At 41.9% G+C, this 72,089-nt stretch overlaps 3 protein-coding genes across 3 annotated transcripts; all 3 read left to right on the top strand.

The window, feature by feature from the left end:
• Positions 1-19,985: 19,985 nt before the first annotated feature.
• LOC113159403 (cytochrome P450 26B1) lies at positions 19,986-27,147 on the top strand. The gene is made up of 7 exons (XM_026356064.2): positions 19,986-20,248; positions 20,990-21,316; positions 22,317-22,541; positions 23,268-23,543; positions 23,662-23,820; positions 23,976-24,383; positions 25,258-27,147. Exons 2-7 carry the CDS (start codon positions 21,110-21,112, stop codon positions 25,600-25,602), a joined length of 1,620 nt encoding a protein of 539 aa, XP_026211849.1. The 5' UTR covers positions 19,986-20,248; positions 20,990-21,109; the 3' UTR covers positions 25,603-27,147.
• A 16,058-nt stretch (positions 27,148-43,205) lies between these two features.
• Positions 43,206-44,681, top strand: LOC113159405 (D(1)-like dopamine receptor). The gene has a single exon (XM_026356066.1). It carries the CDS (start codon positions 43,206-43,208, stop codon positions 44,679-44,681), a length of 1,476 nt encoding a protein of 491 aa, XP_026211851.1.
• A 9,139-nt stretch (positions 44,682-53,820) lies between these two features.
• On the top strand, positions 53,821-60,188 carry fgfbp3 (fibroblast growth factor binding protein 3). The gene is made up of 3 exons (XM_026356080.1): positions 53,821-53,951; positions 58,599-58,872; positions 59,356-60,188. The coding sequence occupies exons 2-3, from the start codon at positions 58,604-58,606 to the stop codon at positions 59,795-59,797; spliced, it is 711 nt and encodes a 236-aa protein (XP_026211865.1). The 5' UTR covers positions 53,821-53,951; positions 58,599-58,603; the 3' UTR covers positions 59,798-60,188.
• The last annotated feature ends 11,901 nt before the right edge of the window (positions 60,189-72,089 follow it).

The raw sequence follows: 72,089 nt of genomic DNA, 5'->3' as shown, positions 1-72,089 counted from the left end.
AGACACACAAATACACCTTAAATCACCTTCATGTCTCTGCAGACGGTTTTGGAAGCAGCTTCATCTTTTGTTTGGCCACAAATATTACTGAAGGACTGAAAATAAGAGCATAGTAGTTTTATTCATTTCAATTTGTTTTGTAGTGACTGAGCCAGAAGTGTGGAGACACCGCAGATCCCGAGTATCCCGCTCTAAAAGTCGCCCAGTGTCATCAGTTGAATACCAGACAGACTGATGTAGGCGTCTCAAGAGCCAACTGCACTTTGGAGCTGTTCATTTTAGTGTGTTTGTAACCAAGCAAAGACGCCACGCCAGTTTACAAAATAGAAGAGAAAGATGAAAGAATTAAAGATGAACGAATGATAAAGAGTCTCAGTCATTTCCTTCTTGTTACTGTAGGTTGAACAAGAAGAACGTCCAGCTGCTATGACTCACCTTCCAGAGAAAACCATGTGTTTTAGATTAGATCATGACAACAGGTTTCGGCCTCTGTAGACAGACACAGGTAGGGACGGACACAGGTAGGGACGGACACAGGTAGGGACGGACACGGGTAGGGACGGACACGGGTAGGGACGGACACAGGTAGGGACGGACACAGGTAGGGACGGACACGGGTAGGGACGGACACGGGTAGGGACGGACACAGGTAGGGACGGACACAGGTAGGGACAGACACAGGTACTGTAGCCCAGCTTCCCACAGCACACACACGTACTTATCAGCACCGTTACTCTGCTGCAGCCTCGTTTGTTGTGTAAAGACTTTGGCACAAGCGCCTGCTGTAGTCTCCATTTCCACTCGTCCCTCTCTCTGCTCGTTGTTCCCTCACATTTCTACTGTAGCTCTACTTTCTTCCTCTACTGGTAGCAGAGGTGGACAGCAGCTGGACTGTGTCATCGGTATAAAGACTCTTTAAGATTTATCACTGAGTCAAACACAAACCACGTTGACAGAGATTTAGGGCAGCACACCGTTAAATAACGCACTGTGTTATTGGAACAGGTAAGTGCTCCGGCACTGGTTACTGAATGTTTAAAGTCTATGAGGAGGAATCAGTGTGCAACAGGTATTTATGACATGCTGTGAAAGTGACACTTGGTAACTGCAGGAGTCAGGGACACACACTCCGTGGAAATGGATCTGCAGGACAGAAGTCTGAAATTGATCTGGCGTTATCTGGAGCTCAGGATGGAGGCGATCATCAGTGCTATCAGCTCTGACACTGATAACTGATAACACTGATAACCTAGACACACTCACTGGAGAAGTTTCTGTGGCTCCTGTTGATCCTTCGGTGGTTATTTAGACTGCAGGAGACAGTTAATCACAAAGTTTACTGCTACTTCTTTATCCCACATGATGCTAAAGCTAATACCAAATACTGAAGCTCAAATCTAAAACACTGTACGTCCAACTTCAACACATAAACCTGATGTGTCATTATCAGTGATAGCAATAAATTTAATTAGCTGAGTCCCACCCAGACGGGTTTTCTTCCAGATGTTTATCCTCCACATCAACTTCCCATAATCACTCAGTCAAACATTTAGAGAAGCACAGTTACATCAGAGGGATTTGCATACTGGATTGTAATGGATCTGGATCTTGTTGGAGCAGATAAGATTAGTCAGTGTTTAAATGTCTGCTGGGATTAAGCCCGCCACTAAAACCACACATTGTAATTAGGCCTCCTTTAATTTGGGTCTCACAGGGAACTTCAGACAGATGCTGTAAACACATTACATCAGTCAGGTGTTGACTGAAACATTAAACCCACCAACATCTTTCTCTGAAATATGATCTATGTGTTGTTTTCCAAGATTTAACATTAGAAAATGATAAAGGTGAAATATTTTTCAATACAGTGTGTCTTCAGTTTCCAAGTGGTTACAGATGAAAACGTCACTTTCCTCGTGTGAAATGCTGCATTTCAGCAGCTATTTATCAGATGTGGTAACTGTGTCCTTTAACACATCAGAAGAGAGTTTGGTGAGTTCAGTGATTCTCTAAAAGCTTATTTTACTCAACCTGAAACCAGAGGCTGTGATGTTTAGGTACTAAAATACACAAACCTGTGTTCTGGTCCCTCAAGTCAAATACAAAGACTCAGTGATGCCCACAGGTCACTCTACCTACCTCTGAATCAGCACGCTTTAAACACAGCTGGAGGGCAGCAGCACAAGATATGTCGAGTAATTGCTTGTAATTAGTGTCATTAACATGTGAAGATGTGAATATGAGTGTGTGTGTGGTGTGTGTGTGTGTGTGTGATTTAGGGGGTTACACAGAGGTGAGAAGCAGCACGGTGGAGGATTAATACTGAAACTCTGCAGGACAATCAAATATAAATGAGAAGATGAATATAATACACAGACAAAATGTTTCTAAGAGGATTTTAGTGTTTGCATCAGCTCCTCTGTGGACGTCTGCGACCTATAGTCTGACACTAACATCTCTACATGTCCTCAAAGTACCTTCACATTCCAAAATATCTCTACTTCACGTCTTTGCTTTACAAATATATAAATGTCTCCCTGTCCTCACATTCACTTTGCACTAACGTCTCCCTTATGGTCTGAAACTCAAACTTCCTCACACAGATCAAACAAGATCACACACAGACACACGCTGGCTAAGATGATACCACTGTACCCGAGGCGGTTTCATTCCCACTCCCCTCATCAGAAGATGTCACCGTTCTGCTGTTATTATGTCACCTCACATTAATCTTCATTTGTCTGATCAGACCTGTCACAGCAACGTGCTGCTATTATCATATCAGGTTCACCGAGGCCCTGGGCAGACAGACTATACAGCAGGTTCCTCCCACTAATGGGCCTCGTTGTATGTACAGTACCAATGGATGGATGGACCAGTGGTGCAGCGTTCCATGTCCACACTGTCGGCAGTTTGTGCTTTTGTGAGAAACCCACAGTCTCAACATATCATCACAGACTAGAAAGATACCTGGCTACGCTGCTTTGGGCTGAAAGTTGATGATATGACTGCAGAAATATTGTAAAGCATAAGGATGAACTAACACTCAAGTCAGGTTTTTGAGTCTGTGAACTCCATGTCGGTCACTGGTAAGACCACAGACACATACAATAACAATCAGCAAACTCTGGAGGAGCTCAGTGACCCCGGCCAACATTAGCAGTTGTCCAGCTGGCAGCCTCGGGCAACTTCCAGCCGTACGGTTGACTGAGGGGCTGAACCCGCCACACCGCTGGGCTCTAATCCTGTTAAGGAGGAAAGAGACAATTACTCTGCTTAACATCGGTTCAGCGCTCAGATCCGCTCCTGCCGAGCACTCAGAGCAAAAACAGTCACCTTCACCGCAGATCGACTGCTGGGGCTTCACAGTAAAACGTGCTACAGGTGTATCTCTTACATTCAGCTCCTTGATTAGTAAAGTGTAATATCACCAAATCTCAAATTACAGTGACATTTCTGTTCAAGCCCTTTTTTAAAGTCCTCTTTTTCAGCCCACATCATGAACAAACAGTGAATCTCAGTCACACACACCCTGACGTTTGTGCATCAAACTCTCTGTGAATGGAAATAAAAGGTGGTTGTGTGTTTTCTTGGAGACAGACAGAGGGTGGAGCTTAGAGACACAAATATAATTGCTAATTACCACTTGTCACAACTTTGTGTTTGGTTTCAAAAGCTGTGTGTCGCCGCATTAATCTCCGTGATCCCCGGCTCATCTCGCCTCAGCTTCAAAGATCCGCTCTCTGTTTGTCTGGGGGACTGCGTCATCTCGGCTGCGTCACCCAGACATTCAGGGCTTTCACTGTGGATAAAACAGTCTGTGTGTAAAATACTGTGCATGTACTAGAACACCAGTGGTGTGTTAGTGGGGTTAAGTACAGTTGCAGAACATTTAGGTTTAGTTTCCAGAGTACCTGTGCTCCTCATGTCTTATAGATCAATGAGATCAGTGTTTGCTACCAGAGCGAGTTATGGTGCAATCACACTCTGTGTCTGTCAATGACTCTAGTACATCTGTACTTCTAGAGGTGTGTTGTTTTGAGTACATACTGTAAGTTAAAGTATTTGTACCTAATCAATAAAACAAGACTGGAGGAGTGAGTTAAAACTACTTTCACCTATAATCTATATTTTAAAAATGAACAAAAACACAAACCACAGATAAAGATGAACTGTATCTCACAGAAAATGGAGATAGAGCACATATGCAGACCAGGCTTAAAGGATCGTTGGAGCAGGTTAACATCTCTGTTTGAGTCTACATCAGGGTTCAGTGTGACTTTATTTGGGTCCTCACTTTGCACTAGACAGCACAGTGAGAGAGACAGTCAGACTAACCCTGTTTAATGAAATACATGTTTTAGAGGGAGATTTCCTGCTACCTTGACCTGCCGGCAGCCTTTTGACCTGCACATGTGCTCTTGAAAAAGTCCAAAAGAAACCTGGTTCTGGCAGTTATTTCCCAACGTGGAAAAAATGCAGAGGTCCAAACCTCGGTGGGTCAGAGCATGTCAGGTTGTGTGACAAAGATGGGGGATGTGTGTGGGGGTGCATTATGTGAAACAAGTGTCCTCGCAACTATAGAAATGTGTGTGGTTTATGAATCCAGAGCTAACTACGAGTTTCTGTGTGAGAAAGACACAGACACCGGTGGGGGGGCGGCACCCTGGTGCACATTGTTAGGATGATTGACAGCTCTGGGAACCCAACTGGCAATGAAATGGCAGCCACACGCACACACACACACACACACACACACACACACACACACACACACACACACACACACAGGTCTGAACCTAGATTGACAAGCAAAAGTGTCAATCAAAGGTGAGCTCCACAGCTCGAGCATCGTTTCTTGTCTCTCTCTCTGTGAGTGTGTGTCTCTCCCTCACACACACACACACACACACACACACACACACACACACACACACACTCAGTTGTCTGCTAGCCCCTCAGTAGCTCAATACTAAACAAATTAGCAGGTAGTAGTCATATTTCTTATTCAGAACGCGCTGCTTGTCCCTGAGCGGCTCATTAATCATACTGAATGACAGCGCGGCCCACGATGAAAGCTCACTGTCACGCCATCCACTTGTGGTGATCAAAAAAAATAAATAAAAAACTTCTGTGCTCCCTCTCTTTCTTCTCCTCTTTCTTCTTTTTTTCTCTAGCTCTAGCAGCCCGACACCTCCTCCACCTCCTCCACCTCCTCCACCTCCCATTAGAAGAAAAGAAATGAAAGGAAGACAGAAGCTCAGGGGGAAGGAAGGAATGCATTGAGCGAGTGTATGATTGACCCCGTCGGTGTATCTTTGGTGCCTTTCTGGAGCTGCATGTCAGCGAAGTCGACGGTGGGTTAAAAAAAGAAGAAACAGCGCCTGATGCTGAAGAAGCTGCGACTCTGCTTGTTTTTCTTACTCACCTGAACAGAAAGTTGACCCAGTCGTCCGCCTGTTGAGTGATTTTCATGACCCTGAAGACCCTTAGTGAAAGAGTCCGCTTTGTAGTTTGCACTGGTGACACCACGGCAGAGAAAAGGTTGTGGGAGTTTGCAGTTTAATTTGTACAGCAACAACCTTCCCCCGTTTGAACCCAAATAGAAGAATTTACTGATTAACTTCAATTCTTCAAACCAACAAAGGTTCATTGGATCACACTGGATCTACAGTGTCTTATCCTGAAAAGACACTGACTGTGGTCTGTGGTACAAGTCACACGCCCTGCACAGTCGACCACTCACCTAGGAAGAAATAAAGTTTTGCAACTGTACAAAAACAACTACCTCACCTTTAATTAGCATTAAACCAAAACAGATAACTGTGATTAAACACCACTGTCTACTAAACATGACTCCACTCTTAATGCAACATAACGAGGATAAATCAATGTGAACAACACTTTTCTATTCTGCCTGAATATCTGAGTCATGTTTGCAGAACAGTTGCACAATTTACAACATCTTCTTTATTATTATCAGATAGTGACTGATCCCTGAGGGCTGCTTGGGGCAGAGTGACTGACTCTGAATATCACGTTAGCACCTGCTAAAGTTGCATGTTGTAGATTTAACCAAAGTGCTTTTGTTGCCTCAGTCTAATAAAGAGATAAGTAAGAGGTAGATGTTTGGTGGCAGCAGGTTTTGCATAGATTTAGTAGCAGAGTGTTTGGGTTCATGTAGGTCAGAGGGACAGATTTAAGAGGGTGGATTCAGAGGGGGCTGAGATCGATACTGATCAGGCTGGAAAGACGACTCGACTTGTGTTGTGTCCGACAGCAGCAGAATCCACGGAGCAGAAGGTCGGAGGTTCCTCGGGAGGACAGAGGAGTTTTCTTTTGGTCAGACCTCTTGACCTCTGTCTCCTCCGACAGCTGACCCCACGCTGACGGTCTGAACAAAAAAAATGTCCGCTCAGCACTGTTGTTGTTGTTGCTGGAGGTTCGTAGATGTAAAGAACCTGATGATCAGCCACTTTCTTTCTTTTCCTTGTCTTTCAGTCTCTTTCTCTGTTGATTCCTTTCTTCTCTTTGTGTTTTTACTTCTGTCCGATCTCATTTTATTTTCTATTTGTCATTTATCTTCTTTTGTTCTCTGTATTTTCAGGTATTTACTTTCTGTACTTTGCCACGTTTTCATTCTGCTACACACACGTTCTGACTGTGTGTGTGTGTGTGTGTGTGTGTGTGTGTGTGTGACTTCTTACCACTGTATCTAATGTTCTCTTTAACTTTGTCTGACAGATGATTCGTCAACATGCTTCTTAATCATGTTACAGCAGAGTGGAGCCAGAGGTGAGGCAGAACTGAGACTGCTCCCAAATATTTGATTTAATGGAGGCTTTTATCCAGACACCTTACCGTCCCAGGAGTGCATCCCCCAGTCCTAACCTTACTCTTCCCTCCTGTCCCCAGTTTGACCTCACTACTCTGGAGGATTTGAGTCAGCTAACTCATTTATTTCAGTCAGGAGAACTTGTGCTTCCTGTACACATAACAACACACTTCCTAGATCCAAACTATGTTTTGAATGTGGTGTGTTTTGTGGTGTGGCTGTTGGCATCAAGCAAAAAATCAGCTTGGGTGCTCAAAGCGCCTCAGGACTGGAACATGCTTCTCTTTGCTGCACGTAGGCAGCAAAGTATACGGGAAGTGTTGGAAGGCTTCTGCATAGTTGTATATTGCATAATATGTCATCTGAATAGTGTTTATGCTTGTTTTCCTACTGCATTTCAAACTGGTCTCTGAGAAGTTGGATAAACCAGTCAGTTCGCCTGATGAGAGGTGAAAAGTTCAGCAGCCTTTTATTTGGCACTTTGTCAAGGTGTTGCTCTTCATGTATGTATGTCAAGTCTTCCTGTTGGAGATCGGCCCACTGGCTGGATGGTGGTGGAGCTCACAGGTGGCAGCAGTCAGGTGGTGACTAAATCAAAAGAATAGTGAGAAGGTGACAGAGAGAAAATCCAGCCTCTGTTTTCTGCACCTGCTTGGATCTGATCATCTACTTCTGATCTTTGGGTCTGAATCTGCATGATGCTGAGGTTTCTCTCCGAGTCTCTTTATTAGTAACACGTCTTCCCTTGGATACTGACTTTAAAATGAACTTTAACCCAACTTTGTTAGAGTTTCCTTTTGATTTCTCTGCCACCTACTGTCTGATCAACTTGAATGACTATGGTTGGAAACTGAAACACGTGCAGTCAGACCTACATTTCATTTTAGTTGGAGTTTTTCCTTTTTTAATGATATTTTAGAACCAACAGTTTTCATGGTTTTGTTTCAGTACTCAGGTACTGAAAGGTAGGATCAGGTCTAATTATATTTGGGGCTTCTGGGGTGGGGTCTGGCTGAGCTTGAGTCCTGGCCAGGTCTCTTAATTAATAAAAAATTAATTTACTCATGTTGAGTTTGGGTTGGCTTTTAAAGGGTACGTTCAGTTTAGTCCAAAGTTTTAGACCCAGGAACACTTAGCTCAGACATGTGCTATGTTCAAAGTAACATGCACATTTAGAAGCTGACATGTTCCAGTACTGTTGGATTCATGGAAAAGAGCAGAGGTCTGAAAGCAGCTGAAGTGGGCGAGAGACAGGTTCACTTAGAACTTCGAACAACTCAAATCACGCTGTCGCCTGTCGCTCAAAAGAGAGAAGCTCCTTTATCAAAACGGCTCGGGAGATTTCTATATGCAATTTAATGACACACACACACACACACACACACACACACACACACACACACACACACACACACACACACACACACACACACACACACACACACACACACACACAGTGCTCTCTGCCATCAGTCAGTGTCCTCTGAAGGTTTTCACTTTCTCATTAAATCAGCTTTTATGCTGCTGGCCAAACTTCCTTCCTCCTCTCTTTTCATAGTGATGCTGACCCTCCCTCACCTAGCAGGGGAGAGAGCACACACACACACACACACACACGGCTTCCAATACAATTACCATGGGAGGATTAGGTGGGGTGTGTTTTACTCTCCCATTGTTCGTGCTGTTTCCCTGCAGCTCGCCTCATCTGTTTGTGTCAGTCTGTGCTGAGCTGGTGCTTCGTCCTACCTGACAACACTTATACAGTTAATCTAACTATCCAATTAATGTATTGATAACACATCAGTCTGCTCCTGATGGAGGCTGTGGGACGATTAAATCCACTTTAAAAGGAATGATCTCTAACACAGAGCAGAAGAGCTGGTCTCAGGCAAAGCATAAAAAACATCCTGCAGAAAACACTTTACTCTACTGTTTAACATTTTCTATACTTATATATATTTATATACTTCTTTTTTGTATAGTTTCCAACTTGATGTTTGTGCCTTTAAGACTGATGAACAGATTCCTGGAATTATGAATTATGAACTGAAAAGATCATTTTGAAACTAGTGAACATGTGTGTGTCCCTACATTCTGGTCACCTGCCAGCTCTCCCACATCCTACTTCTGTCCAATCAAACAAGTATCTTAAGGAAATCTAATTTAACTGTGAGCTATAAACATCCACCAGTTCATTTTATTCTGTGTGAACTGCAATAAAACCTTTGGTCTTCGCACAGACTTCTGCAGGGTCCCGACCCTCCTGAACTTGGGAGGTGATAAAACTGACATTACAGAAACACACAGATGTGGAACGATGTTGTATTAATATGTCCAAGAGTTTTACATGGGGACGCTGATGCAAACTGTGCTGTCACTCTACTCTGGTGGTACCGTCTACAGAAGACCTGTCTCTGGTATAAAGAAAGTACAAAGTGCTAACGACACGCAGTGAGGACTTTGTTGTACAGTGAATCTCTTTAAACAGATTATGTCAGTGCTGATAATGCATGAACAAACATTAAGTTTCAACTTCGGCCTCTTTTCTTCTTTTGCTGGCGGCGATTTAGCAGAAGCTAAATCATGCACTGCTCTTCTGTTTCTACCGGACAAGTCACCTGACAAGGGGTCCTGCTTTTTTACTGCCCCCTGCTGGAGCTCGAGGTATGACATCATATCACAGCACCAGCAACTGGTGAACCTTCTCTGTGGAGATAAAATACTTGTATATGTGGTGTTTACAGCAGTTTACAATATGAAAGAGACTTTGACCAGATCATTTCAGTGAGTACTAAAAAAATACCAGTTTCCAGCATCAAAGCAGGAGTTTACCAAGAAGCAAAGCACCCAGGCATTCTTACTGAGAGGATGATGTGGCTCTAAAATATGTTAAAAGCATGCAGGATGACGTGTCGACCACTGCTGAGGTGTTTGACTACCTGAAGGATGTGTGTGTGTGTGTGACAGGGAGAGTTAAACTGTAGACAGTGTGTGATCAGTTGAAGTCAGTTCACCGTGTTTAACCAGCGGAGGGGCAGGTTTCAAAGGCAAAGCTGACTAATGTGTTGCTCTGCAGAGGTGTACTGTTACACCCCCACACACACTAACGACAGGTGGTTCTGGGCCAGACAGTATAATTACAGCTCTCTGCTTTAACCTTAAAGCTGAGGGAGAGGATGGGATACTGTGGTTTATCTGAACAAAACCACAGGTAAATGAGACAAATAACATTTAGAAGTAAGCAGCAGGACAGCTTCTGCTCCTGCAAACGTGTCAGTCGACACTCATGAGAAGAGCTGCTTATTGTGTCAGGGGTGGATAAAACAAATGGATTCTAACACAAAAGAACATTTATCCAAACGCGACAATTAAGACTTAAGAACTGAGAGAATCACTGGAGCTGAATTAAATTAGCTAAGAAGGGCTGGTCATTGTCAAGGTGGCTGTTAGAGACAATTTTACAGCACAGGAAATTAACACACACTCACAGCTGCAAGGCAGGTAGCACCTCGGTTGATGGATTGAGGTCAAAGGTCATTGGGGCAGGAATTGGACAATGGCAAGGAATGAACAGGTAGTGTGTGTCTGTGTGTCAGGTTTGCTGCGTGTGTGTGCATGAGTCATTATTATTATTATTATTATCATATCTCTGTGTGGAGACTTCAGATGTTAATTCACAAACTTCCCACTGATGGGTTAGTTTGAAGATATTCACAAGACTCATCAGTGCAGAACTTCAGCGTCACGGCTCAGTGTGTTTTGGGTGTGTTCAGATGTGTATTGTTAGTTCCTTTGAAAGAGGTTGAAGCATGTGCAGAAAAAACATAATTACTAGGATAAAAATAACCCAGTGGAACTGTAAGTGCCTGCAGACGTCCTGCACAAGCCTGTGTTGGTTATACTGTGGCTGTAAAATGTCTTTATAGATGCTTCTGATCTGCTCATCCATTTGTTTTAATGTGATCATAGTTTCAATTTGAATAATATAACAAATGTAATGTATGTAAATTCTGAACATAACCACAGAAGAGGACACGCCAATCGAACATAATGAAGAAATAATAAAAAACTAAACTACTTGAGATTCCAACGGAGACTGTGGAGCTGCAGTTTGAGACGGGATGGGGGAACATGTGTGGGTGTGTGCCTGTCGGGGGAGGAGTGCAGATAACTCACTGGTGGCAGGTTGCTTCCTACTGTAAATGATAAATGGATTAGGGAGAAGAGGGAGGAGGACATGCTGCTGAGAGAGAAAGACAGACAGACAGAGGGGGAAAGACAGAAAGAGGAACTACAGAAGAATGGAACTGTGCCTGTGTCCACACTGAGAACTGCAGTAGTTACAGGTCATAGGAAGTGAAACAATGACCCAACATCAGGTCACACCATCGGTTTGATGATCAGTTATCAACAGAAACCAGAAACAGAGCAACAAGTACAATAACCGAGGTGAACTACAACAAAACTGTCTTTGTAAAGGATGATTCTTATTAGAGAAGATTAAATGATCGTGTCTAAATGACGTTAATCAGAGTTCTAACATTATCTGAAGTCCTGTCCTGAGTTGTCAGGACCAACACCTACATACACTGTAGGCCTGATGGCATCACTTAGTGTGTACAGTTCTCAGTGTATAGTACATTTTAGTCCCGTTGAACATGTTGTCTTGTTACTAGATAATCACAGAATGAGCCTAACTGCTAAACTAACGTTCGATGACTTAATACATCAAATAAACATCCATCATATATCTGAACATCTCTGTACCAGTGGACAGACCGAGTGTGCTACCTCTGGTTCTGAATGAGAGTGAGAAGTTGTTCTCAGGTACATGAACAAAGTCTTTTCCGTTTACAGCTTCATGCAGTTTAATGTTGTTCAGCACACTGTGGACAAACACCATAGCTGGCTGCTGGGTTTGAAACTCTTTGATTTGTAAGTCGTCTTCATCGAGATCTTCATCGAAGACAAATGCGTTTTTAATATTTGTAGTTTTGTCTTTTAGCCTCTAAACATTGTTGTCATAGTTGTAACCAAGCTCAAAGTTTGTCCTCTTTAAAAAAGGATGTGTCACTTTTAACACGACTGTGTTTCTTTTTTGGAACACACACACACACACAATCATAGTCCCACCTAAACCAAAGCCGCAGGGAAACATACTTACTCTGTGGTTCACTGTGAACGTCATCTCAGCTCGTAAACTTCACACACACACACCTTGGTTGATCCAACTCGGTGTTGACACAGTCATTGCAACAACCTGAGTGTGTGTGTGTTTGTAATCATACCCTGAGGACACTACTCTTCTACCACGTTTATGTAACAGGTGGTCTCACTGTGTGTGTGTGTGTGTGTGTGTGTGTGTGTGACTGCAGGACTAGATGGACACTCTTCCCTCACATAAAGGACACTTCCTCCCTCCTTTGTTTATTCCCTCATCAGAGTAAACAAAGAAAACTACCATCTACACACACACACACACACACACAGGTAATCAGTGGAGTGGTCATTTCCCTCTGTCAGGTATGTCAGCCCCGAGGCCACAGCACAGGCTCAGTGACACAGCGAGTGTTCAGGATTTTAACTTAAAGTTTGTGTTAGGAAATCCAGCAGAATGATTTTACACCTGTGAATTAAATCTGTTATTTCTGTTATTTTGGAAAAACATCTTCTGTACCGTTCAGGATTCTTATGGTTTGAATGTTTCCGTTATTACTACTTTCCCTGCGTGTGATACGTTTGCCTCGCTGCCTCCTCTCCTCTCTGAAAACAGGCGTCTCTTTTAAAAGCTTGAGTGGAGCAGAACAGTAGTTCTTGTTCCTGGCAGAGGTCACGACCCTTCGCCCCAGCTCGAACCTGATACCCCGGCTTGCCGGCGCGGCGGGGCGCTTCGCCTGAAAGATAAGGAAGTGGACCACCGGTAGTCCTGGTGTTGCCCCTCACCCCAGGGCTGCTCCCGGGGTCAAACTCAGTGCGCCTCACCTTCCTCACCTTCCCTCTTAGATTTATTGTTCCATCATCTCACATCTATTTATCACAACGTTAATGTTGATCAGTTTAGTCTTTTTCTACTTTTCTACTTCACCTGTGATTTGAACTCGTTTGAATTTCAACCAACAGTTTCACACAAGTGAACAACAAAACAAGATGGTAACTTTGGACAGGAGCAAGAAGAAGAAGAAGAAGAAGAAGAAGAAGAAGAAGAAGAAGAAGACCTTCATTATTTGAAGTATTTGTTTTATTGTCATCCTCCATCAGCGCTGGGCCAGTGGCCAAACTGTGTTAGTGCAACTTTGCACTGATCACTTGATGCACACTGGTAAAAAAAAAACACTTTACTATGGACAATTATTGAGAAAGAAGCAGCAATTCAATTATTCCAATCCAGCGTATTAAATAACAGACGTAGAACAACAGACAACAGCAGCTGTAAACAGAAACATTGTGAGAGCTGTAAAGAAAGATCCTAAAACATCAGCAACAACCTCGAGACGGCAAGATGCAAACCACTCATTAGCAAGAAGAATAGGAAGACCAGGCAACTTTTATAGACTGATGAGACAAAGATGAACATTTACCAAGATGAACATTTACCGAAGTGATGGAAAGTTTGGAGAATGAAAGGATCTGTTCATCTGTGCAACACAGTGGAGGTCATGTCATGACTTGGGCTGCATGACTTCTTCTAATAATAAAGTTAGTTTGATGGCTACAGAAACATTTTGTCTGCCAAGAGGAGGTCCTTCATCATGCAGCAAGATGATGACCCAAACACAAAGGAGTGGTGGGTGGGTGATGAACATTACGTCAGTTATACCGTGGTGAACATGCAGAGGTGGAAAGACCTTTATGAAGAAAACACACTCAACATGTACATTTAAACCTTTTCATTCTAGTGTTTCTACTGTGATGTGAGACTTGTGACCACAACTGTGTATTTTACATTGACTTCCATTAATTTCTTGACAACTCATCCTGAACCTTCACCAGTACTTATCTAAGACTGTGACCCTGACTTTTAGCTTGCTCAGGTTATGGGGACTTCCTTTGGTCCCTAATAGGAAGTCAAAATGTGACCGTGTCAACAGATTTATGTCCCCACAAAATAAGTAAATCCAAGGACACACACACACCACCCCCTCTTTGCTTGGAGGGGTCGACTGATGACAGGTAGTGACTGGGACAAGGAGAAAGGAGGAGAGAATCAAAGGGACGAGGAGGGGGAGGAGAAGGGGAGACAGAGGGGAGGTAAAGTGTGGGGGTGGAAGACGGAGTGTGTCAGTAAATGTGAGAACAAAAAGAAAACGTACCAACATCTGAATTGATCTTCACGATTTAACTGTCGTGGATTAAAAACCGAGTCTGAGACGATCAGTTGAAGCCGTTCACGTTCACAACACGTGTCTCATGTCCAGTGTGGACGTTTTTATTCCTCCACCTCCTCCAGCGCGCGTCTTTCTTTGACTACATCTTCATCTGTGCTCGTGTGGATCCTCCTCTCTAGTTTCTATTCTCTGACTCACACACACACATCATTTCATCATTTCCCTCAGTTGATTGGTAAAGAGGCGACGACAGATGATCAAATCAAAAACGAAACGCGTTCGTTTAGACCCACGTTACCTCGTTATCACCCCTGCCCTGCACTTTTTGTTTTTGCTCTCCCTCATTCATCTTCTCTCGTCTCCAGGGTACGAGTGAAAACTTTCGCTCTCCTGCCTCCTGCTGCTCGTTGGAGTGTTGGGTTTCCAGGAAAGACGGTGTAAAATATCAGACCACAGCTTCCGTTGTAAATTGACAGCTGCTCCTCTGACTGGCAGCTTTTTAACAGGACAGGAAGTCAGTGTTCATCAGGCTGCACGCGCAGCTCTTGGACCAAAACTCTTTAGAAATGTGGAGCTTTGTCCATTGATGATGAACAACTCTGGATCTCGACTGATTCATCTGAAGGCTTCAGTCCCACAGCATGAATCAGTTTTCTATTATGCATCCTCACAAACTGCTCCGTTTGGTAAACCTCAGTCTCCATATACCTGTATCCAGCTGTTTGGAAACCATGCTTATTTATTTTGATGTAATGATCATATTATTGAACCTTACAGTAACCTACTGTATCCTGCACGTTTGTGGTGAAGGAGACGTGAGGTGACAGAGAAAAAACAACACGTCGATGACTTCATCGGTTTCTGCTTTCACTCTTAATTAGGAGCCGTCGTTATTTTTGGCACAAATACACTAAACATTACAAATGTCTGCTACGCTGCTGATATACTGTAACATACAGTAGTTAACCTGTAGATAATAGTTGATTTACAAGCTCCGTGTACAGTGTGTGAGTTGTTAAGATTTAATTTTAAGATGAAGGAATATGTTCCCTAAACTGAAGTTACCTTTAGTAGACAAAAACCACGTTAGATTACATTCTTTATTAAACCCGTTTTTGATTCAGCTTCATCTGCAGGACTGGACGATGTCACCCCTGAAACACATTGAGCTTGTGTAAGGCCAACGGTGAACAATCATTGTTGGGAGAGGAGCAGCTGGAGTCCAGCTGTGCAGGTTCAGGAAGCAGAGTTTAGTGAAAACTCAGTTTGTTCACTGAGAGTTTAGAGAAACTCGCTCTACAGTAACTCGCTTTATGAAATTCACCTAACCTAAGTGAACCTAAGTCCAGAGTTACACTCAGGGTTTGTTAAACCTCCTCATCTGTCTCACTGCACCAGCAGGCTGCTCCTCTCTCAGTGTTGATTGTTCAGCTCCTAATTAATGGATGATAATGATCAGAATTAGTTTTAGGCTCATCTTGATGTGGCACATTTCAACACGTTACTGTGGACGTCTCCACGTGTTGTATCGGTGGCTAATAACGAGTCACCAGGACGATATAAAGGTGACTGTGTTTTATCCTCAGGTAGCTGGAGGTGAAGCTGGAGCAGATTTTAGCACCTGTCAGATTCTGTCTGCATCAAACCTGAGGAGACACCCGTGACCCGGTGAGGAACGTAGCTGTGCTAATTATACACATGCAAAGAACATTCCTTCAATAGTTCAGTACGTTACGAAACTTCAATCTCGACACACGTCCACATCTGTGCTCACACAAACCTCGTCAGTGTCTCTTTCTCCTCCTCTGACACATGTACACACAGTCGTTTTGAGCAGGACTCAGATCAAAGTGAAGCCTTCAGATCGTTAGTGCAGCTCTGCCTCGGGCTGACGGCCGCCACAGTTCAGCCAGTGTTTACATTACAGCACTTTCTACTCTCTCAGGCTGATCTGCAGCACGATAAGGTGCTCGACGTCCCCGCACACCTGAATCGTCTGCTCAGCTCGTCTGGAGGATTCACACGAGTTCGAGGAATCAAATGAGATTGTTCAGGATCTGACATAACCTTTTACAAGAGGCACTGCTAAAGACCTGGACGCTAATAGCAGCCTGGGAGCAGTCAGGAGTGGGGAGATCAAAGGTCAGAGGTCACATGGTGCAGACAGTAGATAAACAAGGATAAAGAGGAACTGTTGGGTACCGTTTACATCTCATTGGTTCAGACAATACCGTTTTTAGGAAGTTCTGGAGCGAGTTTGTCTGATTTCATCTGGAATAATAATCCCTCCACCCTGACTTCCAGGTCAAACACGAGTCTGTCTGGAACAGTTCAGGCAAAAAGTGACTCCGAACCAAATTCAACAACAAATACAGTTGTTTGCAAATGTGCTCTTCGTGTCTGTGAGTCTAAATGTGCATGTGTCTGCTTCTTTGTGTGCATGTCCAGCGTGCTCCTACTTGTCTCCGTCGGTCTCTGCTGTGGTATTCTCCCTCCGTCTGTCTGCCTCCTTGTTAAAATTAATGAGAGTCGACTGGAGAATACCGATGCGAGAGCGTCCAGGTAGTCTAGTCAGAACACCACTGGGACCCTTTCTGAGACAGGACCTCCAACCACATTTGCAGAAATGGTTAAAGTGGTTGAGGCATGACTAGCTGCTAGCTGTGTTAGTGTTCCGGTTTGTACTGGTTATTTACTGAACTTATAAACGACCTTTTTACAGCACTGTCTGTTTCAATATGACATTTTGGTGTGTCCTCCTTCTAAAGGCTCTACCTCCTCTTGCAGAGTGTGCACCAAGAGTGGCTAATTACATTTTAAGAGACCTGTGCCCCCCCTGGGTCGGCCCCTCTGTGGACTAAGCGTGGTGTCTTTATTAGTGCTCGTACTATTATTCAGTGAAAACAACGTGCACGCGACAGACGTCCACCGGAGCAGATGATATTGAATGAACTGAACTATTTACACCCAGTTTGAAGGAAAACTAACGTCCTGCTGCTGTTGTATCACAATCTGCAGCTCAGCCTTTCGCTCACAGCATCATTTCTGCTTCCAGATGTTTCTGTTTTGAAGTAAACAATCTGATTTATTTTGGGTGAGTCTCCACAGTGTCTGAGGATGAAACCAGAGATGTGATGTGGAGAATAAACTGCTGTGGATGAAGCATCCCGGGGCGCCACGGGAGGAAGATCTCCATTACAGAAGCTTTTAAAAGCTCAGGATTAGGATTAGTCGAATGGCCCTTTAAGTGTCCGGAGCAGAGCCGCATGGTGTCGTGGGACAAAGGGACAGGAAATGCATCTTAGCAGGTGTGCGTGTGTGTCTGGAGTGTGTTTTAAAGAAACGCTGCTTTCTTACAGCTCATATCCTACTTTCTGTAAATGTATTTAACTGCAGGACTACGATGACTACACCAACATTTCCAGCAATGATTCCAGTGGTTTTCAGTGTTTTAGCAGTAGAGGCTGTTGTGGCCTAAAACTGCAGAAGCTTTTAAATCTCTACGAATTCTTTTTCAGGTTGAACTTTAAGATTTAACAAAGAAAATGAGAAAATTGAAAGACTGAATGTCACCTCGTTCCTGATGTCACGCTGCTCTTATTAATGAGCAGACTGTGATGGGAGCTGACAGGCAGGAGTATGAACTGAACTTTATCACAAAAGGAAGGAGAAGGAGGGAGGGACGAGGAGGAGAGGATGGAGGAGGGAAGAAACTGAAAACAGGCCACGGGACTGAGGGATCAGGGAAAGATAGACGAAAAGAAAATGGTAAAAGAGAGATCGAAGAAGAAAAAGACATGTGAAGGTGGAGAGGAGGGAAAAGTAAACCAGAGCTGCTCGTTTACTCTCATTAAAAATATAAGAAAAGTCAGAACAGTGAACGGATTCTAATCCAACTGACCTGGATACATGATGGTAGTAAATTAAATATTATGATAACTGTAGTAGTTCAAATTCATTAAATGTATTAATTGAATTAAAAGTTAATTTTATATTTTTTAATCACTCCTAATAAACATTTACTAACATCCACTGATGGGTAAAATGGTGGAGAGTTATAGGAGGTAATATTAAAAATAACTGTTTAAACTGAAATTAGTCTGGAAGCTTTTTAAAAATCACATTAGAAGAGTTTTTTCCCCCCATCACTATTATTTGGCCCAAATAAATCAGGAAGACAATCAATTTGAATTGAATTCTTATTTACGTATATTCTGGTTTCTATAGAGAAAAGCGGGAAGTTTAATTAATGTCTAAAAAAAAGTTAATTCATTAAATTACGAAGACAAAACGAACAAATATGAACCTGATAGGTTGAGAAATAAGTATAATCTGTATAATAATAATATTAATAATAATAATAATAATAATAGAGAGTTATTTAGTTTCAAACAGCTGATATGAGTTTTTCCACTCATTTCATCTGGAGGTGGGGTTCGTGTGTTCGGGGATTCCCCCACAGCTCACAGCTACTAAACATCACCTGGAGATTTACAGCTCAGTGAACATTATGGAATTTTTTATCATCAAGATACAAAGAAAAAGAAAAGAAACAGAATTTGATCTCCTTTTAAAACATATTACATGTTCCCAGTAATTACAGGCGCCTGTCAGTGCGCATTATTAAACTCTGCGGTGCTTTCAGGCGTTGTTCGGGTTCTTTTCTGCATCTTAGTTCTTCACAGCTGCAGAGTTCATGTAGAATGACTGCGGCCAAATGGGATCTCTTAATTTGGTAAATGACAGAAGCACAGATGAAAAAGATTTTAGAGGTTGCGTGTTTTGATTTCTAATGACTGTCGGTTCACACAGAAATCATCCTGTTAACCGAAGGTGTGAAAACCAACAGTGCGACCGTGTTTGCGTCAGGCTGCTCGGTCGGAGCTCATTCACCTCTGTGCGCCAGTTTAGACAAAACCGCCCACAGACACAAACCAACCCACACACTCTGCAATCAGCAGCGGTGAAATGTAAACGTTCCTCACTGAGAAAACACACTGATAACAGCTGGAAATGTGTGCGCGTCGCACCGAGCACTGCGAATTTACAAATCCAAATCTCTGCTTTAATTAACCAGAAAACCCCAAAGTGTCAGACCCAGGGTGTTAATTTTGTTTGTGAAATTAATCTGACAAACAGAATAAATAGTTCCACAAATCAACTAAACGCACGATTCAACATTCACAATAACAACGTTCAGGTATTTGGGGAATTACGCGTCCGTTCATCTTCACCTCACCTCACTTCACTGTAGCCACACATGTACACGGACAATATTTTTATTGGTCAGACAATTTAAATCAATTAAACAGATTTTTCTCATAAATAGTTTGATGGATTTACATAGGAGCCCGCGGGGTGACCACAGTCTCCTAAACAGATCTAACACCGTTTTTACGCACAGACTCTTAGAGTAATTTCCCTCTTTACCAAAAGATTTAATGTCTCATCCGAATGAGACTTATTTAAAAGCTCAAATCGAATTTCCTCTTTTCTCTGGAGGCCACAGTGGATAAAAATCATGTCATAGTATGGATATCCACGTTTTCCAGCTGGAGTAATAAATTCACACCATATTTACTGTATTTAAATTAATAAGAAGCTCTTTAATGCCAGAACCATCCTGAACCCTCCACCTCCTAAACTTTAACCCAGGCTGCAGATCAGCTCAGCTTCAGCATGAAACAGTGAACTCGCTCTCAAACCTGCAGCAAACTCTGAATGGCCCCCAGCTGATTGGCTACCTGCAGGTTTCCTCTATCGGCTGTGATCTGATCCTCTCTCTCTCCCTCACGCACGCTCGCTCTCCTGTTCTCAGTCTCTCTCTGAGCGCTGCGCCTCTACTCTGATCTCCAAACCCTCTTTTTTAAATTCTCTCTCCGGTCAGCGGCGTGAATGAACGAGCCTCTTTAACATATTCAGACCAACGTCACCCTCTGAAGGTGGATCATGCCGCGCAGCCCTTTCTATAAAACCCCCCGCAGCCCGCTCTCTGTGGAGTAATAGTCACCGGTTTGCGCAGAGGAGGAAAGAAAGAAAAACTTATAACTAAACTGATCTCTCACCGCGGAGCGGAGGCTGGTCCGAGGTAAGACTGTTCAGCTTCTTTAAATAGAGAGACTACATGTTATAATATCATGCTGGGAAAATGTTTAGTGGATCATTTATTCAACTTTTGGCGCTCATCCTGTCCGCTTCCTCACTCTCACCTGTAGTTTACCTGACCACAGCGGATAGTCCGCTCTAGATTCAAATGATTAATTCCATCTTATTGATCAGTTTTTAGCGGATTTATTGACGTTCCTGCATAAACCCCAGAGCTCCAGAGGGGTGGATGAGCCCCCTGAACTGTACCTATAAAAAGGAGCACAACCCAACAGACAAGCCGGCGCATGTAAACCTGTAAAACTATTTGAAATAGTTCACAGCTTCTCCTCATCTCAGTTTCTTCTCCGCACACGGGAACTTTTCTGATTGTTCATCAGGAGTCTGTGCACGCGCCATCAATCCGCCTGATGTGTATTTTATTTCCTCTGGAGACACTGTTGAAGTCTATACTTTATATTTTAAAGTTGTGAATATGTGATTATATGATCATTTCTAACTTGGGGCACAGGAATAAGAGGAAGAATGAGAATCATATGAGACGTGATCATTTCTTAATGACTGCAAATATCTAAATAATCAGGATCTTATCTGAAAGAGCAGCTTATAACGGCTCTCAGCTACTGACCCGCAGTTTCAATCCACTTCACTCTTTTTTCTCTTACTACTGCAGATGACGACGATGTTCTCATGCTGAGTTACTTTATCTTTTCTCTTTTGGTAGATTTCACTGTGGAAAGAAGAAAAAAGACGGAGGACAAGTTTTACGCACCGTCACCGGACAGAAGCGCCTTTTTACGCACAGACACAAGTGGATGCTGAGCAGTGGACCACCTCAGAGGAAATGATCCCGTTGGCACAGTTTGGGGTACTGTCAGCTCTGGCGACAGCTCTGACCTCGGTGCTGTCTGCGCTCCTGCTCCTGGTGCTGACCCGGCAGCTGTGGAGTCTTCGCTGGAGCTTGACGCGGGACAAAGGAAGCAACCTGCCGCTGCCGAACGGCTCCATGGGCTGGCCGCTGGTCGGAGAGACTTTGCACTGGCTGTTTCAGGTAAGAGAGGAAGGAACGGCACGCCGGAGCTGCTGTAGATCTTTTTACAAGCGTTCCAAAATATAGGTAACCCGTCTGCGCGTTTGCGTGTCTACGTATGTGTGGATTTCCTCATTCATGCATTTTTTTTCTCATCCATTTCTTTTTCGTAGTGCATGGTTTGCAAACATAAAGCAGATAAACACCAGAGGTTACAGGACGTTTTACTAATCAAATAACTGATTGTGTCTTTGGAAGTGAGCGGGAAGCTTTAAAAAGCTCTGTTAATGCGACATGTGCGGACTTGATGCTCGGTGCAGAATTCAGTCCTGTGGAGCAAAAACAGACGTTTTCTGTTCAATTCTTCCACCTCCTTCCTCTCACTCTGTCTGTCTGTCTGTCTCTCCAGTAACGAGGAATGCATTGGCATCTCTCCATCTTTCTCTCCTTGTAATTCACGCGCTCCACACCGTGCGTCGGTCAGTCGTTACTGCTGACTGATATGTAGGCTACTGCTCAAACAGAAGGGCAAAATAAAAAGACTAATTACACTAGAGGACCAGGAGTCACCACACATCCGGCAGCTACAGACAAACAGGGAAAAGGCCGAACAAAGGCTGCCGCGGATTCGGATTTGAGAGACAGTCCGATAGAGTAGGAGCAGAAGTGAATCGGTGACTAATGAGAGAATGTAGAACAGGTGAGCAGGTGAGTGCAGGGAATCAGGTGACTGAAGGAGCTGGAGTAACTTCAGGGCAGGTGGGTGTGGTAGGATTAGTTAGTGGAGCACAGGCAGACAAGGAATGAAAGTAAAGAATGAATGAATGGATGGATGGATGAACTGACTCTATTCTCTTTAAATATCTTGTGAAACCAGCAAACAAGCAACAGCACCAAAGAAAAGAGAAAGAAAGACATTGTAGAAATTAAATTTACATTTTTAAATGTTTGTCCTTGAGTTTTGTGTTGTTGCTAAAATGTCTCAAACGCGCACTTATTAAATTCCATCTTGACTCTCCAGGGCTCCAACTTCCACATCTCACGCAGAGAGCGTCATGGCAATGTGTTTAAGACCCACCTTCTTGGGAAACCTGTCATCCGGGTGACGGGCGCCGAGAACATCCGTAAGATCCTGCTGGGCGAACACAGCTTGGTTTGTACCCAGTGGCCCCAGAGCACCCGCATTATCCTGGGACCCAACACCCTGGTCAACTCCATTGGAGACATACACAAGAGGAAGAGAAAAGTAAGAAGGGGTTAATGCAGTAGATGCACACTGCTAATGCTGACGTTCAGTTGTTGTAGGTCAAAGGTCAACAACATTTACAGTTATTAAATATTTCTGCTCAAGACAAACGATCACACTGCTACATCACTTTTCTACATCGTTTTCATGATTTGAGCTTTGACTGTTCCTCTTCTACATTAGTTTAATGGTACTAGACTGAATTTTATCAGCTCCTCCAGTTTTTATCTTAACAAACCAGCTCCTAGATATTACTAATATCTTCACGAATGCATTTGGATGGAGGTCTGGCTAATGTGTTAGGTGACTGTCTGACTGACTGGATGAGAGTGAAAAACAAACGTCCGTCCAACGTTTTAGAAAACAAAAAAAAGATTTAAGACTTTTTTTCAAGTCAATTACAACTTTCAAGATGCTTTTTTCTTTTCCAATCATAGATACTCCTGTTATTTGTTGTTCACTAGTAACATCATTCTGAATTTAGAGCTTTTTTGGATAAATCAAGCAACTAGGATGTTATACTGTGAGCACACAGAATCCTAACGTTTGCTGTGATGTCATTAAGGTTACCTCACGTACAGTATATCCTGTCTTTAACTATCCAGTCCTAAGCCACCCCACCCTATCCTCCTCTTTAGTGAGTATTTACTGAGAGGTGTTGACTACTGTGTGGCAGGTAATAACTTTTTATGACTCCACTCTCTTTGTTTCCTTAACCCTTTCAAGATCCTGGCTAAAGTGTTTAGCCGGGGGGCTCTGGAGTCCTACCTTCCCCGGCTGCAGGACGTCATCAAGTCTGAAATCGCCAAGTGGTGCTCGGAGCCGGGCGCCATTGACGTTTACAGTGCCGCCAGGTCGCTGACATTCCGCATCGCAGTCAAGGTCCTCCTGGGTCTGCAGATGGAGGAGGAGCGCATCGTTTACCTGGCTCAAATCTTTGAGCAGCTGATGAACAACCTGTTCTCACTTCCCATAGATGCTCCGCTCAGTGGCCTTCGCAAGGTAAGAAATTATAATAAAGACAATTCAAGATGTCAAGTCAAGTTTAGAATGAACTCAACAGAGAAGATTCATTTTATGGTCATACTGAATTCTCATTAAATGACCTTTCTCTGTCCAGGGAATAAAAGCCAGGGAAATCTTGCATGCCAACATGGAGAAAATCATTGAGGAGAAGATGGAGCGGCAGCAGGTGGAGGGGGAATATTATGATGCCTTTGATTACATTTTGTCCAGTGCCAAGGAACAAGGCCAGCAGTTGAGCATCCAGGAGTTCAAGGTACCACAGTGAAACAGAAGCTATGACTCAGACTTAATGTTGGAAATGCAGAGACGTCTAAAAGCTACGATGAAATCAGACCTTAAAATACTGACCTGATGCAGTAGATCAATGATGCACCATCTCACCCCCTCCATCTGCTTCTCTTTTTGCAGGAAACAGCAGTAGAGCTGATCTTTGCTGCTCACTCTACTACAGCCAGCGCCGCCACATCGCTGGTCCTGCAGCTTCTTCGCCACCCAGCAGTGGTGCAGAGGGCCAGAATCGAACTGGAGACAGAGGAGCTTGGCTACAATTCTCATAATAGTCACAGTCAATCTGGTATCAGCATGGAAAAAGAGGAGACTGCTGTTGTCACAGAGACGACCTGCCTGTTGAACGGAGGGTGTCAGAATCACATTGATGACGATGGTTTTCCACAGTCCCAGTCTCATATACCATGCCTGAGTCTAGACAAGCTGAGTCAGCTCAGATATGTTGACTGCATCGTCAAGGAGGTGCTCCGCTTCTTGCCGCCGGTCTCTGGTGGTTACCGGACAGTCCTGCAGACGTTTGAATTAGATGTAAGTTGAACTGACAAACAGAAATATTCCTTTTATATAAGCTCTTGGTTTGGGAGGATTTTCTTTTTCTTGGGATGAGCTATAACAAACCCAATCACCATCTGTAATACCAACACAGACAGGAAACTATCAGGGAACAGGAACAAAGAGCGTCTTCTCAACTAGCAGTGGCAACAAGGCTGTTGTTGTTCAGGACAACCAGCCAGATTCACAGAGTTCTAACTGTTCTCATTGTCAGAACACATATTGGAAAATACGAGTCCCCCTTTACCAAATTCAACCAGTCAGCGGTTTGAGAGGAGACGAGCAGAAAAAACCCTGAAGCTTTAACATCCATTCCCTGCTGGTGGCTGGTGTTGCTGCTAGTATTACGTTCATGTGGAGTTACAGGGAGTAAATTCAGTTAATACCTGCACAGCTCCTCCTGGTGGAGAGCTGCCTGCCTGATAATCATAAATGAAGAGATTTTAGTAAGATCAAATTAGATTATTGAAATCTTAACTTAAATCTGCAGTTGAATTTTATTCATGTCCATTTAACATGTTCCGTACCTGGTTGCACTTTAGTGGGTTGCCCTGCCCTGTCCTCCATTCCTTTTACTTCAACAGCCTTTCCTTGCCCTCAGCATTTATTGTGAAAGGATAATTGGAGTTTAAAGAGACTGTAGAGGAATTGCCAGAATACCACTGTGGTGAACATGACGCAATTTACTCACCTCTGTTCCAGGATATAAACCTCACAGGTTAAGAAATGATTGCAGTTCTGAAAATTTCCTTAGGCGTGCTTGGAAACATGAGCTCTGCAGAAATAATTGGGATTTTAAATCAACTTATGTGTTCACTAATCTTCACTGATTTCCATTCTCATTCCACAGGGCTACCAGATTCCCAAAGGCTGGAGTGTAATGTACAGCATCCGCGACACGCACGAGACTGCAGCAGTCTTCCAGAGTCCAGAGCTGTTTGACCCAGACCGCTTTGGTCCAGACCGGGATGAGAGCCGGGCGTCTCGGTTCAGTTACGTACCTTTCGGTGGTGGTGTGAGGAGTTGTATAGGGAAAGAACTGGCACAAATCATCCTGAAGACTCTAGCTGTGGAGCTGATCGGAACTTGCAAATGGACTTTGGCCACAGAGAACTTTCCCAAGATGCAGACAGTTCCAATCGTGCACCCGGTAAATGGGCTGCATGTGCGTTTTAGCTACAACCACTCGCTGTAGGCTGATGTACAAACTGACAGACGTTCAAAAACACTCAAGAGGCAATTTAACCTTCAGACTGCCTTCACAAGAAACGAGGCACAGCCACATTGCCAGTCCTGATGGTGCAGTTCAGACCCTCTGCCGGTTCCCTGGACATGTATATGGGGTTTACATTGCTAGTTTGAAGCACTTCATCTTCTCAATGGTCCAAATGTAAGAATCCACTTTCTGTTGAGCACAGGTACATTACTCAGTACAGTACTCACCTTTTAGGTGAGTAAGTAGGTTTTAAGTTATTTGCGTATCATGGAACTGTGCACATTAGTGAAAAAAGCACGTCTGGAGCCTTTTTATTGCTTATTTTCAAACAGCAGATTTGTACTTGCCTGAGTGAAATGCTTACTGAATGGACTACAAATGAACTTCAGTTACAGGTTCGGTTCACAGTTCGATGACAGTTCATATACGAGGTTAAAGAAAATGACCAACTCAAATACAGATATTTATTTTTTAAGCTGTCTGTCTATAATGAATGCCTATTAACTTAAGTACAACAGAAACCCAAGACAGAGTCCATCAGTGAATTCTGGTTTGACCTACAGACACTAAGTGCCTCTGGAAAAGACTTCAGGTACATTTTACTTAGAGAAAACTGAAGACCTATAAACCATATAGATAAAACAGGAACAGGAACAGGAGATACAGTATTTCCAAAAAATCCAGTTTAGTGACATTCATGCATCCACTTGGCTCTGATGCTTTTACATCAACATGTCAGTAAGGACAGACAGAGAGAGTTGATAAGATGTGGGAAACTCACCTGAGTTCTTCAACTCTTCACTTGATTCCATTTGTGTCTTTAACCTGCGCTTGCCTTTCTAAACTTCCCTGGAGAAACTACAAGATAAATAATGTGACAGTTGATAGAAAGAGAAATAGACAGCAGAAAACTATTTCAACACTGTGGTTTGGTCTCATCTTTGTCATGTTTTACAATAATCTCCACCACAAAAACACTTTTTCAGAGGAACTTGCACTTGAACAAATCCCATAACCGGGACCCTCGAGGTCAAAAACATTCAAACCATTCTATTTTTAATATGAATGTGATTTATATCCTTAACATGGTTATTATATGTTTTTATATGTATTAAATGAAGTAGCATTATGAATAAGCTGTATTTAATATGCAGATGTATCATTTCTGTTTTAACTCATACGATATTTGCTGTAATTGTAAATACATAGAAACTGTCCATAAACCTTTGTTACACTGCTAGAACATAGAAGACTTTAACTGTTTAGAGCAGCATATATTGAGAGTTAACCTATTGTTATAATTATTATTGGTCTAATTCTAGGACTAGGATTCTGTGTTTGTCTTGAAGCCTAATAGATGCGCTGTGAAATCTTATGTACGGATGGATTTGTGGAAGGAGATAGCACTTTCTCTGCTTTAAGGAGTCTGTATATTATTTGTCCTCTTATGCATTCACTGAGTGTATCTGATGTAGTTACTGTACAGTTGATGTAAAGAGTTCATTAGAAGATGGTAAAACAATCGCTCATTGTTTGTCATGTGTTGTTTTCAAGTAGAACTCTGCTCTTACGTCCATGAAGACAGAATAAGGATCAAAAGGAAAAGCTGCTGGTCCTACAAAATCCACACGTTACTGTGGTCCGTCACTGTAGTCCGTCACTGTAGTCCGTCACTGTAGTCCGTCACTGTAGTCCATAACTGTAGTCCATAACTGTAGTCCGTCACTGTAGTCCGTCACTGTAGTCCGTCACTGTAGTCCGTCACTGTAGTCCATAACTGTAGTCCATAACTGTAGTCGGTCACTGTAGTCGGTCACTGTAGTCCGTCACTGTAGTCCATAACTGTAGTCCATAACTGTAGTCCGTCACTGTAGTCCATAACTGTAGTCCATAACTGTAGTCCATAACTGTAGTCCGTCACTGTAGTCCATAACTGTAGTCCATAACTGTAGTCCATAACTGTAGTCGGTCACTGTAGTCCATAACTGTAGTCCGTCACTGTAGTCCATAACTGTAGTCCATAACTGTAGTCCATAACTGTAGTCGGTCACTGTAGTCCATAACTGTAGTCCATAACTGTAGTCGGTCACTGTAGTCCATAACTGTAGTCGGTCACTGTAGTCCATAACTGTAGTCCATAACTGTAGTCGGTCACTGTAGTCCATAACTGTAGTCCATAACTGTAGTCCATAACTGTAGTCGGTCACTGTAGTCCGTCACTGTAGTCCATAACTGTAGTCCATAACTGTAGTCCATAACTGTAGTCGGTCACTGTAGTCCATAACTGTAGTCCATAACTGTAGTCGGTCACTGTAGTCCATAACTGTAGTCCATAACTGTAGTCCATAACTGTAGTCGGTCACTGTAGTCCGTCACTGTAGTCCATAACTGTAGTCCATAACTGTAGTCCATAACTGTAGTCGGTCACTGTAGTCCATAACTGTAGTCGGTCACTGTAGTCCGTCACTGTAGTCCATAACTGTAGTCCATAACTGTAGTCCATAACTGTAGTCGGTCACTGTAGTCCATAACTGTAGTCCATAACTGTAGTCCATAACTGTAGTCGGTCACTGTAGTCCATAACTGTAGTCCATAACTGTAGTCGGTCACTGTAGTCGGTCACTGTAGTCCGTCACTGTAGTCCATAACTGTAGTCCATAACTGTAGTCCATAACTGTAGTCGGTCACTGTAGTCCGTCACTGTAGTCCATAACTGTAGTCCATAACTGTAGTCCATAACTGTAGTCCATAACTGTAGTCGGTCACTGTAGTCGGTCACTGTAGTCCATAACTGTAGTCGGTCACTGTAGTCGGTCACTGTAGTCCATAACTGTAGTCGGTCACTGTAGTCCGTCACTGTAGTCGGTCACTGTAGTCCGTCACTGTAGTCGGTCACTGTAGTCCGTCACTGTAGTCGGTCACTGTAGTCGGTCACTGTAGTCCATAACTGTAGTCGGTCACTGTAGTCCATAACTGTAGTCCATAACTGTAGTCGGTCACTGTAGTCCATAACTGTAGTCGGTCACTGTAGTCCATAACTGTAGTCCATAACTGTAGTCCATAACTGTAGTCCATAACTGTAGTCGGTCACTGTAGTCCATAACTGTAGTCGGTCACTGTAGTCCATAACTGTAGTCCATAACTGTAGTCCGTCACTGTAGTCGGTCACTGTAGTCCGTCACTGTAGTCGGTCACTGTAGTCCGTCACTGTAGTCCGTCACTGTAGTCCGTCACTGTAGTCGGTCACTGTAGTCCATAACTGTAGTCCGTCACTGTAGTCCGTCACTGTAGTCCGTCACTGTAGTCCGTCACTGTAGTCCGTCACTGTAGTCCGTCACTGTAGTCCGTCACCGAGACCTTGTGCCTCAATGTCCTCGCTCCTGAGGTCATTAGAGAGCAGCATCTTTGCATAACTGAAACCTGATAGACTCTTATTTTGTATTCAGATCCAGCAGATTGATGTTGAGGTGAACCCTTCATCTCGCACTGCAACACCTAAACCACAGCCCAGATCTGCAAGCTTTTAATTCCATAAACCCAGCTACACATTTTCATTACGTCTCCTGCCGACCAGCATCTCAACCCGACACTTGACCTTCGGCAGTGGATCCTCTTATCCCTCTGTCTGCTTCGTCCAACATGTCCTTCTGTTTTTACACTGCAGTTACTAAAAGGTTCAAAAAATCAAAAAAACCTTTAACTTCAAAACAATTACTTAATTATTTAATGTCATCACTGACAAAAGTAAGAGTGAGGTCACTACTGACGGTCACCGTTTAGATCACCATGCAGTTCTACCCTCCACCTGACCGCCCTCCCTGACAGGCACAGAATAGGGTGAAACTATGTGGCAGAAAATTAATGGGACACAAACAGCCCGGCCTAATTATGTCTGCTGCAGGGCCCCGTAGCTCTGCCAAAGTCGTTATCTGATGGACGCTCAGTCAATGTGAACTTGGCGATGCTTTGAACCAGAGTTCACTCCAATGCCACCGGCTGCACAGGTCAGCGACCGGTCAGCTGATGGGAGGGTGCATGGGAACCAGAGAGAGGACACAGAGAAACACAAAACAATACAACAAAACCTAACTGTCTGTGCTGTGCACACTAACACAACAATGAAACCGCTCCCATACCTCACTGTCGACAACACCACAATGCTACAGGCTGAAGCTGTGCCCCAAAACACACTACATACCATCTCAACAAGCTGTGCACCTGCTCTGTGGCCAAACTGGATATGGGAACAAATGAGGGGTTTTCAAGTGTCTCCAAGTGGTAAATCAAGCAAAAGTAGAGCTGCTTGATTTTTAATTCTTGACTAATCCCGTTCCACAGTGTAATGAACATTTGAACTGACTGCACACAGTGACAATGGTTCCAAAAAGGTTATGTCTGCTTCATGTATATAAAGTTTGCAACAACTCAAGGACTAGAACATAGACAGGAACCATATGTTCTAGTGCTGCTATATATGCAGGAACAGTTTCTGATCTTATGTCAGACAACATATTTGTTCCTTCTAAAAACTGATGAAGTTACTGTGGAAATGTGCTGTAAACGTGTTTTATGATTTGCAGCTTGGAACAGAAAGCAGAAATACTGACACTGTCCTGGACCTTTGTGCTCAAAGAGCAGCTGAGCAGAAAAGTGAAGCTTTGATTTTACAGTTGATCTACATTTCAGATGTCACCTATGAAAATCTTCTATTTAGCGGCTGGGCTAAGCCTCAGAGATGGAGTAGAGCCGCTGCTCTTTCGTGTCAACAGGTACCAGTTAAGGTGGTTCGGGCTCATCAGGATGCCTCCTGGCCAGGTCTTCCATGCACATACAACTTGTAGGAGACTTGCTGCAGAGACTATATAGCTCATCTGACCGGGAGACATCTCAGGACCACCTGAAGCTACACCATGATCTTATTCCAGATAATGGTGGAAAACCAATTGATGGGTGTGTACTCCTTTTTAAAATCCATAAAAAACAACAATCAATGCCTGATCTTTTTTTTTAAATAAATCCTTTTTGACTGAAACTTTTAAACTGGCACCTTTTCCAAACTCATCTGAAATTAAATTAGCATGAGCACTGAACAACTATTCATTTGTGTCGTGAACCTGCCCGACACTTAAACACCAGCACATTCATTTACAACCAACACCGCGTCACATTAGCTACAAGCTGCTCATTGTGGTTTCACTTGGTGAGGCTGCAGAGAGGGCAGATCGGGGTCAACCTGTGTCCTGTCATCATATTGTTCAAAAGGCTGGTTCATTGTAATTTTGAATGTATCAGGGAAGAAAAAGGAAAAATATTGAGCTTGATGTTGTGTATTTGCTTCCTTTTCCTCATAGCTATAAACATCTTTGTTAGGCTTCTTGCCTCCTCACTCTCCTCCTCTTATTTGTGTGTTTTCTGGTTCAAATGCAGTTCTCCGGCATGATAAGGGGCACCGATTTGCAAAATGAGGGGGAAAACAGGGTCAGATGGTGACTTGGATAGTGCACTCCGCTGCAAACATCAGCTCCTCCGGCAGCCAGCCGGTGTGTGCGAGTCCAGATATTTTACCCCCAGCTTGTGTTTTCTTTAGGTTTATTTCTATCGCTGCTGTTGTCACAGGAAAAACCACAACGCTACAATCTTGGTGTTTTTTTCTTTTTTGTACTTGTAATTGAACGTTTATGTTACCGTATATGTGCTGAGTAAGTAGGTTTCATTGTGACTTTTGGAATAAAAATGGAAATACATAAGAATAAGTTCAATTCTGGCAGCTTTGGAGTACGAGCAGGAGTTCATCCTTCCTGAGCCAGTGGAGAAACTCTGCTGTTTGTATGTTTCTCTGTCTGTTTTAGTCCAAATTTAGCAAAAGACTCAAATTTAGCCCATAACTAAGCCCGGATAGTTTGACAGACTCAAGTTCGCTGTGTGAAAACATAGTTCATGCACTAGTTTACAACATCACCTATATAAATAAAACGTAAGGGCTTTAATCTGACAAGGTGGACATTTTAAAATACACACAAAAAAAAAACATATTCATTCAGTTGTGATTTGAAAAAAAGACGCAGGATACTTAACATAACTTCTTTTGTATCCTGTGAAATGATTGAGTGTTAGGCTTCAGCTGTAGGCTGGGGTCTAGGCTGTCTAATGCAGAAATGCATGTTTCAGGAACATTAGTTAAAAGTCAATACACATTAATCGTGCATTTTTCCATCAACCGTAAGTTAGAAGAACTGTCTGAATCCTCGGTTTGTGGCAGTGAGGTGTATTTTTAACTCTTTGGAAAAGCAGCACGACTCAGACACTGCTGCAACTCAACTGGCTATTAGTTCAGCCAAGTGTTCCTTTAATCAGCACATTTACTGCAAAGTATAGATGGAGTCAAACCAAAATATGGTTTTTTTTTTTAGGCCTAAACCATCAGTTTCAGTTCAGAGAGAAGGAGTCTTATTGTTTTGCCGTATTCCTCCTCACAGCCTTGCCTGTACTTGACCTTCTGACCTCTCTGGACTCGTGCTTGTGTTCTGATTGAGAACACAAAATACACATAAATAATGATTTCTCTAAATGGCTGTTGCAGGTCATTGAGAGAACACTTAATTATTATAATGAGGTAAAAGAGCGGTCTCTAGAGAAAAATTTACCCGCTGACTCAGGCCAGTGGTGCGTTACACAAACAAGCTTGTGAGGGAAAGCTTTTCACAGAGCGATGATGACATAAGAATGGAAAAAAATGAAAGAGTGACGGCATGCACTGCAGAAAGTAGGGTGCAGAAGATTATGAAAATGTAAAGACAGCCAAACCTGCCCAGAAGAACAGAAGACTGGAATAAATAAAATAATAATAAAATAATTATTGTGGTGCATTGTCAATAACTGACAGAATCAGATCAGACGTGTATATCTATGTTCTTTATTAAATAGATAGAGATGACTGATAACAGAATATAGAAACACACTGTCACTACTTTAAATGAGATTATAATTCACCTGTCGTCTCCTGGTGGAGGAACGATTGTCAGATGGAGATGTTTATTTATTTAGAGGTGATAGTAGGTAGTTAAGGTAAAAGATAAATGTTTGTAGGTGCAGTGGAACCACAGCAGAGAGAACGTAGGTGGTGAAGCAGTCACAGGAGGTGGAGGAGGATGTGGAGAGGGATAAGGGGGAGGAGGAAGAGCGGGTATGGACATAAAGCCGTACAGCAGATAATTATTGGCCTCGTCAGACAACATCTGTTATGGCAGCATTCCAGCCGTCAGCCTGGAGGAGCTGGAAACCTGCCTGCAGAGTTCAGAGTCGTTCACAGAGACACAGGAAGACCGAGCTGGCGTTCAGCTCGGACAATTTGGAGTTCAACTTTGTGTTTATGTGCGTCTGAGCCTTCGGCCTGAGGGGCACAAGTTCAAATCCCTGTCTGCCCTGCTGCAGTGTCCTTGACCAAGACTGACTTCCCCCAGGCTGACCATGACCTCTGACCTTCTTGGAGTATCCTGGACATTTCCTGCAGTTTGCAATAAAACTGTTTTCTTTTCAGCCTGAACATTGTTACAACATTTAAATGCACATATTTAGTTATTTTAACACTGTTGAATGTTAGCATTCTGTTTTTGCCCTAAAACTTCTGCAGGAACTGAACTGCCCTCACACACAAGTCAAAACTAACAGACTCAAGACAGTGAAGAACTGAACCAGAACCTTTATGTATTGCTGTCATGATTGTGTGAGGCTAAATGATTCTCCATGCTTCTAACAGGTACTATCTCGATTTCCGACGCTGCAGTGTGGGTGGGCTTTTTGCTACAGACAATGACAATTTTGTCCCCTTTGCACAGCAGTTGGCCAGGTGTGCAGAGGTGTGAAAGGGCAGCTTCCGAACATCCCTCACACAGCTTCTTCTGTCATTTTTCATGTGCACTGACTGCAGGGAGGACAGCACTGCACTGTTAGGTAGACTCTTCACTACCCACCACTAAGTATCGCTGTAGTCACAAGCTAGTTCTTCTGAAGCCCACTATTAACAAAAGGGGCAACAAAACCCTGGTGGCATCAAGATGTGTCATAAAAGGTCTGAAACAAAAGAGCACGGGTTCCCTCAGCTACTCCGACTGTAGGTCATGTTCACTGTGTGCTAATGTCAGATGAAGCAGCACCACGTGACGTGACAGGTGTGTTCCCCTTGAGGGGTAAAAAAAAAAAAAAGAGTGAGAAGACAGAGACAAATAAAAGGAAAGATTAGCAGAGACAGAAAGGGACGTGAAGCAGGAATGATATATGAAGGGAAGTATAACAAATCTGCAAAGAGAGAAGGAACGAGAAGCGAGGAGGGGAGGGGACGAGGACAGATTTATTGGTTGTCATACTGACTGATTATATTACACACTGAACTGATGGACCGGCTGACTGACAGATGGGAGTGATCCTTCCTCTTTTGGAGTCTATTTCACTTGTTGCCATGCAGCAGTGCTTTACACAGCATCTCCAAAATGTAAATATGTTCATGAACAAATATAAAAAAGACGCCTTTCATACAGAACTTTGGCTGAAATGTTTATTTTTCATCCTTTAAAATAAGACTTTAGGACTCAGTAGCAGACTTGTTAAGACATATTTGTCCTGTGCAGATTGACTGACTGGTTGTCTGACTGTCTGCCACATACCAGAGTACAGTTCAAGAGTTCAGTTAATTCATGAACTCTGTCGGGGCACCACACCCAGCCAACGGCACATTAAAGCCTTCTGTGTAGGTGCGTGTGTTTGTGCTGTTGTGTCCTTATGCATTAGTGATTCCACAGTATGTGCACAAGTGTTTAGGTTTGTCTGTACATGAATGTGTTAAAGCTCCTACATGTGCACGGTCCACCCACACAGGTGTTTTCACTTATTCTGCCCGACTGGACCTCTATGTGGGTGTGGACAGACTTGGGCCTGTTTGCTGTGTTGAACTGAAATAGAACAAATAAATCCTGTAGCATTCCCACCACCAGTGTCACCTCACAGTTTCTGAAGGACAGTGTCTTCAAACACACACAGTTTAAAGTTGTTGACATTTTTGTCTTTTGCAACACTTTGAAAATAACTGTGCAGCTCATTTAAGACTGATGTTTTCCAGCTGTACTTCTTTTACTGTGCACACAATAACATCACATCAGCAGATGCTAGACAGCAAACATGAGCAATATCAATATGGCAGAATGTATCCTCAGTTGGAGAATTAAAGTTAAGGTCGTTAAAACAAAATGCAAACACTGCCTGTGGGTGTGCACATTTCACATCGTCTTGGTTTTATCATAAAACAGATGAGCTGTGATGGAAAACACACAGTGTACTCTCTCCTCACCTGCCGGTCAATATCTACCAGTGATATGAACAAGAAGAAACTAAACCAATAACAATAACCGGTGTTTTGTTCATTTGAGCCACATCACAGAAAAGACTCGACACCACCACGACCTCAACACAAACCTCCATCAGTTTTTACTCTAGCTTGAAAATAACTCAAACAAACCAGTCAACAACTTTCTGTAACCACAGTTTAGCCACTAACTAGGCCTGAAGCCTGACACCAAACACTCTGGTAACCAACCAGTGCTCCTGTGCTAACTTATCTTAATCTGTACATGTTACAGTTCACTGAGTCCACTCTACTGGTTCTGTACTTACCCATGTTTCAGTCACACGGTTTCATCAGAACGGGTCAAACTGTCAAACTTTCAAACTTTCAGCCATGTTTTTCAGTTTGCTTTAGGCTCCGCCCATTTATAACTTAGAATTTAAATCAACAACCAGATATTTTCCAAATGTTGCACTGAGGTGTTGAAATGCAAAGTCATTTGTGTGTTTGTGTAAAATATTTGGTTCAGTAAATGAATTCTGCAGAAGAGCTAAAACATTACAGTTTACTTTCTGCTTCCAATAGAAATAATTTACTTACGTGCATCCAACAAGTTATTTACACAATGTGGTCCGACTGGTGTGAGCACAGTGAAAATACAGAACATAGTTTGTTAAAGCTTAAAAGTGCCGGTGTTTGTATATTGAACTATTTTCAAACAGACATATGTGGTAACTGTGCACTACTTATTATTTTGCTGGATCTATTACTAATAAGTACTACTACTAAGTCTACTAAGTCTGAGTGACAGCTGAGCTCACCTCACATCTTTAGTGAAAGGGACTCAAGGAGACACAAGGAAAGATGGAAGAGATGGAAATAATAATACTTCATATTATGGAAGTTATAATACTTCATATTATGGAAGTTATAATACTTCATATTATGGAAGTTATAATACTTAATATTATGGAAGTTATAATACTTCATATTATGGAAGTTATAATACTTCATATTATGGAAGTTATAATACTTAATGCTTCTAAGAGGCTGCAATTGCTGGTTTCTCCCCTTTGTTCCTTATATCATGCACAACAACAGAAACATCATCATCCATAAACCTGAGGGTTGAAGCTGTGTCTCAGTGAGTACAGGAGGCTGACCTCTGACCTCAGACATCAGGAGTGAACATTCCTAAACACACACACACACACACACACACACACACTGGGTCATGTCGGGGTCCATGGCCGAGTCAAACGGGCCGCTGCTGCATTCCTGTCCAGAGGTTTGTGTTGATACGTGCATCGCTGTGTTGTGCGGCTGTCTGGACTCCTGGCCTGAAAATCCAAACACAGTGGGGTCGGGACCTTGCTGTATTTGTTTAACGCAGAGATAGGTGTCACTGCAGCGAGGTTACAGCACAGCAGCGCCAGGCATAACTGGCTCCGGAATGACAACAAACACAGCCGCAGTGTTGTTCCTGCTAATTTGCTGGTGTTTTCCCAAAGCCGGGGCTTATCTGACAGCACAAAACGTTTAACCCGATCAGTGTTCCATTTTTTTATCTGTTTTATTTTTCACATAACGTGTTGTTGTTGCCCTCATTGTCCCTTACTCGAGAACTTAACCCAGTCCGGCCGAGCCTGGCTGGGCCCAGCCCGGTTCCCAGTAGCTTCCTTTCATCGGCTTTAAATTGTTATGTTTGGCTGGGATAGTTCGGCAGCCAGATAACAAAGAGCCAACATGAAAACAAAAAAGGACATGAACTGACATCCACCCAACCAATCAACTTACTGGGATTTAACAGAATCTGGACTTATACATCCTTTTTTCTTGTCTTTTATTATTTTTCTTATTTTTTTGCTCTGACCTTTTCTAATGTCTGTCACCTACATAAATGTTCAGTAAATGCAGCACAGTAAGTGACTGTGTGGAGAAAATAAAACCGAATCTGGAGTCATACAATAAATTCACACTGTAGTTAAACATCAAATATTAAATAAAGTCAATAAATACTCAAATGTCAATCTAGTTACATGATATACAGTATTAATTCTAGTTATTTACCCAATAAATTTAAATATAATCATCCAACCTTCAATTTGTTTATGGACCTGAACCAATTTTATAATTCGGCCATTGCAACTAGTAAATGAAAGAAATCCTATTCCCAAGCAATTTTTTAACCAGCCAAAATAATAAATATACATTTATTATAAAAATATAAAAATACTCTAATACATTGACTAGCAGTTAATAAAATAATTCAATTTATACTTGATCTAAAATGTAAAAGCCTCAAGTCCTAATCTGTCTACACTTAGTGTTTCTACAACATCGATGACCTACACTCTGGTTGGTCCTTAAATGCCTCACTCACAAGTGTGAAACACGGATGACAACACGTTTCTGACAGACAGCAGCCGAGTGCTGCAAACATCCGACCCCCAGTGTGGTGGATAATTCAACTGGTTAAAGAGCTTAATGTTTGTAAGGACACACCTGATGCAGTAAACAAACAAACAAACAAACGAAAAACCTGAAACATTTTTTTCTTGTTTCACATTTTAAAAAACAAATTAGACCCGTTTTTAGACCCGTTCCAAACCGGCCGTCCCAGCACGTTCCGTTCCATCACACACATTCATTAACACTGTTCAGACCAAACGACGGGCGAAGGAGATGAATCGTGACCTGTTTGGCTGTATGAGCTGAGCTTAAGTGATTGATTCACACTGACATTTTTTACAGTGTAGCGGCCCGTCCCTGCTGTATAAGCAGAGCAGCCTGTCTGTGTGTCTTTGTGCCAGTGTTGTTGCTGAGTGCAGTGACCTGGGGTTACACTCCCTCTCTGTTCCCATTAGGGTAAATATCCCTCTATTAGCAACAAGTGGTCTGAAAGCTCTGAACCTCTCAGAGCTGCTGGAAGCTTTTAGAGAGAGACGGAGGAAAAGGAGCAGAGTGAGCCGCTCTGTCTGTTTAACCTTAACAGCATCTTTGGTTTCTGCTGAGCTGTTTCTGAGAACAGAGGTGCTGAAGATCGTTGCATGTTAGTATTTTCGTGGACGTTAGAAAGGTCAAAGGTAACAGGTGATGGATGGTATTTTAACCATCGGGAGAATAAAAGCAGTAGATACAGTATGGAGAGTCAACAGGACAGAGGTCCAGTAGTTAACATCGCACATTTGGCCTCTATGTCATTGTATTTTTCACGGATGTTTCATGTTGATAGTGTCCTTTAACAGTAATACGTTTATATTCTGAGAATCCATTAGAAATCACAGATGTTGCAGCTGTGGAGAAAATACAAAGACATCATTTATTATAATTAATGAAGCTATCTAAATTAAAAGAGGATCATTATTAACTGCTGAATGTTCGAACAGGTTTCTTCAGGTCTTTATTTGGTGCATGTTAACCCCCCATACAGTCCCAACACATGCAGCTCAGGGTAATTAATAGTGGGGGTGTCTCTGTCCAGGGTGACTTCAGTAGGATGAGGTGAGTCAAATCTTTTAACTTTATCTCTTTCGTGCAGCTTTATGACTCTAGTGTAGGAACATAATAAGAACGTGTGCTCTCAGTAAATCACACACAGCTGGACTCTCTCTGCCCCCCGGCCTTTTCTTTTTTCTAAAAATGATTCGGTCTGTTCCTACTGTAAATATTTATGACTGAGGTTTCCCCGTCTCCCTGCTGCTCATACGTTCACTCAGCATCGCTGTCGGAACTAAAAGCTGTCCTCACTGTTAACACTGCGGTCTGCCGCTTTACTCATGTCTGTCTTCCTCATTCAGTCCCTGTGTCAGGCATCTGTCTGCTCTGTCCTCTGTCTGGAGAGGTGACCTCCAGACCAGTTGGACTGTACTTAATATTTCAAACAACAAATATTAAGTTTGTTCCTAACCAAATGAAGAGAAACAGAAACAGAAAGACTGAACCTGACAAATCCTCAGAGACACATTTCACAACAACAATAACATTGTTTAAAACCCACTTTCTTTTGCCACGTTGGTTTTTTAATCCTACTTTTTCTTTGATGTTCAGGTGTAACCACTTTCTGCATGTGTTGGCAGAGAGAGGAGGATTATATGTGTTTGTTCAGCGGCAGCTACAAGAAGTTTCCCCTCTCCTTTAAAACCTCACCTTGAGCTAAACCTGAAGAAGCTTTTCATGGAGAGTTCGAACTGATGATCTGTTGTTAATCACCTGGTATAAATCTATTTCTGCCTCAGCTGATACTGACTTGGCAGAGTCTTTGTGTTCTGATGATTTTGTGTATGTTGCACGAACCGTTGATAGTTTATTGATGAGTTTTCTCCCTGCAAACTGTTCGCTGCTTGGTGCAAACTGCTTCAAGTTCCCTTCAGCTCTTAGAGCCAAACAGAATTGAGTGTGCAAGTGCCCTGCAATTACATGTGGTTGGACAGTCTTCTTTTACCACTGCTCAGCTTTAAGCCACAACTTTGAATGAATTATTTTGAAAGGGTGATGATCTGTTTGAGGTATTAACTCCTGATCAAGAATAAATAATAATATTCAAGTAGAAAGCAGCTGTCAGGCTACTGACCATGTTGATCAGTCTGTTAAAGCAGCAGCTTTCTGTCACTCAGACATCCGTCATGTTCAGACTTGTGTCCTGTTGAAAGTGACACATAATGTTAGAAGGTCTGACCTAGTAAACTGCCAACGTGTTACTTGATGGATGAGGTGCATCTCTGAAAGCAGCTTATCTGTGGAAATCCTAATGTGTTGAACCCAAAGAGTCCAGATCTTCTACTACAAGTACAGGTTCAAATCAAACTATTAGTGACTCATTCTCCAACTCTAGGGATCATCTGAAACAAATGAAACTCCTGACAATAAACAGAGAAATGATTCAAAGTCTTACTACTTCATCTGACAATTGTGCGGACACGTTTTCACTCTTCTTCTGTTTTACCTGGAAGGTGTGAGTGTGAGAGTTTCACTTTTGTTGTAAACGATCTCAACATCTAGTTGACCAAACATTTCCATGAATGGCCCCAATTACAGTCAGTGTAATCAATGTCCTCCGAGCTCGGTACAGTTTACACAGAATCTGAATCCAGTTTCTCTTTTGTTTCTGTTTAATTATCCAGATGAGCCCACGGGCGAGCCGCACCCTGCTGGCTGGGACACTTTATTTATGTTAGTGAGACGCCTCTGCAGAGATGCTCACCTTCAGATGAAGCCGCCGCGTCGAGTTCACTGCTCGATCCTGCAGGTTCATGCAAGTTTAACTTTACCACATGTACACACAAACAACACAGACGTTTGATTCACAAGCAGGTACAAGTCGGTTTGTTGAAGGAAATATCCTGAACGTTCATTTAGAGTGGACAGCAGTCTCGAGTAAATGATGGCTTCTTCATTACATACACAAAAACAGGTGTAAACACACACACACTTACACAAACATCCCACACACACTCAAAGCATCCGCCCCTGCCCCTCAACAGTCGAATCAAAACAGTGATTAGACTTTCAACTCTTCACCTCGGTGTCTAACTCAGATCTTCTGCTGCCGCCAGATTTGCCACCAGGTGTAATTACAGGTGAGGAGGAGACGGGCGGCGGGCCAACCCTATCGGCCCGCCTGCGTCAGAGATGCTTCTGCTTTCACCTCACAGGAAAGTGTGTGCCAACACACACACACACACACACACACACATGCACGGGCACATGTTAATGAGCAGTTGTACAAGTGAACAAAGTGTACAGCAGCAACAACAAAGAATAAGATGTAAAAAAGTGGAGAGAAACTGAAAGAAGGTCATTAAACCTGAGTTCAGTTCACAGTCAGAGTCCAACTGTAGTGTGACGTCACAGCTCCAGGTCCTGAACCCAGAGCATCAACTCACAAACCAGGGTGAATGTGTCCCTGTACTGTTGGTCCTCCACTCATCTGCAGTAATTAGACAGTAGAGGTAAACACACACACACACACACACACACACACAGACACACACATACACACACAGACACAGACACACACACACACACACACACACACACACACACACACACACACACACGGGGCCTCGAGCTGGAATGTGTTTCCAGTATTATCCTACAACGGTGTCTGTGAGGTTTGCTCGACATGAGTCAGCAGCTTGTTGTAAGTGTCGTGTTTCAGTCTGGTCAGTGTTTCCTGTTCATGAGAAGGTGTGTGTGTGTGTGTGTGTGTGTGTGTGTGTGTCTGTGTCTGTGTGTGTATGTGTGTGTCGATGCCCCTCATGCTGCTGTGACCTGCTGTGATGCATTGATGGGAAAGTCTGAATACAAAAGTACATATAAGACAATATTTCCAAACAAGATGAGGACCTCCGCGCTTCTTGTCCTCTCTGGGATTCATGTCACGTTAGCAGTGTCAGAAACCTTCAGTCCAACAGGCTGTGCTGTGTCGTCAGAGCGATGCTGTACGGTGACGCTGTAAAACAACACAGTCAGTGACGAACGGGATAAAGAGGCTGTGAAACAGAAACTAGAGGAAAGAAACTAGAAGCTTCAGTCACACTGAGTGATGCTGAACAGAGACAACAGGAGGAGTGAGAAGATCAGCAGAACAACAAGATGAGAAAACCTCTCAGGTCTTATTGTTTTCTATTTAAAGTGCTGCTTCATCCTCTCACACCGTCCTCTTCGCTCCGCTTTGGTTTCCATCAGCTCCTGACAAACATCAAGCGTCTGTTCAGCTGCTACATCACATGTTCCACTTTCTCCACCACCGTCTGTCTTCTGTAGTGAAAACCTACGAGGGGCTTAGATAACATTTAAAAGAGCCCCATTATACTAACTCTGCAGTCCTGCTCAACCCTTTATGAATCATACAGAATCCTTTTAGATGGATTTTCTCTATAATGCTTTTCTTTAAGCTCAGGCACACCCCCACCTGCTGCTAAACACCAAGCTCCTGTCCCCCAGTGAATCCAATCAGCAGACAGGTGGCACCATCTGGTGGCTGCATGTCCAAATTCACCACAGTCACCTGGTTATGTGGGTCCGTTCCACAGAGGGGGGGGGGGGCTGCTTCATACATCCTGGGAGATTTAAAGCTTCCAGCCTTAGTTATGCCGATAAAGGAGAATTTCCATCCATCAGGTTTCTGAACAGATGGTTGTTTTGCAGCTGCAGTGGACTGGAAGTGGTGATGATTCACTGTGGAGGAGACTGTGTCTCATTTGTTAGAGCTCAGCTGAGCTGCTGTGTTCTGAGGTTTAAATTTACACGGTGCAGAAACAAATGAAGGTCGATGTTTGACGTGAAGTCGTCTTCTAAATCTTTTAAATTCTAGTCTGTTTATTCCCTCAGTGACTTTGTTAAAGTTGGAACTGAACAGACTGTCTGCAAACACAGTTATAGCAGCATGTCCCCAGTAAAACATGGAAATTACTTTGTAAGAAAAGAACCCCCCCACTCTGATCGTGCCAGGTCTCAGCACCGCTGGGGTGGATTTTTCCTGCTGTGTGATTAAAAGTAGGTGAAGAAACTCGATGAGGAGGGAGAGAGGACGGTGACACCAGCAGCTGCACAGTGGACTGATGTGTGGGAACGTTTTGTGGCGTCGTCTTTGGAAACAAATGACCTGTGACCTTATATTTAACAAGAGACATGAACCAGTGTAGAGGATGAATTCATGTTCATGTTGAGGGGAGAAAAGAAAAACCATGTGTCTCAGTTCATGCTCTAATGAACTGATAAATTAAACAGCATCTTAATCCGAAATAAAACCTTTAGTTGAACCCTGATGTTGATGATTATTAGTAGGTAATTAGTCATTTGTAATCAGAGACACATGAGGACACTGTTTCTCTCTGGTCTTCAGTGTGAAGCAGCTTTAACTCGTTTAGTTTAATGTTTAAGGTAAAAAGCTCTTGACTGAATTTGATGGCAGTAATCTATTACCTGCTCTGGGAAGGTAACAGCCCTTCTGGAAATCTGAGCGCGTCACACAGACAAAGAACCGGAGTCACACCGGGACGAGAGCCCGGACACCTCTTCCCCCGTGGAGACCGACACAGCTTCACATGTGGAGTCTTCGCTGGTGTCTGGCAGCAGATGAAGGATCTTTACCACTGGATTATTTAAATCTTTCTCTTTGTAAAGTCACATCTTCTCCGTTCACTGATGGATCAGCGGATGGTTTGTGTGGGGAGTTGAACGGTCTTGAGTGTGGATGTTAAAAGCTCGTTTCCACTTTTCACGCACGGTGTCTGTGGACAAAATGGAAAACTACACTACGTGGAGTAACATCAGCCAAGTTCTGTCCAAGCTGGACGGGACGGGCGCCGAGGAGGAGGAGGACGGCGGCACCGGGGGATGGAGCGGCGGACTGCGCGTCCTCATCAGCTGCATCCTCTTCCTGCTCATCGTGTCCACGCTGCTCGGGAACACGCTGGTGTGCGCCGCCGTGGTCAGGTTCCGCCACCTGCGCTCCAAAGTCACCAACTTCTTCGTCATCTCGCTGGCCGTGTCCGACCTGTTCGTGGCCGTGCTGGTGATGCCCTGGGAAGCCATCACCGAGGTGACTGGGACGTGGCTGTTCGGACGCTTCTGTGATGTCTGGATCGCCTTCGACATCATGTGCTCCACAGCCTCCATCCTCAACCTGTGCATCATCAGTGTGGACCGCTACTGGGCCATCGCCAGCCCCTTCAAGTATGAGAGAAAAATGACTCACAGGGTGGCGTTTGTCATGATTGGGGTGGCGTGGACTCTGTCCATCCTGATCTCCTTCATCCCAGTGCAGCTGAACTGGCACAGGGACGGGGTGGTGGAGGAGGAGGAGGTGATGGAGGAGGTGTTGGCACTGATGGCTGTCAGTGGCAACAACTTCACAAACAGCAGCAACCTCAACACCAGCTCTGTTTCCAAGAGCTGTGTTGCCAACCTGAACAAAACCTACGCCATCTCCTCCTCCCTCATCAGCTTCTACATCCCGGTGGTGATCATGATCGCTACCTACACTCGGATCTATCGGATTGCTCAGACCCAGATCCGCCGGATTGCATCTTTGGAGAGGGCAGCGGGGCAGGCGCATAACCAAGGTCACGGTGTGACCCGGAACCAGCAGCAGCGCAGGCCCAACGATGAAGCTTCCTTGAAATCATCGTTTAAGAAGGAAACCAAAGTCCTGAAGACGCTGTCCATCATCATGGGGGTTTTTGTCTTCTGCTGGCTGCCGTTCTTCGTCCTCAACTGCACCCTCCCCTTTTGTGACCCCCCCTTTGTCAGTGACACCACCTTCACTGTCTTTGTCTGGTTCGGCTGGGCCAACTCATCCCTCAACCCTGTCATTTACGCATTCAACGCGGACTTCCGGAGGGCCTTCGCCACCATTCTAGGTTGCAACAGAATCTGCTCGAACAACACGGTGGAAGCTGTGAACTTCAGCAACGAGCTGGTTTCTTACCACCACGACACGACGCTCCACAAGGACGCGCTGGCCCCCGCACAGCTGCAGCAACATCCACGCACCATGAATGTTGGGTCGGACCACCTGGAAGACATGAGCGCACAGTTTGATGAGGACTCACTTGTCTCTAATGGTTCCCAGAGTAACAACAGACTTCTGCTGCTTCCTGCCACCGTCCAGTTTGAGGACCCAGAGATTTCCTTGGAAACGATCACACCGTTTACCTCAGCAGCGGGACTAGAGACGGACGCACTAATGCCTGGACAAGTGCACCAGGATGGATAAGACAGGAACTGTACTGAATTGTACTGAACTGTACTGAGCTGAGCTTCAAAACAAATACAGAAATCAGACCTGGAGTGTGAAAACTTTAAAACAGAAGAAAATAAACTCACAATAACCTGATATCAGAGCTGTGGGACTGCTGGAGTCCTTTGTTTGCACTTATTTAAGTCTGAAGCAGCAGGGTGGGAGATAATTCAGTGGCAGTTATACCAACAGGCTTTGTCAAATATAGACCTGGACGAGTGAAGCTGAAGGAGGAACTTCAGTCGTTCACCAAGCTGTGTTGTCTGAGGCTCTGTTTGCTGTAAGAATGGGTCCAGTGAAGGTCGAGCGTTTGGAGAAGAACAGTCTTTGTTACTCTGTCGCAAACTGTGATGTGCGGAAACGTTTGAGCCTGAATAAGGAAGATCTGTCCCTAACCCAACCCTCTGTCAAAACGTACAAATCAACTGGTTTTTGTGTGTGAGTAGTCTTTAAAGATGAACATAGAGTTCAAATCCACTCTAGTGTAGTACCGATGTAGAACTGTTCAAAGCCCAGACGGTTCTAGAGAGACCACAGATCGTCACTGAATCATTTCATTATGAGAGTTTATATGAGCAGAAACTTCAGGTGAACTGAACTGAACAAGGACGAGTCAGCATCTGACAGACCTGAGAAGTCACTGCAGCAGCAACCACTGTGGTCTAGTTCTTCTTATTCTCTGTGTGTATTAGATTTAGTTTCAACACACCGTGCTTTGCTGCACTCGATTATCAGTTCTCAGATCTTGAGGCGTTCTCGGACCTAATGAGGAAATAAAGGTGGCTGAATATAAACTGTGAACATTGAATGACCTGTTCACAGGTAGGACAGAGTTACTGTCCTCTAGTCCTCGATTCACATCAAGGTTCATTCATATCTGATATCTTCCTGCTGAAAACCTTTAAAGTATGAACCTACTGTTGATGGATGATTGAACACTGAGGTTTCAACTGAAAAATGTCCAGAAATTCACATTTAGGCCATGTTCCAGTTCCAGCGATCAACTCTCCACCCACCTGTACTGTTTCAGAATAAGTGTCGAGAGAATTAAAGTCGTTAATGAGAAATTAGTTTGAAAGCATCAGCACTGATAAACAGGTTAATATGTGCTTCGTTACAGGCAGGAAGAGATTCACTTAAACCATCAGCCGGGTTTTAAAAGCACCACAAAACATTGGTGAGAAGATTAAAGCTGTTTTAAACAAAGCAGAACATCGTATTATTTTACAATTGTTATGATGATAATTGGAGTCAGAGATTAAAAACTTTTTCTACCTGATTTCAAGCTTTGTGAAACCTGGAGATGCAGTTTAGTAAGAAACAGGGAACCTTTAAATACAGGTGATAGAGTGAACCTGTTCACAGTCATCAGCAGAGCTCATGTGGGTGGACGAGAGTTCACTAAGTCGCATAATCTCAGTCACAGATGAACAACCTGACTGCTCCTGCAGATTCCTGACACTGGTCCTCCACAGCTTTGCACCTTTTGTCATCCTGCTCAAAAAAGAAAGGTATCGAGTGTAATGAGCAGGGGCGGTTCTAGGACTTCATCCTTAGGGGGCTCAGCCCTCACTGCTGTATAACCTCATTAGTGATGTCGATCTCTGTTAGCATGTTAATGGGGAATTCCATTATGTATTAGCATTGAGCTAATAGATAGTTTTTATCACATGCTTTCAGTGTCTTTTGACAGGGGCGGGAAAGGTGTCAAACTGTTGTAGATATTAAAATGTTGCTTTCCTTTTTGATACGGTTGATTTATATCTTTTCTTTTGCATGTGTCAGTTTTACAGTGTTTCCATTTGGGAGGGAAATAATCAGCCTGAACGAGCAGCTCTCGTCTCTCATCTGGGAAACTGTACAGACGCTCACGTTCAGGGAGGGGAGGATACGCAGAACAGCAAAGAGAATTTAAAAAGCTTGGATCTTTTTTTTTTTTTACACATCCTTCATTTTCATTTTTATTTTAAAAAGTCAAAATTTTACTCCTATTTATTTTATCCTTTATATTCTTTTTATTCTGAGGCAGATTGTGTTTAAACATGTTTAAGGTATGGAATCTTTCCACAATATGAAAAGAAAATGTATTTATTATTTATTATTTGTGAAATATATTGAACAAATGTAAATACTGCAATGTGATGACAAGACAGTAAAGAGTTATGATGTGCTATTGGTATTTCTATGGTATCTTCCTGAATGAGTAACAAAATTCTCCTAAGTTGAGATCAACAACAGAATCAGCCTCGGGTTCTCCAGAAATAAAACAAAAACTAAATAAGAGATAATAAAGAGCAACCGTGGATTCTGGGTTTTTGTTCATGTTTTTCTTGTTCACTCTCCCCCTGCTTGTTCCTTTCATCTTCAGGGGGTAGTGGAGTTGAAACAGACTGCAGGTTCCCGGGGGCCACTGAGGGGACGACCCTGAACTGTGCAGGTGTATCTACAGGTTCAGCTGAGTGAGAGCGTGTGGGAGATAGAAACTGTACTGTCACTGTGTGGTGGCTCAGAGAGGTTTAATTCACATGAAGTGAAGCCTCTGTATTCAGGTTTCAAGCAGCAAGTGTTAGTTTTTACTACTTAAACTATCACCTCTGACTTACCTGATAAGACATAGTAAACCCTAACAAAGACTTTAACCTAATGCTGTTTTAATAATTATTATACAAAGCAGACTTCCGTGGGAAGATAATCAGAAAACACCAGAACAAATAGAAGAAGCAGGCTGGAAGGTACTGTAGAGTCTACACACTGAGACTAATGATCCAATGTGGAGCAGGTGACAGCTCAGGTTAGAACAGGAAGCAGACGGCACAGGAAAAGGCAGTGAAAAGACGAGAAGACGTGTGATCCGACGAAAGAATGAAGCTAGAGTCAGAATGAGAAGACCAACACAAAATGAATGTGTTGAAAGGACAGCGAGGCTGTTTCTAATTTCATGTGAGATTTTACAAATCGACGACTAATGAGAGACGTTTCCGAGTGCACTGGGCCTGTGATGTACAGCTGAGCTTCTCTTTAGGTTCTACTCACAGTGAGGAGATAAATAGTCATGTTTAGTACAGGAAGAAGAACAAACCCAACCCCAAAGACAAACCCATCGTAGAAAACACAAACACCTGTCAGTGACCAAACAGAACGGACCACTTTGATTATTATAGATAGAAGAGGCTGTTCCCCCTCATTTAAACCCTTTTCACACATCTCTGTTTTCATCCTTTCACGTTTGTCTTTCTCTACATGACATGAAGGTCATGTCAGTCTGTCAGATTGTCTCGTTGTCTGTCAGTAAATAAGGACAGAAAACTACATTTCATTTCAGCTCCTTGTGTTATTTCAACCACATTCATCACTGCACTCACATACACACCAGGCAATTAGAGCCAAGCGAGCACGACCCGCACTTCAACTCCAACACATGCAGTTGTTACACAGAGGACAGGATGAAAAGGTTTCTGTCTGATTCACTGACCATCACACGTCCTCTCCTCACTGCATCCAGATTCATCTCAGTGTTTGGTCCTGATGCATAATGCAGCAGCGTTTATCTCGTATTTACTCACACTCAGCACAGCAAGATTCAAGTTAAAACTATTAATGTGAGGACTTGACTTTATCAGCTCAGTCAAAACTAAACACTAAAGATTGATTGAGTAATAATTTCCTCGTCTTTTTCTGGTACAGTATCTCTCTATTTTCCATGGACTGAGCAGTTACACTTGAAAATATATTTTTACATAACTCAAACAAACTTGACTCAATGCGGAACATTTTCTGTCTGATTATAAGTATATAACTGGTATATAATGTCTTTTTATGCCTTAGTTTGAAAAAACTAACTCTAACTAGTAGCCTACCTATTAGTTACACCTGTAGCAAAGTATGTTTACTGTCCTAGTAATAAGAAAATGTAGAAAATAAAATTGATGCCAGACAAGAAGGAACACTTGACCTTCTCTGACAGGAAAAAAGGGCGAGTCTCAAACGTCTTCAGATGAATTGCAAGAGTTGACATTTTGAAGACAGGTCTTAAAATCACAACACTGAGGAAATACGTTGAATTCATTTCTCTCATCACGTCATATTTCTGCACACATCTGGCTCATGAGAACAGACTCTGCTGCATCACTATCAATCATGCTAAACCTTTACAAACCTTTATACCTCAGAACGGGAGTGTGCAGATAATTTTGGAGGTTGAGAGTAAAACCTCCCACACGGCTTCTATTTCTGATCTCTGCAGTAGCAATGACAAATGTTTGCAGTGTGAATATTTCACAGCTCCTTTATTATCCTCTATATCATGTGAAGGCAGCGGTTATAGTTAACAGGAACAATCCATTTAGCAAACACACACACACACACACACACACACACACACACACACACACACACATTTTATAATATATATATTTTATTTATAACATTTTTGGCTTTATTAACACACGTAGGACTCGTGTGTTTCCTAAAACAACATATGTTTTGTTCAAAGACCTCGAGTGGCTGCAGTTTTGACCAGTGGAAGGAAGTGATGTGGTGGAGGGAGGATTCATAGTTTCTGTGTCTACAGCACAACAAAGATAAAACAACTGCACATACTGGAACAGCAGAAAAGCAAACAGTACACCACATGTGCTGTACTGTTCTTGTGATGTGTGCTCTATTCTACTTTTTTGATTCTATTCTTGACAAGCATGTTTCGCTCTTCACACCATCTGAGTTTATATAAGTGTCTGTCGTCTGCAGCTGTGCAGAAACGTCCTATGTTATGATCAAGGCAACATGCTGACCCCACTAAGTGTACACCTCAAATGATCATCAACATGTATAGTTGATGTATCTCTATGTGTCCTTTGAAATGACTACAGCCACTTCAGAAACACTTATGAATACATTTCTCAGGTCGTATCAGGCTGCAGGTTGGTTTCCAGCTGATGATTATTAACATACCGTGTGATCACTAAGCACCAAAGCCTCATCCTGGATTAGGATTGCTACACTAAGCACAGCATCGATATTCAGTGGGTGGATCTGCCAATGTACCTTTTTTCCTTCTGCCATATTTAACACAGAAATTCAAATTATGACTAAAATTAAACAAACTTCCAACCACTCTGACTGTACTTTCCATTGCTCTACTTGAACCTCCCACATTAAGAAATTGAATCGTTGTATATAAACATATTTATTTGCAAACTAGAAACCATGAAATTACTTTAAAATCGCAGACTGTGCAGAGCTGATATGATCTAACACATGTATCAGCAGCTTCAACATGCCAACGGACGACAGCTGTCGTAGCTCTCAGTGATTTTCCAGTGGCAAACGGCTCGTTTCAGTCTCATCCCATTCATTTTTTAACTTTCTCTCTTTTATCTTCTGTCTCTTTCCCTTTTGTGTCTTTAAAGTATGAGCACACAGACACCAGAGGTCATGGTTTGGTGTCATAATCATCCAAGTAATCACAGCAGAGGAGGAGACAGCGACGGTGGAGCGCTGATTGCGGCCACCACTCAATGACTGTTAAAAGCCTGAAAGTGGACGCCTCTGTTTGCTGTCAAGGACTCCAAGTCATCACCAGCTCGTCTCAGTTTCACACACACAGAGACACACACCGAGGCTAAAGGTAACAATAGTGACCTTGCAGATGTTCTCCAAGATTTCCAGTGTGGTCAGAGACATTTTACACACAGTTAAGTGACAGAATTATTAAATAAAAAAGAAGAGGTATGAGGTGTTGTTGACCAAGAAAACAGGATTAAACCATGCAGCACGGGTTCAGAATGTGACTTCATCTGAATGAACCATAGTGAAGTGAATATTGATACTGTATATTAAGAGACCTGCAGCCCACTCCTTTGTGTATTTTAGTTTCTGTGTGGAAACGTGGAATTACATGTGCTTTGTTGCATGAAAGAAAAAAGTAGAGTATGGATTTGAAAACATCTTAAGACCCTTTAGTCTTTAGTCATTCTACTCTTGACTGTGTCTTTCCCATGTGCTCTCCGGATCTCTCTCTTGACCACCAGTAGGAGGCAACCGAGTCCCAGCTACATATCTGTTCTCATCTGTCTTTTTGTGACACTCAGCACAAAAGGACACACAGTTACTCACTTATACAGTGACAAACACAAATTATTAATCTGATTAGCTGAGAAACACAAAAGAAGAGTCGACAAAAGAGTCGACTCTTTTGCTTCGTCTTTGTCCTATTTAGTATAAAACCTTAATGTATTGATTCACATCAAACAGGAAGAACAACAAGGTGCAGAAGTGTCACTAACGGCAACAGAAATGACCTATTTGAAATAACTTGTTTAAAATGACTTGTTTGAAATGACTTGTTTAAAATGACTTGTTTGAAATGACTTGTTTGAAATTACTTGTTTGAAATAACTTGTTTGAAATGACTTGTTTGAAATGTCCCGTCATTTTTACCCATGCAATTTCCATCTGTTTAAAATATTTAGCTGAATCATAATCCAAAGAGGATTTTCTGCTAATTAGCCACCAGGCAGGTGGATCCTCTAACAACGTCTGGACAACATTGCAAACAGTGTCAAGAAAAAGTATGTGAAAAGTATTGGAATTTCATGGTTTTCTATTTCACAAATATAACGTGTCTAAAGTAATAACATAAAAAAATTCTGATAATTTATGTCTTATTAAGAACATCTATAAAAACCTTATAGTTCTAGTGGAAAGAGACATGAAGGATCTTTTTGTGTGTTTTTTTAGGCACATTACATTTGTTAATACTCTTAATTAAAAATCAGATCACATTTTATGACATTTCTAAAGGTTCACATACTTTTTCTTGCCACTGTATTTTGCAACTGCATGTACAAAACATTAATCACATGTGTATATGAGTATACATAAATAGTGAAGGGAGACTGATGAAGAAACCAGCACCTGCTCTCTCTGTTACTAATTAGGCATCACCTATTTTCATGTCTTCTTTTTTTTTTGCCTTACTGGCTGAATAATTAAACCAAATTCAGTGTATTTTTCTGCAGATGTATACCTGTTTCCTTCAGTCAGTCACATTCAGGGCATGATGCCAGATCCACTTCACAGTGCCACAATATGTTGTTTTAGGGGTCCTTCTGCCCCCTGGTGGTCTAGAAATTATTAATGCAGCTTTAATAAAATACTCAACATTTTCCCAGGCTAATACAGATGATTTTACAGAATGAAGGGTTTGTCTTTTCATTTTCATATAATAACATATCTTTTTTAATTTACGAGTGGAGGTGAGAACATTTCTCGTTTTTTATTCTGTCCTCTAGAAGTTACAAACAAACTCATCTGCTTTTGACTAAACTAGATGAAATGATGCTTCTCACCACTGTCTTCAGCTTTTCAGGCGTTCCACTCTGCTCCACAGTGAAGTACACTTATAGCTGAAAACAAGGTGACATATTTGTTCCTGATTGGTCCAGACTGGGCGGAACGACATGTTTACTGTTGTTGACTTGTTTTTCAGAGCATCCTTCCTTTGCCAAGCAGATTTTTGGCAGTGTGCGTGGGGAAAGAGCCGTCCTCGGAGCTCTACCAACCCCTGAGCTGAATGAGAAGGAGCTGGGCGGCGATGACAGGGTGTCAGCAGGGGGTTAAGCTGTGACCCAGATTCCTGCATGAGTCTTTGTCCTGAAGGAGAGAGAAGATTCTCCTCGTTCATCTTGCTGAGGACTGATTTACTTATTCTAATAAATACAGTGACAGAGGGAGAGAGAGACTCAGGCAAATTGAAGAGGAGGAAAAGCTACTTTGAGTTAAAGTCATACATGGACAGGGCATGCATTAGCATCAGCACCAGATATTTGTTTAGACTGTATTTGTCTTATTTTAACGTCATTTAGCACGTTCGCAGCGTTTGTTTAGTATTTCTTCATACGTACTCTGCTGTCACACGTTCACTCCTGCTCTGTGGGACGAGTTGGCGATATCACTTCTGATGCTGCTTCTTTTATCAGCCGTTTTTTGTGTCTGATGGTCAGTGCACCGGTGGTTTCTTTCTTTCATTCTTAATTGTTTAACTGACTTTGCCCAATGTTTGTGGCTCTGATTGCTCCCATCGACAGCTCTCTGGTTTTCATGATGATTTATCCTTTTAAATAACAAATGCACATTTCAAACCAAAGGCTAAAACCAGCAGCATTTAAAGTTAGTTATTTGACAATCAGTCTCATAGAACAGAGAAACAAAAGAATTGAATGTTTTAGTACTTTTGCTCACTTGAAATTTACAGGTAGGTCAGTTGTCTCATTATTATGATGTACATAGCATCAAACAAATGTTAAATTCTGAACAAATCTATCTTTCGATCAATTCAAATCTCTTTGATCTAAAGCAAAAAACAAATCAGTTTTGCCATTTCAACTTGGTTGGACGTGTAAATAATCAAATCAACTTTAAATAGTCTTTTGCAAGCACAAAGCAGATTCAACACCCTCAAAAGAGAAGGTTAATAAAGCTTGTGTGTGATGTGGAGTTGTGTTTATTGTGTATGGATAGGGCTAAATTTGATATGGAAAGATTAGTTTTGTAGTTTTTAATTATGTTGAGAATCCAGCACTAAACATTAAACATGAAGCTTTTACCTGCCTATTAGTTGAGAAGCTGACATTTAGTTTTACCTTAAAGAACCATAATTTATATAAAACGTCTTTTTTGTTGTTGTTGAAGCAGCAGAACTTTTTGTTCTGTGGAAAAATCACACGTGGGCTATTTAATACAAAAAAATACATAAAAAATCACAGTTTGTCTGGAAAATCAGTAGAAAATAAAGGTTGTTACTGATCAGAACAGCACACACACTAATTCACTGAAAACCAAACTTAATCTATTTACTATTTATATGATTAACAACAAAATCATGGCGACTGTACGGGTCAAAGTTCATGTTTTTATTTTATTTGATGAAACTAAATCAGTTTCTAGTGACAAACAAAGAAGCGTTTTGTTCACGAGCAGAATGACACTGACGTCCAAACCCTTGAGGTGTTGTCTGTGTCGCACACAGCAAGAAACCTTGGCAAGGGTCTCACACACACACACACACACAGGGTTTTGTCAGCAGGGTGAATGTGGGAGGTGTCCTTGGTTTTGAGTGGGCATTTCTTATTCCCTGAACCCCTCCTTCCTCCTCCTCGTCCTTTATCCTTGTCTTCCCCCTCTTTTATCCGAGTGTCCGTGGCCCCCACATTCTCACAGCGACTCAGAGCCGTGGAGCGTCACATGGTAAGAACACTGGGCCTCTGCTCACACTAAAAACTAAACAAACCTGGGACCTGGGACACTAAACTCTATTCTGTATTAATGCTTCTTCCTAAAAACATGTATTTGATTGTTAGAGAGAGGGAAGAAAGATTTGGTTAAGTGATGACTTATTAATGAGGGATGGATTTGGAGGAGTGGGGGATGTGCTCGTGAGGGGGATTATTTTTGTTTTGATGCTGTGCGTCTTTGTTTTTGCAGTAGAACAGACACTTCTGCACCTGTTATGATTTTTTGTTGTATTATCCAATTAACTTTTAAAATTCAGTATTTATGACATTTTTTTAACTTAAAAGGCAGCTGTGGAAATCTGCAGCGAACCTGCTTTACAGGTCTGAAAGCTGAAGCTTGTTGTTGTTTCCCAGTTATTCAGGAAATGCATTTCTATTGTACTTATTGTAAATGCAGTGAATCCTCAAGGTCACAACCCCTCCCATTCTCAAAAGGTGAATAGTATTTAAGATATCCATTTAGGAGATATCTGCTACTAGGCTGAGACGCTGAGTCATTTGTGCATCAGTGAATAACAGTAACTATACCAAACAACACCACTTGCAGACGATTGAATTTAAACTGGAACTCACCTGAGGAGGTTCAGTGATTTCCTCATGTAAACCACGGTCAGCTGATTCTGATTGGCTTCCAGGCATCATCTCATGATCAAACAGCTGCAGGTGTTTGAGACACTGGATTAAACTTTAAATGCTGAGAGACACTTTTTTGCGTCGCTGTAGTGATTCGGGGAATGAGGATTCAGCTATAGGAATTTGTCTTCTACGGCATAAACATGATTTTTGAGAGGACGTTCTCGTGGAAAGTAACCACAGAATGAAGCCAACTGCAAGAGATGATGACAACCCTGTTTTATATAACTGGGATAACTGTCCACCACATTTGGAACTTTTTACCTTTGTTACCATTGTAACTTGTCAGAGTGGGTCCAGCAATGAAACAGTGTTTAATGCTGTTGGGACACATTTCTCAGCTAACTCAGTACTTTACCACTTCCTTATTGTATGGAGAAATGAGCATCTGAACAACTCTCCAGTCAATTTTGTTGAAGTAAACAAATCTCCAGGATGACAAAGCATTAAAAACTTCAGAAAGAATAATTACACAACTGGAATGATTTGTGGACACCTCAGTTTTCCGAGCCTGGAACTGGGTCCAGTCTCTGCAGCAAACCGTCTTCTCCTCAGTCGGCTGTGCAGAGCAGAAACACCACCGTTTTCCTGAGGCACTAAATGGTCCTGTGGCCTCTTTGTCTTTGGCGTCGTCCTTTGCGTCTGTGAATTTAGCTCCCACACTGTCTACTCTGGGTTTAATAATTTGGTGAATGACTGAAGTGATGACAGTAACTACAATGAACATCAGTCTGTATGATGATGAAAATAACAACATGCTGGGTGATAAGGTTATTCAGGACATTGAAGATCACTGTGAATTAGCACAGTGGCTCATTTTGTGACTAATTACAGTCAGACTCAGAAAATGAAGTGAAATGATTCATGTAAAAATCAAGTTCATTTAGAAACCAGCTGGATGCTGATACTACTTTTAATTTGTTGTTTCGTGCAAGTAGCTGAATCTCCACGCTGTCTCGTAAAAATTATATTCCTGCAAAAATGAAATGTGATCACACGTGCGCTTTATAGGGAACATAGTTACTGGATAGAATATGGTCAAATGCACTTATTTTAAAAAATGAATTGTCACTTTTATCAATAGAAATGCATTCTCAAGCAGGACAGGAGGCTAAAGTGAGCAGCCGGTGTTTAGTGTGCCACACTGGTAAATATGGTTTAAACTCCAGAGTCCTATATGTGTTATCATTAGGCACCAGAAGCAGGTTCAAGATTAGGGAAAAATGTTAAAAGTAAAGGTGTTTAAAATCACCATTTTTAAAAATAAACCCAACCACAATCTATCTGGCACAAACTGCATGTTGTACTGAAAGACTGGACATTTGGGTGGAAGAAAAAACACAGTCTGAGAAAATGTATTATATTATTTAAGATCAACATATCTACAACTTTACAGTAATTATCAATGTAGCCTCATTATGTTAGCAGAACATCTGGCAGTTATATGGACATGGCAGGAGCTAAGTTAGGACGTCACACAGATAAAATAATGGGAAATATGTTGGGTTAAACTGAAATGATCCTTTATGTCAGTATATCCCTTCATTCTTCTGATCTGGAATTGGGTTGCGGTGGCAGCAGGTTTATCAGGAGTGTTCACGTTTTGAAAACATTAAATTAATGATCTGAACATCTTTGTGAAATGAAACCTGGATTCCTAACTGTGAGATCTTCTGTAGAAGTTGGTTCTGTACTTGTGAAGCTGTTTCACACTGTTGCTGAGTTCAATCTTTCATTGTAGCACGTGAAGCATGAATATTTCAGTTTTATATGTAAATGAGTGGCAGATTTTTATTTTATTATGTAAGATAATTTATTAGTCAGTAGCCTCTTTACTGTCAGTGGAATAATCCCACCTGAATATTATATACATGTACACATTGTACACATAAATACAATGATGTATTAGTTTTCAAACTGTGTACAGGACATATTTCAGTAAAGGTTTTATTAAATTGATAGAGTGAGATTTTAGCAGATCTGACTAAGGGAACACATGTTCCTCTAATCTATTTATTACCGTACTGCACACACGTAGAGAACCATACATTTGTTTTTGTGGACATCACGTGTATTTTAATATTTATATACACTGTGCCTGTAAGGAACCATGAGACTTTATGGTGACGTCAGTACAATTCACATTAACTGCAACCGTGCGTTGATTAATGACTGAATACATCTCATCACCATCTTTTTATGCAGTTCACTGAGCACAGTGCGAAGTCTCCACTAATATAAAATATTAAAATGTATTGTTAGTTATGATTCTCCATGGTTGTCCATCCAACCCGTTCTTGTAGACTCACATTTCTTCTAAATGCCCACTTTGAGTCACTAATAAGCTGAATCTGATTAGATCTTAATGGTCAAAGGTCAAAGTCACTGTGATCTCCAATCTGTCTATTCTTGTGAAAATGATATTTCAAATTCGCCACAAAGGTCCACTTAGACTCAAGAACCGATTACATGTTGGTGGTCAAAGGTCAACGTCACTGTGATTGACATGTCATTCATGTCTTATTCCCATGAGACGTGTCAGAAACACTACAATCTCGTTCCATCTGGCACAAAGATCGAAGGAGTAAACTGGTTAGAATATGAGTCTGGACAGATATGAATGGAAACTACAGCAGCTTGTAACTGCACTGCAGTAATTCCTGGGTTTGAATTACTCTTATTGTGAAGTAGAGACAATAAATCCAATAAATACTCAAAGCATCAAGATGTTCTGGAGCACAGTGGACTTTTAATTTGTTTTTCCATTTCATCAGAAACAGGGGGCATTAAGAACAATAAGCAGCACAGTGTTCTGAACGTCAACACTTTGTCTCAGATTAATGCAGACTCAGTTTTATTTAATATATCTTGCTAATTAAACACAAAACTTGACATGAGAAACAGACTCTGGGTCAATCTCAGAGTTATAGTTTGTGAGGTCTCAAACCTCCTGCACTGTAAAGTGCCTTGAGATGATTTCTGCTGTGATGTGGTGCTATACAAATAAAATTGAAATGTAACCCTGTCTGAACATTTTCATCAACCAAGAGTTTTTAATTGACTGAATTAACACATTTAAATCATAATGTTTATGTGTAATAAATAAGAATTAATTTATTTTAATCCTAATCCAACATTATTAGATACTTGTTATCAGACAAACAGAGGAGAAGACATGGAACCAATACATGTTTTATACATGTTTAGTTTTTTTACTACAATATTGAAATTGTTTTGTTGAACGTTTTTTAATCTCATGAAAGTGGAAAATGTATTTGTGTCATTTACATAAATTATTGTGCTGCTCTCCTCCACCTTCCCCCCTTCTTGCTTCTTGTTTGGTAGCTACATGTCCATTCTGGGGGGAGGGTTTCTGGCACTTGGCTGATTTTTAATAAGCGACTGACAGCGGCTCACACCCGCACTCTGTGCCCGTTGTCCGATCTTATAACATGTCACTCTGAAACTGAAGAGTTCTGATGCAGAGAAAGGCAGCAAACATTCTCAAGTTCCTGTTAGTAAAAGATTAATGAAGTTGAACCAATTCAGTCGACATAACTACTTTAACTGTTTTTCATTACACATGCCAGGGTTGAATCTGCCAGCTGTACGTGTTGATACACAATGGTGCTAATTTCTCACAGTGTTTGAAGCTGCACTGACCCAGTTGCCTTGAAGGGAGGATTAAAGTTTCATTGTGGTTCTTATTCAGGGTTGATTGTAGTGCTGAAATACATTTACACAGCTGTCACACTCACAACTTTCTCAGTATTGCATTAAGAATATAACTAGATAAAGGAGAGAAGAGTATTTTAAACATTTAAGGGTTCATGTTCACTATTTCCTTTAGGTTTGATGTCCACCAGCTGTCTCCACCTGTCTGTTTGCTAAAAGGAAGTAAAATTAAATACAAGGGCTCAGAAAATTGACTTTTTTCCCCTTTGCCCAACTAAATTTCTTTCTCCAGCCACAATGAAGGTCCTGCCGTGCACCTTCCTCTTCCTCCTCCTCCTCTCCCTTCCTGCCCTCACTGAGGCCAAGCGGCAGTCAGGTCAGGGGAAGCCTGATAAACCCCGCCAGCCCCCGCCGTCCCCTCCACCGGCCAAGCGGCCCAGAAATCGCTCAGTGCCCGGCTCCGGGGAGCTGACCACCAAGGAGGGGCATCGCTGCAACTGGCAGACGTCCGGTGAAGGCCTGGTGAGCCTGCTGGTGAACTGCAGCACTGAAACACTGGGAGAGAGGTGAGGCAAACATTACCTGCTCTAACTCCAGTCTGTGGAGGTTGTAGAGTGCAATGTGGAAATAGGACATAATTATTAATTTACTGCCATCAAATGTCATTTAGTGAACCAGTTGGTTATTTTCAATCATCATGATCCTGGAGTTCAGTTAGTGACAAGTTCAATCAAAACAGGAACGTATTATAAGGATGAAGTAGTTTCATTCTGGACAACTGAGTGCTGGGAAGATTTATTCCTGTTGTTACTTACTCGTGCAACTATAATGATGCTGATCTGTCCCAAAGTGTAGCTTGTCATATAATAATGCTGGGTTTTGTAGCTTTGTCTTTCTAAAATAGGACATGGCAACAAACAATGACAAAAAAGGAAGATAGGGTGCAAGAGAAGTTTCAGTTGTTTCATGAGCTTCAGTCTTTGACAGCCTTTATTCACTTTCCTTGTTCTCTGGTTTCTTTCCATTTTTCTTTTCTCCCCCTCCCTCAGGTACTGGTGCCGTTACGCTGGTAAACCAGACCTATGTCAGGGTTACGGGCTGAAGTCCAGCCAGTACTGGAAGCAGCTGGTGGGTAAACTGAAGAAAAGGCAGAACGCCTGTGAAGGAGAAAAGGTCCTGAAAGCCAAAACCTGCAAAAAGGCGGCGGCTGAGGCCCACATGAAACTTGCACAACGCAGCGGTGAGGAGGAGAGGAAGGGAGGAAAGGAAGGAGGAAAGAAGAAGGTATCAACAGCCACTAGGAGCTCAGACGGAGGGAGGGCAGAGAGGAGGAAGAAGAAGGAGGAGGAGGAAGAGGAGAAGAAGAAGACAGAGGGAATGGTTGGGTCTGACGAGGAGGGCTATGTGAATGACATGGAGCCGGTGCAGAGTTACTGCAGCGATGGATGGCACGCGCTCTGCTCGTTCTTTGTCAAGTTTTTTGAGGGTTGATAGAAAACTTAAGAAGAAGAAAGTTCAAAGTTAATTTTTACGACATGTTGATGCAATTTCACAATTCGAAAAAGAGCAAAATAAAAACCTTTTTTTAATCATTCTGGAAGCATCAGGCAGCTCATTTGTTAAATGTCACCGACTATTTGAAATTTGTTTAATACTGAATCATAAATTTCCTAATCATCAGATGAAAGATGAAAATGTTTTAATGGAGGAAAATTATATTTTGGGTTCAGTTTGTTTGATTAAGCGTTTTTAGGTTTGCGATGTGTTAAATGTCATTTGTTGTTTTATTCTGTAGAACTGTTAAATCAGATAAAAGTGTAAAGTGGCGCTGTATAAATTGTGTAATGTTGTGACTGACTAACAAATAAAAATCATGACTTGGTGACTGATGATGAGTTTTGATTCCTACATGAATAGATGTGTCATTTATTCTGGTTTTTGGACTGTCCCCTTGGAAACTTTGACCCCATCTGTAAAAGCAACTTAATACAACTCTTTTTCATTTTAATGTAGTGTTTTATTGAGTTATGTTTGTACCTAAAAACTCACGTCACAGTTGTGAGTTTTTTGGGATTTTTATTTTTTAACTGTGTTTTTTATAGTTCACTTTTTGTTCAGTACTGTCATTTGCTTTGTGTTGTGCACGTCTGTATTGTGTAGAGTAGACCTCTGTTATCTAAGTAGTCTCAGATCACAGCTCCCACTGGGCGAGAAGCGAGGAACACCGGACAACTCGCCAATCTCAGGGCTATTTTCTTAAGCAGTAGGTCCTGTCCTCGAACGCCACCAGTCAGAATAAAAACTGATGAGCAATTTAATTTGTCCCATTTCTTAATATTTTTAAATGGAGACGTTTCATCTCTTATTCTTAATAAAAAAAGGAAACTTATCTTGCTCCTCTGTTGGGATATTATACAAACCATTGTTGTAGTTTGTTACTGGTTAAATCTACCTCAGGGTCTTATAAGGACAAAATTATTTTTCTCTTTAAAGAAAAACACACTGGTTTCTTTCCATTTTTCTTTTCTCCCCCTCCCTCAGCTAAATACCATAACACAAACCTCATTTGACCTAAATGATTAAAAACAACAGACAATTTGTATTTATTTATTTTAAATTTTTTTATTTTGATTTTTTTTATTATTATTTTTGTTTTAGGAAAAATTGAAATTGAATTGAAAATCAATTAAAAAAATGATTATCCTGCCAATTGCCAATTAGAAATTTAGAATCTGTACCGCAGCATGCTCTGTCCTTAGACCCTCACATCGGAACAGGAAAAACTCCCACTTGGTGGAAGAGACCTTAGGAAGAGCAACAGAGGAGGGATCCCTCTTCCTGGACGGACAGACGCGCCTGATGTTAGAAGTAAATGCTGTGTGTACAGAAAGAGAAGCCAGTTAGAATGAATTAGAATTCCATTTTGGTGTTAATCTGATTCGTAACACCAAAATGGATCAGCATATGGCAGAATTCGCTTATATTTTCTTGTCGCGTTTTCAAGGTCGGTTGTGAGAGACTCCTGTTGTTGTCGCAACTTGTCGTTTTCTGCCTGTATGCTGTCAAAACTGAGTTTAAGGTTTTTGAGTTCTTCCTGAAGATTACCGACTTTCTGCTCCTGATCTCGTAGGAGCTCACTGTTACGGTTTATGGTGTCTTGTTGGTCACTGAGTTTCGTGTTGGCCTCCTCTAGTTCCCTTCTGAGCGTGATGCTTTTTTCACTCAGTTCCTTACAGCTGATTTGTGACTTTGTGGCTGTTTGTCGTACACTTATGATCACCTGTTCCTTTTGCTTTAGGACCTCTGCGTTACGCCTCACGGTCTCCTGTAACTCACACAGTTGTTTTCTGGACTTCTCTAGTTCCCCTCTGAGCGCCTCCTTTTGTTCACAGATATATTTATTTTCCTGATTCACGATGTCCAAGTTGTGTTGAAAGTGTGTGATTTTCCCGTCTTTCTCTCGTAGGAACTCTGCGTTACGCCTCACGGTCTCCTGTAGCTTACAGAGTTGTTTCCTGGACTCCTCTAGTTTCCCTCTGAGCGCCTTGTTTTGTTGACCAATGGATGTGTTTTCCTGATTCACGATGTCCAAAGTGTGTTGAAGGTTTTTGATGTTCCCGTCTTTCTCCCATAGCACCGCTGTATTACGTTCCACAGTCTCCTGTAGCTCACACAGTTGTTTTCTGGACTCCTCTAGTTCCCCTCTGAGTGTCTCCTTTTGTTCACAGATATATTTATTTTCCTGATTCACGATGTCCAAGTTGTGTTGAAGGTGTGTGATTGTCCCGTCTTTCTCTCGTAGGAACTCTGTGTTACGCGTCACGGTCTCCTGTAGCTCACACAGTTGTTTCCTGGACTCCTCTAGTTTCCCTCTGAGCTCCTTGTTTTGTTGACCAATAGATTTATTTTCCTGATTCACGATGTCCAAGTTTGATTGAAAGTCTTCACGTTCTTCTTGAAGTTGTGTAATTTCCAGGTCTTTCTCTTGTAGGACCTCTGTGTTACGCGTCACGGTGTCTTGTAGGTCACAGAGTTCATGTTTGGTCTCCTCCAGGTCTCTTGTGACGACCTCCATCTGTTCACTCAGAGAGCGGTTGTCGTGTTTCAGAACATCACCGTCATGTTGACTTTTTACGAGTTCTTGAACACTATTTTTGAGCTCCTCGTCCTTTTCCTCCAGAAGCTCCTTGTTTCTTCTTAAATCTTCCTCGACCTTGTAAAGTTGTTGTTCCAGATTCTCATTGCGCTTCTTTAAAGAGTCATTCTCCTGCTGAACTGTGCGATTCTTGACTTTGTGGTCCTCCAAGATATTAGCAGTTTCCTGACAATGTTTTTCCATGTCCTGATTGACATGTTCCATGCCTTCACTTCCATTTTGATTTCTTATTTCCAGGTAAGAAATGGTGTGTTGCATGTCAAGGACTTGTTGTTGCAAATATTCATTGTGTTCCTTCAGTAAGTCACGTTGGGATTGAAGGACTCTAGTATATAGCTGTTCTGTACTGTGCTCCTGGTGCTCGTTGTGTAGATCAGAGTACCTTCGTTCCCTGGTCTGTTTTTCTGTCTCGTATTTCTTTGTCAGATCCCGTATCTTTTGATTTAAAGTCTCCCTCTCAGTGTCCATGTACTTTAAATGAATCTGCATCGCTTTCTTCAGGGCCTCATTCTCAAGTTGTAAGTTGTCGACTCCTTTGAGAAGAGTCTTTTTGTCCTTGTTCTTCCTACGAAGTCTCTCAACGGTTTTGGTGAGGTTGTTGTTCTGTCTGGAGAGATCCCCGTTTTCTCTTCTTAGTTGCTCGTTGTCTCTGCAGAGACCTGCATTTACATCCATCAGATGTCCGAGATTAAACAGCTGCTCCCACTGACTCATGTTTGGGTGTTTTCAGTTCCACAAAGTGTGTATTCTACGCTAAAGTGTGCCAAACAGCACTGAAGTATCTACCTATCCACTTACCTGCTTCTGAACTTATCAGAATATGACAGATCCTTAGGTTCCACCTAGGTATAAAGTGATGAAGTGATGATGTCATTTCCTGTTGGAATCTGAACCTCAAAGCCATAAAACAGATCAAAGCCATTTTGAATAAAAACAATTCTTAAAAATTGAATGATGACAAAATACAATCCACTGGGTAGTTGTGGTTTGTACTGGGTGAGGTTACACCTATTGTTTTTTTTTAAAGGCAGTAATTTAGTTTTGTCTGTGGAGAACATGTGTCTCTGTAGAAGAAGGCTCACAATAGAGTTTTAAAAAGGGGCCTCTTCCTCGACAGGGTAAGGGAGCTAAAACCTAAACATCAGATTGTTTCACGTAAATAAATGTCAATGGAAAAGTCATTCTACCCAGGTGTAATTATTTTGCATCTACAACTATTTTTATGCAGGTATGTCTATAATTCGTGAGTAACTAGTGTCTCAGTTCTCCCCGAACTACAAATGGACTAGTCCATTTTATATATATATATATATATATAAATATATATATATATATATATATATATAAATATATATATATATAATGGACTAGTCCATTATACCATGAGAGGAAGTGATTCAGGTGATGATTGAGTTTGTAGCTAATGTATCCCAGGATAATAAAGTTATAAAGACAATTTAATACCACAAATATCATTTTATAAGTGTGTCATTTATTCTGGTTTTTGGACTGTCCCCTTGGAAACTTTGACCCCATCTGTAAAAGCAACTTAATACAACTCTTTTTTATTTTAATGTAGTGTTTTATTGAGTTATGTTTGTACCTAAAAACTCACGTCACAGTTGTGAGTTTTTTGGGATTTTTATTTTTTAACTGTGTTTTTTATAGTTCACTTTTTGTTCAGTACTGTCATTTGCTTTGTGTTGTGCACGTCTGTATTGTGTAGAGTAGACTTCTGTTATCTAAGTAGTCTCAGATCACAGCTCCCACTGGGCGAGAAGCGAGGAACACCGGACAACTCGCCAATCTCAGGGCTATTTTCTTAAGCAGTAGGTCCTGTCCTCGAACGCCACCAGTCAGAATAAAAACTGATGAGCAATTTAATTTGTCCCATTTCTTAATATTTTTAAATGGAGACGTTTTATCTCTTATTCTTAATAAAAAAAGGAAACTTATCTTGCTCCTCTGTTGGGATATTATACAAACCATTGTTGTAGTTTGTTACTGGTTAAATCTACCTCAGGGTCTTATAAGGACAAAATTATTTTTCTCTCTAAAGAAAAACACACTGGTTTCTTTCCATTTTTCTTTTCTCCCCCTCCCTCAGCTAAATACCATAACACAAACCTCATTTGACCTAAATGATTAAAAACAACAGACAATTTGTATTTATTTATTTTAAATTTTTTTATTTTGATTTTTTTTATTATTATTTTTGTTTTAGGAAAAATTGAAATTGAATTGAAACTAATTAAAAAAATGATTATCCTGCCAATTGCCAATTAGAAATTTAGAATCTGTACCGCAGCATGCTCTGTCCTTAGACCCTCACATCGGAACAGGAAAAACTCCCACTTGGTGGAAGAGACCTTAGGAAGAGCAACAGAGGAGGGATCCCTCTTCCTGGACGGACAGACGCGCCTGATGTTAGAAGTAAATGCTGTGTGTACAGAAAGAGAAGCCAATTAGAATGAATTAGAATTCCATTTTGGTGTTAATCTGATTCGTAACACCAAAATGGATCAGCATATGGCAGAATTCGCTTATATTTTCTTGTCGCGTTTTCAAGGTCGGTTGTGAGAGACTCCTGTTGTTGTCGCAACTTGTCGTTTTCTGCCTGTATGCTGTCAAAACTGAGTTTAAGGTTTTTGAGTTCTTCCTGAAGATTACCGACTTTCTGCTCCTGATCTCGTAGGAGCTCACTGTTACGGTTTATGGTGTCTTGTTGGTCACTGAGTTTCGTGTTGGCCTCCTCTAGTTCCCTTCTGAGCGTGATGCTTTTTTCACTCAGTTCCTTACAGCTGATTTGTGACTTTGTGGCTGTTTGTCGTACACTTATGATCACCTGTTCCTTTTGCTTTAGGACCTCTGCGTTACGCCTCACGGTCTCCTGTAGCTCACACAGTTGTTTTCTGGACTTCTCTAGTTCCCCTCTGAGCGTCTCCTTTTGTTCACAGATATATTTATTTTCCTGATTCACGATGTCCAAGTTGTGTTGAAAGTGTGTGATTTTCCCGTCTTTCTCTCGTAGGAACTCTGCGTTACGCCTCACGGTCTCCTGTAGCTTACAGAGTTGTTTTCCTGGACTCCTCTAGTTTCCCTCTGAGCGCCTTGTTTTGTTGACCAATGGATGTGTTTTCCTGATTCACGATGTCCAAAGTGTGTTGAAGGTTTTTGATGTTCCCGTCTTTTTCCCATAGCACCGCTGTATTACGTTCCACAGTCTCCTGTAGCTCACACAGTTGTTTTCTGGACTCCTCTAGGTTTCTTCTGAGCGCCTCCTTTTGTTCACAGATATATTTATTTTCCTGATTCACGATGTCCAAGTTGTGTTGAAGGTGTGTGATTGTCCCGTCTTTCTCTCGTAGGAACTCTGTGTTACGCGTCACGGTCTCCTGTAGCTCACACAGTTGTTTCCTGGACTCCTCTAGTTTCCCTCTGAGCTCCTTGTTTTGTTGACCAATAGATTTATTTTCCTGATTCACGATGTCCAAGTTTGATTGAAAGTCTTCACGTTCTTCTTGAAGTTGTGTAATTTCCAGGTCTTTCTCTTGTAGGACCTCTGTGTTACGCGTCACGGTGTCTTGTAGGTCACAGAGTTCATGTTTGGTCTCCTCCAGGTCTCTTGTGACGACCTCCATCTGTTCACTCAGAGAGCGGTTGTCGTGTTTCAGAACATCACTGTCATGTTGACTTTTTACGAGTTCTTGAACACTATTTTTGAGCTCCTCGTCCTTTTCCTCCAAAAGCTCCTTGTTTCTTCTTAAATCTTCCTCGACCTTGTAAAGTTGTTGTTCCAGATTCTCATTGCGCTTCTTTAAAGAGTCATTCTCCTGCTGAACTGTGTGATTCTTGACTTTGTGGTCTTCCAAGATATTAGCAGTTTCCTGACAATGTTTTTCCATGTCCTGATTGTCATGTTCCATGCCTTTACTTCCATTTTGATTTCTTATTTCCAGGTAAGAAATGGTGTGTTGCATGTCAAGGACTTGTTGTTGCAAATATTCATTATGTTCCTTCAGTAAGCCACATTGGGATTGAAGGACTCTAGTATATAGCTGTTCTGTACTGTGCTCCTGGTGCTCGTTGTGTAGATCAGAGTACCTTCGTTCCCTGGTCTGTTTTTCTGTCTCGTATTTCTTTGTCAGATCCCGTATCTTTTGATTTAAAGTCTCCCTCTCAGTGTCCATGTACTTTAAATGAATCTGCATCGCTTTCTTCAGGGCCTCATTCTCAAGTTGTAAGTTGTCGACTCCTTTGAGAAGAGTCTTTTTGTCCTTGTTCTTCCTACGAAGTCTCTCAACGGTTTTGGTGAGGTTGTTGTTCTGTCTGGAGAGATCCCCGTTTTCTCTTCTTAGTTGCTCGTTGTCTCTGCAGAGACCTGCATTTACATCCATCAGATGTCCGAGATTAAACAGCTGCTCCCACTGACTCATGTTTGGGTGTTTTCAGTTCCACAAAGTGTGTATTCTACGCTAAAGTGTGCCAAACAGCACTAGTATCTACCTATCCACTTACCTGCTTCTGAACTTATCAGAATATGACAGATCCTTAGGTTCCACCTAGGTATAAAGTGATGAAGTGATGATGTCATTTCCTGTTGGAATCTGAACCTCAAAGCCATAAAACAGATCAAAGCCATTTTGAATAAAAACAATTCTTAAAAATTGAATGATGACAAAATACAATCCACTGGGTAGTTGTGGTTTGTACTGGGTGAGGTTACACCTATTGTTTTTTTTTAAAGGCAGTAATTTAGTTTTGTCTGTGGAGAACATGTGTCTCTGTAGAAGAAGGCTCACAATAGAGTTTTAAAAAGGGGCCTCTTCCTCGACAGGATATATATCTGAATTCAGTTCTGTGTATGTTTTAAACAGTATTTAGTTGAACTTAAATTAACTTGAATGGTGATTTGTCAGTGGTTTAACATTAAAATACAAGCAGATCTTCAGTGAACTGATTTGGCCGGTTCATACATGTTTTTGTGTTTAGATTTATTTCATGCTTACAGATATGGTTTAAACCTTTTTTTTTGTATATTTTATGGAGGTCTTAAACCCACCTGATGGTTTTAATTATGTGTTATGCTTTAACAGCAGAAATCTCCATTTTACCATTGTACTGTATGTGACATCATGGTGCTAAGTGGCTAACGCAGTGATCTTCATACAATGCCTGTGATTCAGAGCATGATTGTGTGTTTTTAACGCTGTAATTCTGTGACTTTCATCCTGTTGTAAATCCACTCAGGACTCGAGTCAGTGAAGAGACTTTACTGATTTTAAATACATCTAACTTTGCTGTGGAGGATTTTTCCAAAGGGCAGAAAAACAGAGACGATGCAGGAATTCAGAGTCGTCTCTCACTGGTTCCTATGCCAACAGCCCGAGAGGTGTGTGTGTGTGTGTGTGTGTGTGTGTGTGTGTGAGTGTTAAACTGGGAGCTTTGGCAGTCGGACAGGATGTATAGTGCAGTCCCCAATTTGTTAAAAAGGGCTTGCATGACCTATGAGGTGTGTGTGTGTGTGTGTGTGTGTGTGTGTGTGTGTGTGTGTGTGTGTGTGTGCACATATTTGTTGAGACCCACATGAGAGCTTTTTACTTTTTTTATTAGCTCCAATTCTGCATGCATTTGTCCATCGTTCCATGGATGTATGTGTTTGTCCTGTGGTTATCTGCCGTCCCCAGAGTAGCAGAGCTAGATTAAAACGTTGAATAGTTTGTAGTGCCGAACAACATTTTTCCTTTCAAGTTGTTGAGGCTTCATGAAGACAGCCGTTCACATCTTCCATATTTTTTTATTTCATCCATATTAATCAACTTTTCTGTCTTTTTCTTCAGCCTCGACTTTCTACACATAAAAAAGAAGAGTAATGCTTCATGTGTTAGGATGATCTTTGTGAGGCTCAGCACTTGAAGCACAGAGCTCTCAGTGTGAAGGGGGCTTGGTGAGTTTGTTTGCAGTCTTAATGGCTGACATTTTGCTGCAACATGGAGGTAGCTCTGCTGGCTCCCGCTGCAGGCTGGGGCCCACAACGTGCCCTGTTTGGTCAACGGTCTGTTGTTGAGTGTGTAAGGACAGGGAGGATGACTGTTGAATTGAGAAGTGTACAAGCGCGTGCACAGACACACACACATCCAGCAAGGAGCAGCATGGTTCAGATCATCCATAGACTCAGACACTAAGACCCCCCATGTTGGACGCTGGCCGTCTTCCCGTAAAAACTCGGGCACAGCGAGGGTCTGGCAGCTCCCCGCCTCGATTCAGCTGAGCTTTTCTCTACCATCTTCATTTTTCCTCTCCCCTTTGGACACTGTGGGCACACACCTCCATGGACACTGCCAAACAAATCCAAGGTTCCGCTGGGCTACAGATGAAGTCACTAAGCTTTTCTGGGAAACCAATTTCTCTTTAGTTTTTCATCTTTAAAGAAACTTGACACACATTCTCGGTCCACATGTTAAATATGCAGCTTGTTGTTGCTGCTAGTGTGGATCAGCCTCCTTCTACTCTACTGAGAGAACAGCACTTATTAGAAATGACAAGAAGACAAACCTTACAAGTGGTTGTATGAATCTCATTAGGAGCTAACACACTAAATACTTTTTTACTCTTCTGTGTGATGTTTTGCACCTTTAAGCAGAGTTTAGATCAAGGTCTCACGGTGCACTGAAAGAAGACACAAGAGGACAAACATGCAGATTTTTTCTTTTATGGCTAAATAGGGCAGCAGGTGACTCTACAAATGTGTTGCTGTTCTCTCTCTCTTCCCTGTTTTAACATGTCCCCAGTTAAATCAGTACCTGCTGCCTCTGTCATATTTTTGGAAAAGAGTAGAAGCTGCACATGCTTCTCTGAGTTCAACGTTGCATCATTTTCAGTATCGGATTCAATAGATCTCTGCTGCTCTCTGATGGAAAATATTTGTAACTGCAGAAAGATTAATATAGTCTCCATATTAGGCGATATTTATAATATAACAAGATTAAATATTAACATGCAACTTAGAATAGGAGTTTTGTAAGAAGTTAAACTATGATATCTAATATAAATGTGAAGCATTTTTAAATATCTGTACAATGAATATGAATAAAACCTCAGCTCTTTCCATAAAACGTTATCCATTGTTGATTACAGTAATATTGTGTACTCAGTTACTCAACTATATGAATACTGTTAAGTATAAAATGACTTCACAGATTTACAATTTTTGGACAGATTCATGACAGGTTTCGAATTCACCACCAGAGGTCGGTGTTTGGTCACTGATATAAAAACCTGATATTAGTTCTCACCCCACAGAATAACAACCATCAAGGTGTGTCATAAATATATGAACGGAAAATTACTGGCAGAACATTTCTGACAGTGACAGACAGCTGGCCTCATTCCTCAACTCTGAATCAACAGGGACACACAAAAACAACTTCTGTCTTCGCAAGACAGGTTTTATTTGATGCACTGTAGGCACTGATAATCTACCCTTTGTATAGTGACTGTATCAAACCTCTGACTGAGTTTGTCCTTTTGAACCGTGACTGTCCACCTGACAGCAGTGTGTGAGTTGCTAAAAACGTGAAAAGTGGAAATTGCAGAGAGTTGGTTCTTCTTACATCATCACCTGCTTTCTTTATCCAAAGGTTGTAGATGAGTTTTTCTGGCTTAATGAGCAGGTCCAGCTACATTTACTTTACAATCAATCACCTCTCGTTACACAGACTGAACAAGTGACTCAGCAGCCTGTACTCATCATAAAGCTTCCTAATGAGAGGAACAGAAATAACAACATTTAACTTTGCAGATACAAGACACTGATCAACCCATTTTATATTAATAGTCCACATTTATTTCAAATAGTGGCACAATGAAATATTTGAAGGGTTAGACCTGGATGTTGGATTAAAACGACTCAGGTACAAGGACACAAAAAGTTTATAGTAAAACAAGTGAAGTATAATAAAACTGAAGTCTGCAACACAAAAGAAGGTGAGTGACAGATGTTTCAAGACAGCAAACGAGTGAGCACATGGGCCGGTTCTTATAATGTGGAGGGTCCAGGTGAACTACATGAGCTGACGACGCAGCTCCTGCAGTAATTGGCCAGGACCCTTTTCCAAGATATGGGGAGGGATGTCACACATTTAAGGTTCTGCTGTGACATCTAAAACACAAAACAGGGAAACAAGATGTCAGAAATGAGTCTGACATCACCTTTATTTATTTAATTTATGTTGCTACTATTTACCATCTATGATTTACATTAACCAATAGGTAACAGGAGGCAAATTATTATTATTGTTGCCATTATTGCTTTTTTCCATTTGCAAATCTATAGAATAGACAAAAAGACAGAATTAAGTTACAATAAAACTCAAGCAAACAAAATCAAAGCATGAGCTCTGGCCTATATTAAAATCAAATGACCAGGTTAAACAGGTTGTGCAGACAAGTAACAACATTTGAAAGATACTGTATTGATCAGTATTTCCTCCAATGCTGACATCCAGCTAACATATCATAAGCTCAGTCTCGTCGACCTTGTCTTGTCTTCCGGTCCTGGACTGAAGGAGCCACTGAACTGTGTCCTGCAGCGTGAGTCATTCACGCTGTTGTCAGGATATTTACACAAACTACAACATCAGTCAACCATTAGTCAGGCTTCAGTCCAGCTGCACACAGCGCCTGGCTATTTCAAGACCAGCCTCAGGTGGCACAGCGCCTCTGTGTGTAAGAGTGTGTGTGTTAATGTTTGAATTTAGCACATCTACACAACACACTCCCCATGCTGTAGGGATGTGTGTCTTTGTGCACGTGCATGCGTGTGTGTTTTTTGGGCAGGGTCAACCTACTTTCACCACAGTGCTCGAATGTGCCAATGTGCTGGGTGAAATAAGGATACACACCTCAGCACGCTGCCACTGCATGACTTAAGGAAATGTGACTACGACTTTCTTATCCTGGCACCAGAAAGGAACGTTGATATCTGAGGATTGTGTAAAACCCCGGGCTACATCTTTTCAACATTTATAGAAATATTTCCTCATAGATAAACAGTTGGTGCTGCCCAATCTCAAGACGAGATGATGCAATAAAAGGAGCAAATGATTCAAAATGGTAAAAAAATTAAAAGCAATATGGTTCTGTTCTGTCATCAAGTCTTCCACAGTATTTGAAATAATCATTATTCTATTTTTTGTAATCGCTACATTATCTCTTCCACCTCAGGACATTTAGAAAATATATCAGCCGCAGGATTAAATAATTAACTAATCGGAGCAAATTATTATATTATATTATGGTTTCTCCTTTCCAGTTATTGATGGACTTTTAATAAGATGACAACCACAAGATGCTACTAATAATATGTTTGTGAAGATATGAAATATGATGACTTGAAATGAAGCCTTAACAACTCTGACCTATCTTTGCAGACTGTAAACAGTCTGTTTACACCTTTAATCTCTCTGCAGATTTTGGCTGTGACTGGATGTTCTGGCAGAGCTTTCCTCTCTATTTTTACATGAGTCATGATTTCTCCACCTCAAAAAGCTGCAGTAAAAAAAGCTGTCGTTACTCTGGAGTCATGCCAGACAATCACGAGTGCTGCTCACGGCTCAGATTCTTTTC

The sequence above is a fragment of the Anabas testudineus genome, chromosome 15 (assembly GCF_900324465.2).
Source record: "Anabas testudineus chromosome 15, fAnaTes1.2, whole genome shotgun sequence".
Taxonomy (NCBI): Eukaryota; Metazoa; Chordata; class Actinopteri; order Anabantiformes; family Anabantidae; genus Anabas; species Anabas testudineus.
This window is presented reverse-complemented; position numbering and strand designations above follow the sequence as displayed.

Coding starts and splice junctions, on each gene's coding strand:
- fgfbp3 (XM_026356080.1), top strand. CDS start 58,604: ATGAAGGTCCTGCCGTGCACCTTCCTCTTCCTCCTCCTCCTCTCCCTT. Junction 58,873..59,355: donor ACTGAAACACTGGGAGAGAG/GTGAGGCAAACA, acceptor CCCCTCCCTCAG/GTACTGGTGCCGTTACGCTG.
- LOC113159405 (XM_026356066.1), top strand. CDS start 43,206: ATGGAAAACTACACTACGTGGAGTAACATCAGCCAAGTTCTGTCCAAG.
- LOC113159403 (XM_026356064.2), top strand. CDS start 21,110: ATGATCCCGTTGGCACAGTTTGGGGTACTGTCAGCTCTGGCGACAGCT. Junction 22,542..23,267: donor TACACAAGAGGAAGAGAAAA/GTAAGAAGGGGT, acceptor AACCCTTTCAAG/ATCCTGGCTAAAGTGTTTAG. Junction 23,821..23,975: donor TGAGCATCCAGGAGTTCAAG/GTACCACAGTGA, acceptor CTCTTTTTGCAG/GAAACAGCAGTAGAGCTGAT.